The 71698-nt window shown below is 43.6% G+C and overlaps 1 protein-coding gene and 1 long non-coding RNA gene across 3 annotated transcripts; one reads left to right on the top strand and one right to left on the bottom strand.

Moving 5' to 3' along the window:
- The first annotated feature begins 19320 nt into the window (after window positions 1–19320).
- LOC134757374 (uncharacterized) lies at window positions 19321–29743 on the top strand. The gene is made up of 3 exons (XR_010131234.1): window positions 19321–19617; window positions 27400–27640; window positions 29528–29743. It is a non-coding gene; the product is annotated as an uncharacterized lncRNA (long non-coding RNA).
- A 13246-nt stretch (window positions 29744–42989) lies between these two features.
- Window positions 42990–71288, bottom strand: SLC14A1 (solute carrier family 14 member 1 (Kidd blood group)). Of its 2 annotated transcripts, XM_004059359.5 has the most exons (11): window positions 71168–71288; window positions 70428–70491; window positions 68030–68187; window positions 64982–65153; window positions 64249–64438; window positions 61055–61183; window positions 58822–59014; window positions 56165–56312; window positions 55813–55947; window positions 47065–47114; window positions 42990–45712 (listed from the first exon to the last, which is right to left on the bottom strand). In XM_004059359.5, the coding sequence occupies exons 3-11, from the start codon at window positions 68174–68176 to the stop codon at window positions 45539–45541; spliced, it is 1338 nt and encodes a 445-aa protein (XP_004059407.3). In that variant the 5' UTR covers window positions 68177–68187; window positions 70428–70491; window positions 71168–71288; the 3' UTR covers window positions 42990–45538. The 2 variants fall into 2 exon arrangements, with proteins under 2 accessions (XP_004059407.3, XP_063555258.1); XM_063699188.1 differs by lacking the exons at window positions 70428–70491; window positions 71168–71288 and having other exon boundaries at window positions 68030–69357.
- Between the last annotated feature and the right edge of the window lie 410 nt (window positions 71289–71698).

Below are 71698 nucleotides of genomic sequence, written 5' to 3'. Positions count from 1 at the left end.
AATGGCAACAAAAGCCAAAATTGACAAGTGGGATCTAATTAAACTAAAGAGCTTCTGCACAGCAAAAGAAACTACCATCGGAGTGAACAGGCAACCTACAGAATGGGAGAAAATTTTTGCAATCTACTCATCTGACAAAGGGCTAATATACAGAATCTACAATGAACTCAAACAAATTTACAAGAAAAAAACAACCCCATCAAAAAGTGGGCAAACGATATGAATAGACACTTCTCAAAAGAAGACATTTATGCAGCCAAAAAACACATGAAAAAATGCTCATCATCACTGGCCATCAGAGAAATGCAAATCAAAACCACAATGAGATACCATCTCACATCAGTTAGAATGGCGATCATTAAAAAGTCAGGAAACAACAAGTGCTGGAGAGGATGTGGAGAAATAGGAACACTTTGACACTGTTGGTGGGACTGTAAACTAGTTCAACCATTGTGGAAGTCAGTGTGGCGATTCCTCAGGGATCTAGAACTAGAAATTCCATATGACCCAGCCATCCTATTACTGGGTATATACCCAAAGGATTATAAATCATGCTGCTATAAAGACACATGCACATGTATGTTTATTGCAGCACCATTCACAATAGCAAAGACTTGGAGCCAACCCAAATGTCCAACAATGATAGACTGGATTAAGAAAATGTGGCACATATACACCATGGAATGCTATGCAGCCATAAAAAATGATGAGTTCATGTCCTTTGTAGGGACATGGATGAAGCTGGAAACCATCATTCTCAGCAAACTATCGCAAGAACAAAAAACCAAACACCACATGTTCTCACTTATAGGTGGGAATTGAGCAATGAGAACACATGGGCACAGGAAGGGGAACATCACACTCTGGGGACTGTTGTGGGGTGGGGGGAGGGGGGAGGGTTAGCATTAGGAGAGATACCTAATGCTAAATGATGAGTTAATGGGTGCAGCACACCAACGTGGCACATGTATACATATGTAACAAAACTGCACGGTACCCTAAAACTTAAAGTATAATAATTATTAAAAACAAAAAGAAAAACAAAAACTCTGTAACCATCATTTTCAATGGCTACATGACAACCTGCCAAAAGTATATGCTTATTTTGCTTAACAAATTTGCTTACTTTTTGCATATTTGAGTTGTTTCCAACTCTACCTTACTTTTAAGTTACTATAGGTAAATCTGAAATGACCATTTTGGTGTACAAGTCCTTTAGGACAGACTTCCAGGAGTGGGATGACCAGGACAGGTTTCTCTTAATCCTAGGACGCTGAGTCTCAACCTCCACTCCTCTGCCCTTTACGTTCTTAAGCCAGTTACTATCTTCCACCTCATTATTTCCCCGAAGTTTGTATCAGCTTACATTCCCACCAGCCCTGGGTGGAAATTCAGGTTATTTTGAGAGGTCATTTGCAAGCTGGAAAAACCCTTCTGTTGCTGTGATCACAAGGAAAGTCACACATCTCCCTGACATCCCATCAGGCCCAGTCTCCTGAGCCTGTCCCCAAAACAATGACATGATTAACAATCATAAGAGAATCAACAAATCTGTAGTAAATTTCAACTTCTTTCTGAGTGTTTTACATGAGTAATCTTTGCATGAGTAATGCAACCCTGATAGATTGCAACATTCCCCATTCTAGTTGTGTAGATGAAGAAACAAAGCCTCAGAGATAGGAATTTGCCCAAGGGCACACAGGTGGTGAGAGTCAGAGATGTTGGCAGCCTCCTAAGACCTGACCTCTTGCCACACACTACAGGGCTTTAAAAGAAGAGAGGCAAGGACTTGTGGCTGAATGCTGAGGGTTGAATTTCCAAGAGTTTGAGAGTCATTTGCAAGTCAGGGGAAGCGGAACTTGCTGAGGTTTTCTGGATTATGGTTTCTGTTGTGGTTTTGGCCCTAACATTTGGGTCACCTGCTACAGAGATGGAGGCCAACAGGTGGCCGCTCAAGGCTGTGCCGCTGGAAGGACAGGTCTTGTTATGCTTCTGATGTAGGCAGAGACTTTCCAAAACTTTCCAAAATTTCTGTCCCAATTACCTGGTCTAGGCTGCAGGGCCCTCAGGACTGGGTTTCCCTGAATTGAGATAGTGCAGCTACTCTACTGCTCTGAAAAACAAGACATTTTCAACTTAAAATCCTTGGATATCTAACCTCCTGCAAATACAAATTTAATAGCTGCAAAAATATGATTGTATATATACTCATCTGTGTGCAATATCGCCCCCTTTATTGTTTTTTGATTTGCTCTTTATTCCTCCTTTTTTCCCTTCCTCTTGTAACCGCCCAGTGGTTCCCTTCCTCCTGTAACAGCTGGTCTGTGTCTTGCCTGCTGCCTAGACAGAGCTGACTTATCAAGACAGGGGAATTGCAATAGAGAAAGAGTAATTCACACAGAAAGCGGGCTGTGGAGGAGATTGGAGTTTTATTATTATTCAAATCAGTCTCCCCAAACATTTGGAAATCAGAGTTTTTAAGGATAATTTGGTGGGTGGAGGAAGTCCTGTGAGTCGAGAGTGCTGACTGGTTGGGTTGGAGATGAAATCATGGGAAGTTGAAGGTGTTCTCTTGTACTGAGTCAGTTCCTGGGTGGGGGCCACAAGATAAGATGAACCAGTTTATCGATCCAGGTGGTGCCAGCTGATCCATCAAGTGCAGTGTCTGCAAGATATGTCAGGCACTGATCTTGGGAGCAGTTTAGGGAGGGTCAGAATCTTGCAGCCTCCATCGTCATGATTCCTAAACCATCATTTCTTTTTTTTTTTTAAATTTTTATTATACTTTAACTTCTAGGGTACATGTGCACAACTTGCAGGTTTGTTACATAGGTATACATGTGACATGTTGGTTTGCTGCACCCATCAACTTATCATTTGCATTAGGTATTTCTCCTAATGCTATCCCTCCCCCAGTCCCCCACCCTCCACCCCCCACAAGCCCTGGTGTGTGATGTTCCCCTCCCTGTGTCCATGTGATCTCATTGTTCAATTCCCACCTATGAGTGAGAACATGTGGTGTTTGGTTTTCTGTCCTTGTGATAGTTTCCTGAGAATGTTGGTTTCCAGCTTCATCCATGTCCCTGCAAAGGACATGAACTCAATCTTTTTTATGGCTGCATAGTATTCCATGGTGTATATCTGCCACATTTTTTTAATCCAGTCTATCATTGTTGGACATTTGGGTTGGTTCCAAGTCTTTGCCATTGTGAATGGTGCTGCAATAAACATACATGTGCATGTGTCTTTATAGCAGCATGATTTATAATCCTTTGGGTGTATACCCAGTAATGGGATCACTAGGTCAAATGGTATTTCTAGTTCTAGATCCTTGAGGAATTGCCACACTGACTTCCACAGTGGTTGAACTAATTTACATCCCCACCAACAGTGTAAAAGCATTCCTATTTCTCCACATCCTCTCCAGCATCTGTTGTTCCCTGGCTTTTTAATGATCGCCATTCTAACTGGCATGAGATGGTATCTCATTGTGGCTAAACCACAATTTCTAATATTGTAGCTAATTTGTTAGTCCTACAAAGGCAGTCTAGCCCCCAGGCAAGAAGGGGGTTTGTTCTGGGAAAGGGCTGTTACTGTCTTTGTTTTAAACTTTAAACTATAAACTAACTTCCTCCCAGAGTTAGGTCAGCCTATGCCCAGGAATGAACAAGGAGAGTTTGGAGGTGAGCAGCAAGATGGGATTGGTTAGGTCAGATCTCTTTCATTGTCTCAGCTATAATTCTGCAATGGCAGTTTCACTCCTTCCACATCATCATCCTGCCCCCAACCTCAGGTAAACCATGTTTACAACTATTCACTCTGCCATATTTCTTCATGCCATATACATGTGTATATATGTAATAGATATGTATGCATATAATACATGCATATATATGTACATACAAACATTTACATACACAGCATTTTGAGGTGATTAACTTATTAAAATGGATTGAGTTATGAACATTTGACTGTGGTTTGCTTTTCTTATTCAACGATGTTTGCTGAAGACTTCTTTAAGCCATTTGTTATGTCTTATTCATTCTTTTAAATAATGGCATAATATTTCATGGTGTGGCTATACCCACATTTATTTAGCTATGTCTCTATTAATGGTAATTTCATTTGTTTTCATTTCCCCCCCCCCCATGAACAATCCTGTAAGAAACACCCTCACACATATATCCTCATGTACTGGCAATTTTATTTTTATAAGATGGATTCCCAGAAGTGGAATTGTTAGGCCAAAGGGCATACGGTTTTTGTTTTGTTTTGTTTTGTTTGTTTGTTTTTTTGAGATGGAGTCTTGCTCTGTCACCCAAGCTAGAGTGCAGTGGCGCAATCTTGGCTCACTGCAACCTCTGCCTCCAGGGTTTAAGCAATTCTCCTGCCTCAGCCTCTGAAGTAGCTGGGATTACAGGTGCCTGCCACCACGCCCTGCTAATTTTTGTATTTTTAGTAGAGATGGGGTTTCACCATGTTGGCCAGGCTGGTCTCAAACTCTTGATCTCAGGTGACCCACCCACCTCGGCCTCCCTAAGTGCTGGGATTACAGGTGTAAGCCACCACGCCTGGCCATACAGTTTGAATTTTAGTGAAAGCCCCAGTTGGCTATCTAAAATGATTCTAGTTTGTCACATTTCCACTATAATAGAGGAAAATACCACATATTTCTCTGCATCCACACCGGCAATAGGAGTTTTAAGTTTTAATTTTCTTTTCTCATCAGAAGTGATGAGAATTTTCTTTTCTCATCAGAAGTGATGAGAATTTTCTTTTCTCATCAGAAGGGCATACGGTGATGTTTTGTAACTATGTAACATTTATTTCCACGTCTGTGAGTGAATTTGAGCGTGTTTGCTGGCTTTTTGGGTTTGCTCCTCTGTGGGTTTTTAAATAATTTGATTTGTCCACTTTTCTTTGTGATGATTGTCTTTTTCTTGTCACACTTGTAAGAGCTGTTTGCATGTTTTAAGAACTAACTTTATATCATCTGTATTATAAATATTTTCCTTTGGGCAACTGCATTACTGTAAAGTTGACCCTTGAATAATATGGGTTTTAACTGCATGGCTCCACTTATATGTAGATTTTTTTCAACCAAAAGTGGATTGAAAATACAGTACTTATTGGATGCAAAAATTCCATATACAAAGGGCCAACTTTTCATATATGCCAGTTCTGCAGGACTGACTTTTGGTATAAGAGGGGGCCCTGAAACAAATCCCCTGCATAGACTAAGGGACAACTGTAGTTTGTTTATGGAATCTTTTACTGTACAAAATTTTCTTGTTTTCCTTGTAATTTTTAATGGTCAAAATATGCCCATCTTTTTTTTCTTTCCTATCTTTTTTTTTTTAAATAGCTTCTAGTTCTCAGTCTTAGTTATGAAGACCTTCTCTGCTATTTCATATACATCATGTCTTAGTCTGCTTGGTTTGTCATTACAAAACACTACAGACTGGGTGGATTAAATATCAGAAATTTATTTCTCACCATTCTGGAGGCTGGGATGTCCAAGATCAAGGTGCTGGCAATTTCAGTTTCTGGTGAGGGCTCTCTTCTTGGTTTACAGATGGCCACCTTCTTGCTGTGTCCTCACATAGCGGAGACAAAGGAAGAGTGAGAGAAAGAGGGAGAAAGTGAGTGAGGGAGTGAGAGAGCTCATGAATGCTCTGGTATTTCTTCCTCTTCTTATAAAGACATTAATCTAATCATGAAGGCCTCACCCTCGTGGCCTCATATGACCCTAATCACCTCTCAAAGGCCCCATCTCCTGCTGCCATTACACTTGGGGTTGGTGCTTTAACATCTGAATTTGGAGGTGGTACACAAACACTCAGCCAATAACGTATTGTCTACTAGATTCTCTTTGTGAGATTTTTATTGCATTTCTGTAATACAGGAATGAGTACTACTTAAGGTAACAAGCAACTCCAAAGCCTCAGTAGCCAGCACAAGAGAGGCTTAGTTTTCAGTCAGTCTTACCACGTGTGGGACAGTCAATCCCGAGCAATGAGTTGGGGACTCAGATCCCTTCCATTTGTGATGGATCTTCAACATGTGACTCCCACAGTCACTTCAGAAGAGGAAGACGGAGCAAGAGAGAGGACACCTACTCAAGGGATTTTTTTGTGTTCTCTGTTACTTCCTCCTGTATTCCATTGCATGGAACCCAGCCCCACGGTCTCAACCAAACTGGAAGAGAGGCTGGAAAATGTCTTTCTCAGTGCTCAGAAAGAGGAAAAGGATTCGTCAGGAGCTAGCCAGCCTCTACCATATTTACTTTTAATAGTCAACCTTTTAATTCAAGTGAGGTTAAAAATATATAGTATAAGACATATGTGTTCATTTAATTTTCTTCCAGATAGTTGCAGCAGCAGCAGTACCACCACCATATATTAGCTTATTCTTTCTGCTGAATTGAATTACTGCTTTAAAATTTTTAATTTTTTTATTTTTCACATGAGAGCTTTTAGTTTATTAATCTGCTCATGAAAAATCCACACGATGTCTGCAGATGTTTACTCCTGTGGCTTTTCACCAGCACCAATATTGGCCTTTGCAGTGTCCCTGGCTTTCTTCATTCCGTTCTTGTGCTTCTTTCGCTGCTTTCGTGTGGTCTTTTTCTTCTCATACAGGCCATGTCTTGCAAGTCTATGTTTGTACCCAGGCTGGCGTGCGGTAGCTATTTACAGGTGTGATCATAATTCACTCCAGCTTCTATCTCCTGAGCTCAAGCCATCCTCCCACCTTAGCCTCTTCAGTATCTGGGACTACAGGTGTGTGTCATGCTCTTGACTTCTAGTGTGTTCTTAACCTACTGGATTTGCATTTTTTTTTTTTTTTTTTGAGACGGAGTCTTGCTCTGTCGCCCAGGCTGGAGTGCAGTGGCACGATCTCGGCTGACTGCAAGCTCCGCCTCCTGGGTTCATGCCATTCTCCTGCCTCAGCCTCCCGAGTAGCTGTGACCACAGGCACCCGCCACCACGCCCGGCTAATTTTTTGTATTTTTAGTAGAGACGGGATTTCACCGTGTTAGCCAGGATGGTCTCGATCTCCTGACCTCGTGATCCGCCCGCCTCAGCCTCCCAAAGTGCTGGGATTACAGGCGTAAGCCACCACGCCCGGCCTGGATTTGCTTTTTTTTTTTTGAGACAGAGTCTTGCTCAGTTACCCAGGCTGGAGTGCAGTGGCATAATCTCGGCTGACTGCAAGTTCCGCCTCCCGTGTTCACTCTATTCTCCTGCCTCAGCCTCCTGAGTAGCTGGGACTACAGGCATCCGCCCCCACGCCCAGCTAATTTTTTGTATTTTTAGTAGAGACGGCGTTTCACCATATTAGCCAGGATGGTCTCGATCTCCTGACCTCGTGATCCGCCCGCCTTGGCCTCCCAAAATGCTGGGATTACAGGCGTGAGCCACCGCGCCCGGCGGATGTGCATTTTTTAAATCTTTCTAGCCTCTGTGGAATTCTCTTCCTTTCCCACTGGCTCATAAGCATCTTTTAAAAATCCACCATTTTTAGTTGTGCTGTGTGGGAGGTCTTTTGCTGAGCATCTTGTCAGCTTCATGATTGGAAAATCTGACCTGCCATCATGTAGCATAATGGCTGCTTTTTTTTATGTGGCCAAATTTGTTCAGTTTCTGTCAGTGCAGCATCCTCTGCTAGACACTATGAGACACAAAGATAAATAAACATTGGTCCTCTCTCTCAGGGAAGCTTATGCTCTAACAAGGGGATGCAAGAAGACATGGGGTTTGAAGGCCTTGCTGAGTGCAAGAAGCTCTGTTCTGAACTGTGTCAATAAGTTGAGGAGTGGATGGGCTGCCCTTCAGGAACTACCTCCAGGCACTTCTCAGCCTGAGGGAGATTTTCTTCATCTAAACTGAAATCTCCTGCCCCCCAAACTCAGCTCTGCCCTTAGGAGCTCTGCTGAAGCAATCTCACCCTGCAGATTTTGAAGACACACATAGTTAGCCTGTGGTGTTTTGTTTTGTTTTTAGCTGCCTTTTAGTCACATTTCTATTTGGGAGAATTCCCCAGTTTGTGCGACTTAGTGGGAGGCATTTCCTTCCAAATATGGCATCTGCAAAGGGCCAGCTTCTCTCTCTGCCTTTGGCAGCTTAGGATGGGTTCATGACTATGTCTGGGCTGTTGGAGGATCCCACCCGGACTCTGAGCCTGGAAGGAACAATGCAATTTGCAGGGACAAGTTATAGATTACTGATAAGTAAAGGTAGAGACAAGAGTCCAGAGACGGTGGCAGCGACAGGCCAGTGGAACCGGCAGTGCCTGTAGTGCCCTCCCAACTAGGCTGCCCCTTGTGGCTGTACCGGTTGTATGACTTCCTGCCCAGCCTCCCTGGTTTGCCTTCCAAGCCTAGCTCCCCAGCATTCCAGTCATTTCTATGATCTATTAATATGTTCTTTTTTTTTTTTTTTTTTTTGAGGAAGGTCTCACTCTGTCACCCAGGCTGGAGTGCAATGGCGTGATATTACCTCACTGCGACCTCTGCCTCCTGGGTTCAAGCGATTTTCCTGCCTCAGCCTCCCGAGTAGCTGGGATTACAAGGCACCCCCCACCATGCCTGGCTAATTTTTGTATTTTTAGTACAGACGGGGTTTCACCATGTTGGCCAGGCTGGTCTTGAACTCCTGGCCTCAAGTTATCCACCTGCCTCAGCCTTGCAAAGTGATGGGATTACAGGCGTGAGCCACCACACCTGGCTGATCTACCAATGTGTTCTTTTTCTGCCTAAGTTAGCCAGAGTTGATTTTTATTATTGACAAGAGCTACAACTGGTACAAAAGCTCATATGCCCAGAACCACCCCCCCCTTTCGTTATAATGCCAAATATTGCTGTCCTGGCTTCTGCCCTTCCGTGAGGGTTGCCAGCCAGTAGAATGTTCTCAGATACCAAAGGAGCTCACTCCATGGTAGGAAAGCCAGTAGAGGCTTGTCCAGGGCCTTACCTAAGGCCAGCACTGCCCCTCTACTAACTGTTCCTGGGGGCACATAAGCAACCAATTCCGTGGAAGGTGTACAAAGGCCTTGGTGTACCTTATTTAAGTACAATAAACAGTGACTACCATTAATCCAAATTTGCTTCCATTGAGAAGGAAAAAAGATTTGCATGGAAGCATCAGGGGACTCAGGCCTATGTTAGGGATCTTTTAGAGTGTCTTTCAAAACATGGCTTGTCCCCTTTAAAGAAATGTATGTTTCCTTTTCAAATATGTCCTATTTTCCATAATTTACCAAGTATTACTGTTGATAAATCTGACGATACTTAAGATATTTATTTTAAAATGATAGGGTACAAAATATTTGAGCCTGGAGACAAACTGAGAGTACCTAGGGGCTCTCTGGTTCTTTCTCCTGAGTATGGATATTAGTCCCAGTACATGGCCAAAGGGAGGCGTGCATGACTTGGGCCTGGCTAATTGTGGAACCCAAATTCTGGGCAATAGTGATTGGTTCTAACTGTGGAAACTGAAGTATGGTCAGACCCCTTTCCTGGGATTCTTCTAGAGACCCTGGGAGAGAGAAATTCTCTCCCTCCTGGGTTTGCTGGGCTGCGGGTGGTCATCTTCCTGCCCTGAAGATAGAAGCCTAGGGAGACAAGCAGAGATGAGAAAGATTGAGAGAAAGCAAATGGGAGGGACAGGACAAAACAGTGCAATAGTGACAGAGGAAGACGGAGAGAGACAGGCAGCCTCCTGACTATGCTGAGACTCGCCAAGGCTCTTTCTGGCCAGGAGCCCACATCCTGCAGTTCTTCTGATTCAGAAAGTAACACCAATTGCCCTTCTTTCCAAACCCCCTCCCTCCTCACTGTCAGCTGATAGGAGTTGGGTTTATGTCACTTGCATCCAAGAGTCTTCATTAAAATACCATATTAGGCTGGAATTCATGGTGGTGTCTATTGGGCCCTTTCCAACTTGAGGACAGTTTCCTGTGGTGGAGACAAGGTGTTCAGAGAGAGATGTTGCTGAGTTTTGCTTTCTCTTTGTCAATCCTCAACATTGGAGCCTTCTTTTTGGGCCATGGGCCTTCCCCTTCCTTGATTTTCTGCTCTGTCTGAGCATAACTTGACTGGCCTCTCTGGGGTCTTTAGCAGTTTTCATAAGTCCTGTTCACTCTGGACTTTGGATATGTCTACACTATTCTTAGAATTTCTATCTAAACTTTCCAAGCTCTTCCTTCTATTTTGTGGATTTGTTCATGTATTATTAATTTTGAAACATACCTATATGTGTAATCATAAAAGCAATCTCTGTTTAGTATTAAAAAAAACCCATGAAAATCCAGAAATGACCAAAAGATGGCTGGTCCTGGCAGTGCGTGCTTGTAGTCCTAGCTACTTGGGAGGCCAAGGCAGGAGGATTGCTTGAGCCCAGGAATTTGAGGCTGCAGTGAGCTATGATCATGTCACTGCACTCTAGTGTGGTGACAGAGCCAGATTCTGTCTCTAAATAAAGATAAAAATAAATGACCAAAAGAGAAAAAAAGACCAAAAAAAGACCAAGAGAAAAAATAAATGACCAAAAGAGAAAAAGAAATGTAAAATAATGTAATCTCTGCACTCAAAGGAAAATGTTAATATTTTTATATGTAGTTTTCTCTTTTTTTCTATACATGTCTGGTCTATGGTATTTTAAAATCCACTTCTGGCTGGACATAGTGGCTCATGCCTGTAATCCTAGCACTTTGGGAGGCTGACTCGCTTGAGGTCAGGAATTTGAGACCAGCCTGGCCAACATGGTAAAACCCAGTCTCTACTAAAAATACAGAAATTAGCCCGGTGTGGTGGCATATGCCTGTAATCCCAGCTACTTGGGAGGCTGAGGCAAGAGAATTGCTTGAACCCAGGAGGTGGAGGTTGCAATGAGCCGAGATCGTGCCACTGTACTCCAGCCTGGGTGACAGAGTGGGACTCCATCTCAAAAATAAATAAATAAATAAAATCCACTTTCAACAGCAGGGGAGAAATCACTGCCTCCCAAGGATGTCACTTTCATGACTCTGGTTGGTTCTTTCTTTTCACTCAGATATAAACACTGAGAAACCATACAACTTCCTCTTGTTATTGCCTCCCTTTTCTAACTTAAATGATCAGAGAGGCAAGATAATACCTTATTAGGCACTGCAGCTTTAGCAGAACTTGACTTCTTGGGGAGGCCCCTTTCCCATCTCCATCTGCCAGCTTGATGCATCTAAATTTATTTTAGGAGGCCTATTAAGGGAGGAATCCCATGCTTTTGATCGGCTGTGGATGTGTTTGTGTGTGCATTTCTAGCATGAGTGCATTTCCGTTTTTACTCATACCCTCACTGAAATAACAGCCTCTTCAGGTTAATAGATTTTCATACACGTGCACATTTTTGTGCCCTTTGGTGCTACTTCACATTCCTCTAGTTTAGGAGTATTACAGTCTCCGTCTCTGGGATGGAGCAGGTCTGGATTGAACTACTGTTTTGGGCACTCAGTTCCCTGGCCCAGAACAAGTTATTTAGCCTCTCAGATCTGATACTGCTTGGATGTGAGGAATAGGGATAAGTCCATCTGAAAAAATCAGGGTTGGGCTTCCGTGAAGAAGACAGTAATACTCAGGAATCTCAGGAATCCAGGGAAGAATTCCCTCAAGTAAGCACTGTCATAAGCACTATACAAAGTCTCACTCTCTCCTGTGCCTCAGAGCCTAAAACTCATTTTAGGAAGGATAAACTTTAGAACCAGAGCTAGGAGACTCTAGTCCCTTGGAGCTGTACTAGACTGAGGGGTCAGTGACTGATAGGAAATCTTAAGGAAGTGTTTGGATAAGAGGTAAAGGAACAGGGCTGAGTGAGGAGTAGGAGTGGGGATCATAAGGAATCGGAGTACAGCAGACCACAGACAGAGTCCTGGCTATGGATGCCCTGACGGTTGTTTAATCCTTTGCTGTTTCCTGAACACGCTGTTTACTGAGCCAGATGCCTTGAGGTATGGGCTTGCCCATGTTCACATTTGCTGTCCTGAGCATTCTTTGTACACAATAACATGGATGTTATTAAGGTCTTGGAAGCAATTAGATTTCAAGGAACCATCTCCTACCAGGATATGCATTAAAAATCCACAGTGGATCTGGGCCCACAGGGCACCTATTATTTACCTGAAAGAGCCCTCCAGAAGAGGGTGGGACTCTCTGGGGCCTTAAGTTTCATCTTGGAAACATACTGGCACCAGGAGGACCAGAAACCCCACTCTCCCTCCCCTCCTCCATTTACAAGTGTGTAAATGGGAGGTTGGGCTATGAGGCTGGGAGTCCCCTAGAGCTGTTATGAGTACAAATGGACACACAGTTCCCTGGCACCGGTCATCTGTCTGCTCAGTGAGTGGGAGGGCTGGTACCTTCTCTTGTTTCTGAGACCCAGGTAGCAAAGGAGTTTGGTGAGTACTGAGAGAAGCCTGGGTGTAAGAATGTAAATGAGTTTAGAAGGATGAATAAGAGGTACTCCCCTCCTTTCTTAACTTGGGATGAGGAACAGGTGAGGCACGGGAAATCAGGAAAAGAAGTATTGATGAGGCTGACTGCTTTTCTTATTCTGAGCAAAGTTCTTTGCTGCCAAAGTGCTAGGGTAGAATTCAAAGATGAACAGTGTTTATTCATTCATCCAGCAAATAACTACTCATCAGGCAGCCACTGATGTGTGTTGGTATACACAGAATAAGACAGACACAGTCTCTGTTCTCAAGGAACTCATTGCTCACGTATACCTCTGCATTTGTTCACACCATTCCCTTTGCCTGGCCTTCTCTCCATGTATTCCAGGGTTTCTCAACTTGGGCACTATTGGGACATTTTGGGCTGGATAATGCTTTGTTGTGGGGAACTTTCTGCACATTGTAGGACTTTAAGCAGCATCACTGGCTTCTGTCCACTAAATGCTATCCCCCATCCCAGGTTGTGACATCCAAAAATGCTTCTAGACATTGCAAATGTCTCCTGGGGGCCAATGGAACCACTGACCCATTTTGAATTTATTCAACTTTCATGTCCTCATTCAAGTCCCACCTCTTCCATGAAGCTTGCTTTGGTTAATTCTGGTCATGCTAATTTCTCCTTTCTTTGGTCTCCTGTACCAATTATTGCTGCTGCTTTCCAATTTACTGTGTAATAATCCACTCCCTTCTTTTGGTCACCGTTTGGAAGGAAACAGCCTTGAAAATGGTCCTGGAGATGTAGATTTCATTCAGGCACCACGGCAAACCTGTTACATCTCCTAGAATAAGTTGCTTCCATTCTGCCATGGAGACCCCAGTTTTCTCAGCTGTCAAATCAATTGCAGTGCTACTCAGAAATTTTCAGCCACAAATCATCAAAGATATGGAGGGGCCAATTGCACAGGTTTCTTAAAATGAAGCAGATTTTATTTTTTACACATTGAGTCTCTGTATGGTGTTGGGATGGTATCATGGCTGACACATGTCCGAAACCACTAGATCATCTTAAAGGCTTTTCTAACATTTGATCATGATCATGAGATTTCATTTGTATTAAATTCTTTCTCTTAATTAGGCTGTGAATGCTTTCAGTGCCTGCTACCTTGGTGATTTCCATAGTGCCACCTAGCTCAGTGCTGGCTTCACAAGAAGTTTGGTCAATATTTGCTGTTTGATCATGTTTTTAATTCTACAGCCAAAGATGATTTTGCTCAGATGCTGGGTCCTGGCATTAGGAATCTCCCTGCATCAATTAGCAGTGTTTTTGTTTGCAAATTATAGAAAGCCTACCCACAGTAGCTTGAAACAAGAGTGGTTTCTTTTTCTCACATAAGAGAAAAGCAATGTTAGGGCTGGTGCCTTGGAGATTTTCTGGGCCTTTCCTTCATGCATGTCTCCTCATGGTCATGAAAAGGCTGCTTCAACTCTATATGACACATCTGCATTCAAGTCTAGGATCAATACCAAGATCAGTGCCCGCCCCATCTGTCTCTTATTAGCAAAGCTGAAGCTTTCCCAGAACTCTCCTACCAAACTTTTGATTACATCTCCTTGGCCAGAACTGTATCACATGACCACTCCATGATACAGGTATATTGGGAGAGTGAATATTTAGCTACTGCAGCCTCTCTAATGGAAAGAAGTAAAGGGAAAGGAGGTAGAGGATGGGTGCTATGCTGCCCAAGCAGCAGGGTCTGCTGTCATCCCTATTCAAAAGCTCCAGCACCTATAGCCCTGAAAGGCAGGCAGCCAGAGGACCACAGCATAGGGCACTGCACCTTGACTGGTGTTTCTGTCTCAGCAGTGCAGCCTCGATCCTCTGAACTCACCCACTGCCCCGGCATTGCTCCAGGCGGTTCTCTGAGAGCAGGGACAATGGTTCAGTGCTCCTAGAGTAGGGATTAATCCATCTGTGGTTTAGGTTTCTCTTTTCTTTTGGCAGAGTTTGCAGTTGGAATCAAAGGCTCTCCAACAAGGAAACAACTAAGTAAGTTAAACAATACTGCCTGTTTTTGAAATCCCATGGGTTTAACTGGGATTAGAAGTACCAATCTGAGCATTAGCCCAATAAATTCTTTGATCCTTTATGCTGGCTGAAGCAAGGGAACCAATAAAAAGAATCATCTTCTTCCATTCTTATCTCTTTACTGACCCCTGCAACAGCCCCCTCATACACACTGCTTTCTGATTCATTTATCTGCTTATGTCCCTCTGTTTTTTTTTTTTTTGAGACAGTCTCACTCTGTCACCCAGGCTGGAGTGCAGTGGCATGATCTCGGCTCACTGCAAGCTCCCCCTCCCGGGTTCATGCCATTCTCCTGCCTCAGCCTCCCGAGTAGCTGGGACTACAGATGCCTGCCACCATGCCCGACTAAATTTTTTATTTTTATTTTTTGTATTTTTAGTAGAGACGGGGTTTCACCATGTTAGCAAGGATGGTCTCAATCTCCTGACCTCGTGATCCACCCGCCTTGGCCTCCCAGAGTGTTGGGATTACAGGCATGAGCCACCGTGCCTGGCCATGTCCCTCTATTCTTAAAAACTTCGGATCCTCATTTCTATCCAAAGTCCATATCAGACTTCTGCTTCTAATAGAGGCAGACTAGCTAATATGGGCCAACCTTCCCTCTGAAAACAACTAACAAATTCGGAGAAAACATTTAAAAAAATTTCCCTAAAATATCAAAAGCTAATAAGATAGTGAGGAAGCAAGCCAAGATCTAGGAGACAATGAGGCTCTAGAGGGGCAAGCTTGGCATTTAGGGCTACTTTTGCCCAGGGGGCACTGGCTCATCTAAAGAGAAGACAGAGAGATGAGCCATGTTTTTGAAAACTGTGGGTGGCTAGGTGCCCATAAGTTCGAATCTACTGCTTCCTTTCTTTTCCATGGTGGAGACCCTGGTAAACTACTTGGCACTCAGAGTTGGGGCCCCGAAGGGCTGCACTGTCAGACTAAGCTGGAATTAAACTTCACATGGATTCTAGCCTTAGTCATCTGGGTGGCTCAAAAAATTTGAAGCTTTGACTTTGAATTGAAGCAATCTTTGTTGGATTACTAGTGTCTCTAGATGCCTGGCATAGAAACTGAAAATCATGTCCAGAAGAAGATATCATCCTAAGTCTCACATTATTTCTACAGATACTTTTTCAAACGTAATGTTCAACACACAGTAATAAATAACCAAGCAAATGAGGAATGAAGACAACATTCAAAGAACAGCACAAACAAGAAGTAACAGAAAGATATTCATGGTCATTATTGACAGTGGGATTACCAGGCACTCTAAAGCAACATTATAATATACTCAAGAAAACAAAGACCTGGCCGGGTGTGGTGGCTCACGCCTGTAATCCCAGCACTTTGGGAGGCCGAGGTGGGCGGATCACCTGAGGTCAGGAGTTCGAGACCAACCTGGTCAGTATGGTGAAACCCCACCTCTACTAAAAATACAAAAATTAGCCAGGTGTGGTGGCAGGCACCTGTAATCCTAGTTACTCAGGAAGCTGAGGCAGGGGAATGGAATCACTTGAACCCGGGAGGTGAAGCCTGCAGTGAGGAGAGATTGTGCCATTGCACTCTAGCCTGGGCAACAGAGCAAGACTCCGTCTCAAAAACAAAAACAAAAACAAAAACAAACAAAGAAAGTAAAGGCCAAACTTGAAATTTGTTGGCAAGGATTGGAAATTGGAAGTTATAAAAAGTAATTGTCCACATTTGATAGAGAACCTCTAGAAACACTCTAATTAAAAATATAATAACCAAAATCAAGATCTCAATGATGTATTTAGCAGCAAATAAATACAGTTAATGAAACAACTAGGAGAAAGGTCAAAAGCAACTATCCAGACTTAACTCAGGAAAAAGCATGAAAATTCAGAAGAGTCAGAGACATATGCAGTTTGATCAGCATGTATACTAAATGTGTACCTATTCAAATGGGATCCCCAATGGAGAGAAGAGAGTGAGCATTTGAAAAGATAATGGTTGAGAATTCCCCCAAACAGATAAAAATCCTACGAATCTCAAGCAGCATAAATAAAATGTACTCATACCTAGACATATCATAGTCCAATTTCAGAAGACCAAAATCAAAGAGAAAAATTTTAAAAGCAGACAAGTGACAATAGACAGAAGCAACAATTAGAATGGTGGTAAACCAGGTGCAGTGGTGCCTGCCTGTAGTCCAAGCTACTCAAGAGGCTGAGGCGGGTGGGAGGATTGCTTGAGGCCAGGAGTTCGAGGCTGCAGTGAGCTATGATTGCACCTGTGACTAGCCATGGCACTCCAACCTGGGCAACACTGTGAGACCCTCATCTCCAAGAACGAAAAGAATGACAGCAGACTTCTCAAAAATGATAACAGAAATAAGAAAATAGTAGAATGATATTTTCAATTTGGCCAATCTAGAATTCTACACCTAGTAAAAATATTTTTCAGTAATGATGGTAAAATAAAGTCAGTGAAATAAAAACTGAAAGAAGCTGCCACCAAGAGACCTGCACTAAAGGAAATTCTGACAGATATTCTTTGGGTAAAGAGAAGATCCCAGATGAAAGCGTGGAGATGAAGGAAAAATTGAAGAGGAATGAAAATGGAAACAACACAGGTAAATATAAATGAATACTGACTATGCAAAATGAAAATAATAATGACTAGTGGGGTTTAAAATACATACTCAAGATCCATGATAATGATAGCAAGTCAGGAGGGAGGTAATAGAGTTAAAGTGTTCTAAGGTCCTTGCATTGTCTGGGAGGATGGAAAATTAAGAGTTAACATTAATGTTTAATAAATCAACGATATATGTTGTAATTTCAAGAGTGGCCACTAATAGCCTAATAAAAGTATGAAAAATCCTCCCATCAAGCCCACTTTCAGTGGCATATGTAGTGCCACCACCAGTTCTATCTTTGACTTTCACAGCTCCCCTTCATAGCATCTCTGCTATTTGCTACAGCTATTAGATATATTCACTGCCCCAGACAATGTTGATTGTTCCAGTCTCTGTTCATTTATTAGTCTATTCTCTGCTCCTGGGAGGCTTTCTTCTCATATCTGTTCACATCCTTTTCTGTCCAGTCATCATGCAATTTCTGCCTCTGCCCCAATCATGTTTCCCCTAACTACTCTGCCACCCACAGTTTCTCTGTCCATCAAACTCCTAAATCCTTAATGGAATGACTCACTTAAGATTGGATTTATTATACACTTATTACGTTGTGGCTATTTGGAGAATATGTTTTATTTTTCCTAAAATAGAGGTTCCTTGAGGATAAGGATCATGTCTTTAATAAGTTTTTAACTGCTATGTGTCTATCACTGTGCCTTGCCAAGGAGACACTTTGTGTTTTATTTGTACTCTGTGTAAATAATTTTTACAGAAATAGGTAACCATGGAAAGCCATTTAATATCTGTGAGTTGTTTTACAGCTGTTAAAATGATTAAAACAATACCTACTCTAATTCTTAAGGTTGATGAGAAGTTGAAATAGGCTAATGGATATGAAATAATTTGTATTATGTAATGTACTATAAAGAATTACTAACAGCTGCCAGGTGTGGTGGCTAATCCCAGCACTTTGGGAGGTTGAGGTGGGTGGATCACCTGAGGTCAGGAGTTCGAGACCAGCCTGGCCAACATGGTGAAACCCCATCTCTACTAAAAATATAAAAATTTAGCTGAGCATGTTGGTGGGTGCCTGTAATCCCAGCTACTCGGGAGGCTGAGGCAGGAGAATCACTTGAACCTGGGAGGTGGGCGTTGCAGTGAGCCAAGATCGGGCCTGGGTGACAAGAGTGAAACTCCGTCTCAAAAAAAAAAAAAATTACTAACAGTAATAAGCATTGATCAAATCATTGGGGTAACACGAAGAGCTTTAAATTATCAATGATTAGAGATCAAAAAGAACCAGAAAGCCATTATCTGAGCCCTCAGTTGACAAAAGGATTCAATTCATCCATTCATTCACTCATGCATTGATGATTACTGTAGTGGCTAACATTGTGTCAGACACTGAACGTGCAGAAGTACAAGTTTCTGCTCACACCTCGCTCAGTCTGGTGGGTGACCTGATAAAGGTAGTAAATGGATATAACATTTACAAGGTGCTACAACAACACAGAAGGGAGACACCTGACCTTGGGAGGTGTGAGGTGGCCTTCCTGGAAGAGATAATCACAAAACAAGTCTTACAGGACAAATAGGAGATAGTAATGGAAGAAAAAGGCTATGTCAGGAAGAGCAGCATATGTAAGGCTGGGTTTCAAAGAGGAAATCTCTTTAGAGAAAGTTTTATCAGTTTTATGTAGATGAGAAAGACTGTTGCCTTAAGAGACTGGACAGTTACATGAGGACCACATCAGTGAGGGCCTTGTATGGCCTCATGAACCACATTAAAAAGTATCAGCTCTCTTCTGTGCAAGGGACTCACCAGATCATTTAGTCCAGTTTGTCACCAAATGACAGCATGAATCAGAAACACTTGGAGGGCTGTTGAAAGACATTCCTGGGCTCTCCGCTGAGTTTCTGATTCAGTAGATCTAGGACTGGCCTATAGTTTTCATTTCTAACGAGGTCCCAGGTGATGCTGATGTTGCTGGTCTGGGGACCAATTTGAGAACCACTTCTCTAGCCCAGCCTTTTCTTTCAGATAAACCACTGAGCACTAGAGGTGAAATTCATTAACGAAAGTCGTCAGCTGAAATAGGGCAAACTCACCGAGCAACCAGAGCTGATATCCGCCTTCCCCTAAACCCTTCACAGTGGAGCTGTCCCTTCCAGGATCATCAGTAGCCTTAACTCCCTCCCTCCCCTTCAAGAATCCCACCCCTTCAGTGCTCTGCTTTCAGCGTCTGTAAGGGAAGGAAATTGGTTGCACCAACTTATGTTAGGATTTACTTTTAAAGAAGGTCCTTAGGAAAGGCAGCGTTTTAACCTAAGGGAGTGCATTTTCAAGAGTGGATTTTCAGGCAGGGAGCGCAGCAGGCGTTTCCCGACATGCCCGTGAGCAAGACTCGATCACGGCCCAGAAACCCTGCTTTGCAGAGGTGACCACCCCGGCCCGCCCGGGAGAACCGGGCCCGAGCTGCCGCGCCGCCACGGTGACTCGGCCATAAGACCCGCCAGACGGGTAAGGTTCCTGGTCCGAGGCTGCCCCCTCGGCTTTGCACAGCTTCCTCGTGCCGCCGCGCCCCGCCGCTGATTCCACGCTGCGAAGCGTGGGCCCAAGCACTGCGGCACTTGAGTCATAGCTTCATAAGCGACTTTCCTGAGAATGCTAGGGCTTGGGGTGATATTACGGACGGTAGCGTAACGTCCCTTCGGAAGGAACCCAGCTTCCAGCAGCCCAGTGCGCCGCCCTTCTCCTTCCCCCCATTTCTTCCCGCCCAGCCAAGAGTGTCAGGCAAACCCTTCCCGGCTGCCGGCAACCCAACAGTTCCGCCTTCTTCAGGGTTCTCAAGCTCAGAGTCTTCCAACCTTCCAAATACAGCATTCTGCCCAGGAGGTATTTCTTAAGGTTGTTGAATTCTCTGAGTCTTGAAGCTTGTAGGTCATCCCCTGTGTCTGTCTTGTTCTCTGCAGTTTAAGACAGGCTTAATAATAGCAACTAATTTTATTATTATTATTAACAGCTGCCTGAACAATGTCATGCCCTGTCTCTTTAATTGATTCAGTATATTGCTCATGGGTCTTCCATCTACATTGTCCTTCATTAGGCATGTGGGGCATTCAAACATGGACAGCACACGCTTTCTGCACTCCAGGAACTTAAATATAATGTTGGGAAAACAAATACCACAGGAAGAGTTAACACCATTCTCCAGCATTTTAGGTAGGAATGATACACACATGTTACCATCTGTGAATGGTAGAAGAAAGTCACCTGAGTGGGCAGTGGAGGCTTCAGAAAGGAGGTGGGGCTTGAAGTGTACTTTGGTGGGCTAGGTAGCTATTAGTTGGGTGGACAGGAGAAGAGGGGGCCTTTCCACATTGGAAGTGGAGTAGGAGGGAAGTGAGGTGAGGAATGACATGACCAAGGTTGGGGGTGGGAAGACTGACATAGGTGGGAAGTGTATGTTGACATGTGAACCTTCATCTCCAAGAGATACAGTCCTATCTTTGTATTTTGGGTGACCATCAGCCTTAGTAATGCAACAAGATGTGACACTCCCCTCCCTATCTGGCCCCACCTGAGACCTAAGACAAAGACTGAGTAACACAATCCTGTGGGCTCTGGCTTTTATGCCTCCCTCAAAGCCACTGGGAAATGGCGCATACCTTTGGCAGGCACATGAGGTCCAAACAGAGAAACAGGAAGCTGTCTGGGTTTTATGGGCAGCCACATAATAGAAGAGTGATGTTTGTCTTCTAGGGTGATGTTTATGATTAAGAAGACCTGTTTAAACATGGTTAGTGGGTTATTCAAACCCCATTTAGGGAGAGCTAAAGGAAACGTTAGTTTCTATGGGTTCTTAGTTAATAATCAGAGCAGGGCTGGAAGAGAAGGACAGGATGTGGTGAGCAGAGGGGAAGAGAGAGGATTCCCAGAGGAAGACTAAAGTTGATAAGACACTCTGAACATTACTTCATATACTAAGGCTTTATTTATTCTAACAGACCTTTTCTCCTTGAAAAGATAATAGAATCTGTAATATCATCACTTCAAAGGAAAGGAAGCATTAAATCATTTTAGATTCAGAGGGTAGCAAGTTTTAATGAGGACTTACTACTGGGGGAGGCAGTGGGAGTGGGCATCTTCTCACATCTGGTGTAAAATTGATGATCTTTTTCTGGTTTGTGTAGAAGGCTATGAATAGAAGATGGAGAAGAAACACCAGGGAGACTGCTTGGTGTTCAGGCCCTCTCCTCCTAGGTCTCTACACAAATGCTGCATTGATTTCTCTCCTTCTAGTCTTCACCTTGGAGATTCTTTAGGGCTACTAAATTCTTCTTTTAAGGTGGGGCATGGTGGCTCACACCTGTAATCCCAGCACTTTGGGAGGCTGAGGCAGGTGAATCATTTCAGGTCAGGAGTTCGAGACCAGCCTGGCCAACTTGGTGAAACCCCGTCTCTACTAAAAATACAAAAAAATTAGCAGGGCTTAGTGGCACATGCCTGTAATCTCAGCTACTCAGGAGGCTGAGGCAGGAGAATTAATTGAACCCAGGAGGTGGAGGTCGCAGTGTGCTGAGATCACGCCACTGCACTCCAGTCTGGGTAACAGAGCAAGACTCTATTAAAAAAAATTATTCCTTTAAAATGAAACACTTTAATGGGAGCAGAGGAAGGATAATAGAAGGGTAAAGAAGGAAGAAGGCCAACCTGGCAAACATGACAAAACCCTGTCTGTACTAAAAATACAAAAATTAACCTGGTGTGGTGGCACACACCTGTAATCCCAGCTACTCAGGAGGTGAGATGGGAGGACTGCTTGAACCCAGGAGGTGGAGGTTGCAGTGAGCTGAGATCATGGCATTGCACTGCAGCCTGGGTAAAAAGAAAGAAGGAGAAGGAGAAGGAGAGGGAAGGAGGGGGAGAGGGAGGGGGAGGGGGAGGGAAGAAGAAGAAAGAAGAAGAAGGAAGAAGAAGAAAGAAGAAGAAGAAGGAAGAAGAAGGAAAAAGAAAGAAGGAGAAGGAGGAGAAGAAAGAAAAAAGAAGAAAGAAGGAAGAGAGGCATAAGACCAGAAGGATTCTAAGGTTTAGGGCATCTTGAGGGAAGAAGATCTGAGAGGGGATCTTCAGAGGACCTTGGAGAGAACTGGATTGTTGGGAAAGGGCATCAACAATGAACTGAGAATGCACTAGGACAGACTTTGCCTAATGTGTGCTCAGTGATAATACAAAAATTGTGTTAAATGCCAACTATGAGAAATTTGCTTCAGAACTCATGAGGGTTTTTCAGATTTCTCTTGCCACTTGAAAAACTAATCAGAAACGTAATGACCTAAATCAATAAGCCCATTGTATTATGTCTAGTGATTTTGTGGGTCAGAAATGAGCGGGGGGGGGGGGGGGGGCTCTGCTAGATGATTCTGCTATTCTCTATGGAGTCTATGAAGATCACTTAATGGTACTCTGCTACCATTTAAGAGGAAGAAGTGGAAAAAGTCAACTAATAAATATTCTTTGAGCACCTACTTAGTATGGCACAGGCTCTGCTGTCAGAATGTAGCAGTCTCTTCCAACCTGTATGGCCTTGCAAGAGTCACTTAGCTTCTCTAAGTGTCAGTTTTGTAGGGAAACTTCCTCATGGTATTATTATGAAGTTCCAATGAGATCATATATATGAGTACCTATTAAATGTAAGTTGGTGCTGCTGCTGTTTTTGTTTCTCTGGGAAAGCTATCTTATGTGTGGAAGCCCAAGGATATAGCAGACACGATCCCTATTATTTTATTTATTTATTTATTTATTTTTTTTTTGAGACGGAGTCTGGCTCTGTCGCCCAGGCTGGAGTGCAGTGGCGCAATCTCAGCTCACTGCAAGCTCCGCCTTCCGGGTTCACGCCATTCTCCTGCCTCAGCCTCCCGAGTAGCTGGGACTACAGGCGCCCGCCACTACGCCCGGTTAATTTTTTGTATTTTTAGTAGAGACGGGGTTTCACCATGTTAGCCAGGATGGTCTCGATCTCCTGACCTCGTGATCCGCCCGCCTCGGCCTCCCAAAGTGCTGGGATTACAGGCGTGAGCCACCGCGCCCGGCCCACGATCCCTATTATTAAGCAGCTTAGAGAGACAAGCCCTACACCACAGATGGATAATATAACAATGCACGATAGCAGTGACAAGTGCTGGCTTAACATGGGAGATTAGTGGAAGGGAGATGACTGTGATCCTATAGGACTTCATGGAAGGTGAACAGGTTTCAGATGAGTGAGTAGAAGAAGGGCATTCCAGGCTGCGGGGGAAGCCGAGATAAAGGGGAAAGCTGAAGGGATGTAGTAGGAGTATCGAATAAGGTTCTTGTGGGGAAGTGGGGTTAGTTAAGCCTGGAAAGCAAGTGGGATGGACTGGAAGTTCTGAAATTCCACCATAAGCCCTTTATCCTGTTTTAAGTTGTTTTTCATGAATTTCCATTGAAATATTCTAAACAGGAACTTGCTGGAGTCCAAAGCTGCACCACAAGCAGGACATCTCATGGAAGTCTCATATTTCATCTCAGAAATTCATGTAATTTTTGTGTTTGGCTCAGCAATGTCTTCAGATTTATTTTTCATATAAAAATAGTCTTTTAAATTACTTACCTTTGAGTAAAAGGGAAGGACCCAGTGAAGTATTCTTCAGCTTCCATTCCTCCAGGCACGTGGTCTCATGCCACTGTGGGGCTGACCCCGGTGTGAGACATGAGGCCATGCCGGGTTTGGGTGAGCACAGACTGGAATGAAAGCAGTGTTCATAAATAGTCTACTATGGGGGTGGGGGTGGGGGTGATGTGGAGACTAGTGGAGTTGCTGGAGGAGAGTGCCTGAGACTCTGAAATGAAGGGCTCGCTAGAAGCGGTGAGAGGACACCTTAATTTCTGCAGATCCAAGTTGACATCAGATGCAGTCACTTACTGGCGGCATGACCTGGTGAAGGAGTAACCTTTCTCAACCTCAGAGCTCTTACTCACTGTAAGCCAAACTTTATAATAGTGTCTTCCTTGAGGGGTTAGTGGGATTTGATTAAAGGTGATTTGTATGGTTTGGCTGTGTCCCCACCCAAATCTTATCTTGAATTGTAGCTCTCATAATTCCCACATGCTGTGGGAGGGACCAGGAGGGAGATAATTGAATCGTGGGGGCAGTTCCCCCATACTGTTCTTGAGGTAATGAATAAATCTCACGAGGTCTGATGGTTTGATAAAGGGTTTCCTCTTTCACTTTGCTCTCATTCTCTCTTGCCTCCTTCTATGTAAGACATGCCTTTCAGGCCGGGTGCAGTGGCTCACGCCTGTAATCCCAGCACTTTGGGAGGCCAAGGTGGATGGATCACCTGAGGTCAGGAGTTCGAGACCAGCCTGGCCAACATGGTGAAACCCTGTCTGTACTAAAAATACAAAAATTAGCTGGGTGTGGTGGTGGGCACCTGTAATCCCAGCTACTCAGGAGGCTGAGGCAGGAGAATGGCTTGAACCAGGGAGGCGGAGGTTGCAGTGAGGTGAGATCACGCCATTGCACTCCAGCCTGGGCAACAAGAGTGAAACTCCATCTCAAAAAACAAACAAAAACAAAACAAAACATGCCTTTCACCTTCCACCATGATTGTGAGGCCTCCCCAACCACATGTAACTGTGAGTCTGTTAAACCTCTTTCCCTTATAAATTATTCAGTCTTGGGTATGTCTTTAATAGCAGCGTGAGAACAGGCTAATGCAGTAATAAGTAAGTTTCTAATAGTTCCTGCACCTAATGGGGACTTAGCTCTGTGAGTCTTCCTTTCCAATCCTCTTTTCCGTCTTTCTCTCCATGCCTCCCTGCCTTGTGCCTCCAGCATGATGAAGTGGCAGTGGGAATTCAGGCAAGGAAGTAATGGCTGTATCTCTTCTTCCAAAGCCCACCATCAATTTCCCCTATGTTTCTGAGTCATTTAGCCTCAGTTCCAGTTTCCACATCTGCAGAATGGGAAAACTTCCTCATGAATATTAGGAGGTTCAAATGAGGTCACATATGAATACTCAGTAAATTTCAGTCCTTTAAATTGTCCCAAGTGTCTCCCATCTTTAAAAGAATCACCTTCCTGTCTCTCATCCAGCACTGGTTGCCTCCCTCTTTTAAATTCTTTACAGATTAGCTTCACCAAGGTTTTCCAACTCATTGTCCTCACTTCCTACCTCCCACCTCCCATTCTCTCTTAAATCTAAGGCTCTCTGGCTTTGCGCCCACCACTCCAAGCTGTGCCTCCCAAGGTCATCAGGGACCTCTTCATTGTGGAATCTCATGGACAACCTTTTGGAAACAGTGGCCATGATTAACACTCCTTTCCTAAAATCTGTTCTTCCTTTGAATTTTGTAGTACCCACTCTCATAGTTTTCCTTCTGCCTGTCTGGTGACTCTTAGCTTTTCTTATGCCCATTTTCTTCTGTTGCAGCTTAAAGGCTGATTTTTTTCCCTGGGGTTTTATGTTCATCTTCTTCTCACTCTTAATTCTTTCCTGGGGTCATTTTATTGGCTTGTGGTTTGATTTATCATCCGCTGCCTAAATCACTGTCTTAAGTCTCAGGCCATTATGGTCAACTGCCTCCTGGGAGCCTTTACTTGGATTCTTCTGCCCCAACCTTTGCAACTTGCTTCCTTTCTGTGTTTGACTTTTCACTGACTGTCACCACCTCAGGTGCCCAAAGTAGTCATTGCTGACTATCCCCTTTGTCTTATTCTTCAAGTGAAATCAATCACTAAGTCTTAGTTCTACAACTCAAAGTGCTTTAGGGAATTTTCCTTTTATCCATCCCACTACCATTCTCTTGTGTCAGACTTTCATCGTTTCCTACCTGGAGTGTTGCACTAACTTTCTTACTAGTCTCCCTAGTTGGAATACTGCTCTGCTACAGCCCATTCTCTACATGCAGCTAGAGTTGCTCCCCAGCCTTGAACCTTCCAGTGCCTCTCTATTGCCTTCAGGACAAAGCCCGCATTCCTGTACTTGTGTGCAATGAAGGCCACTCATGCTCTCGCCTTGCTTACTTTTCCAGCCTCACCATTCACCACTCTGGGATAGGTTTCAAATGAATGAACTACCTGTAGTTTGTATACTTCATTTGATGCTTTTCTTCCAGATCTTGGTGTGTGTTAGTTCACCTGGCCAGTATCCTCCAATTTCTCCAACACTTTTGTGACTAACACATATTAAGCCTTCAGAATTCAGTTTTGCAGATGTCTTCTTGGATAAGCCTTTGATAATCTGTATGTTCCAGGTCTGTTCTAGGTCTCATTCGAGAGCTCATTGTACTTTGATTATTTTGATGGTAGTGAGATATGCAAATATAGGACCTCAAGATGCAGAGACCTGTACAAGGCTTTTATTTTCTCTTCATTCTATGTCAATTTAAATTTGAATATCACTCAGATCATTAGGTGCACTGCTTCCAAACCTTTGTTGGCATGATTCTTTAATGAACAAAGCTGTGTTGGGCCCAAGGGCTGGCATAGCTTTCTTGGTGCTGGGGGAAGATGTAGAGAGGGCTTCTCTGCATCCTTTAGCTAATCCCTATGCCTGATTATTCTAGCAAGTAGGTGTAGGGAAGACCTGACACCTTTTATTCTCTTTCTGGCAAAAATTATGGGCTCATAGTGACATAGAATTATGGCTTATTTTCCTTCAGTATAGTCTCAGAGCTCAGAAAATCCATCTTTTTTTAAAGTACCTTTTATAATGTTGTTATTCCTCTTCTATGCCGGTAATAGAAAATGACTTCCCAGTCTTGAAGCAGTTGATTAGTAATGCTTTTGGTAGAAATGATGCCTTCTTATTTTCTATGACTTTGCAAGCTCTCATTTTACATCTCTGTGTGTAGTGTCTCCTGAAATGTTACAGGTACTTTCTCATGCTACATGAATGTGGATTTGTTTCTAATTTCCAAGATGTTGGACTGTTAGAGCTAAGAAGGATTTCTACTAGTCTAGTAATTTTCACAGCTGTTGGGCATGAGAACATATGCACTTGAGAAAAAACTCATAAATTATCAGGCCCCACCATAGCGTTTCTTAATCAGAATTTGGGGTGGGCCCAGGAATCTGCATTTTAAGCACACTTCCAAGTTGATTCATGTAGGTAGCTCAGTGCTGGCCTGGGAAACCTCTGGATCCCAGCCTTAGACTTGCAAAGGAGAAAATAGAGCTGCAGTAGGATATGGCTTGCTTGAGGTCACATGAACTGGTAGTGGGTTCAGAATTGGCCTCAGGGATTGCTGACTGCACTATTCTTTCTTCCACAGGTGTGTTCCTGCAAGACCTCTCTTTCCCTAGGGGAAAACAGAGACATCTCATCACAGATATCTCTAGGTTTGCCTTGGCCATGATGTCCAAGTGGTCTGCTTGGTTCCATACCTGCATCTGAGCTGGCTCTGTGGGAGGTGCCAAGCTGCCTTCGACACTGTGCATGGTACTTTAAAGCTCTCAATAAATATTTTTCAAGTGAAGTCAATGAAGCAAGAAAGAATCTCAACTAGTTTTCAGGTAATGGTTCAAGATGACATTCTTTCTCCCTAAGGCAATAACCCTCAAAGCAGCGGTGGAGAAAAGCAACCACTTCTTGACAGGGAGGGAAATGATATTTTTTGCTGGGGGTCAGTCATGGGAAAGGTGGCAAGGGGAGGAAGGTAAATTTAATTTGAAAAGTCATGTCCAGTATAATTACTATGTCAAAGACTGACAGTTTGGTCCTCAATTTCTAACTAAGCACATTGCTGCTGAGAATAAGGACTATATTTTCCAATTATGTGTAGCCATGTGATTAAGTTTTGGTGAATGGAATATAAGTGGAATTGTGTGGCAGCTTCTAGAAACTTTTCTTAAGTCAGCTGGCATATGCCTTTTGCCCCTTTCTTCCCTGTATGCTGACCTGCTTCTTGGATCACAGGTGTGATAGATGGAGTGAGAACTGGATTTCTCAACCTCCACACTGTTCCCATTTTGGGCTTAGATAATTCTTTGTTGCCATGGGTTGTAGGACATTTAGCAGCACCCCTGGCCTCTACTTTTTTGATGCCGTTGCACCTCGTCCCCATTATGACAATAAAAATGTCTCCAGACATTGTCAACTGTCCTTTAGGGGGAAAATTATCCCTGATGAGGAGCCACTGATCCAGAACCATCTTAGACTGGGAGGTCCTCTTGGGAAAGAGGGAAAAAGGCTGGGTCCTCAACTACTTGGTGGGGCACCAGCCGCAGACAGCCTGCCTCCAGATTTTCCAAATAGGAGAAAGAAATTATCCACTATTACTTTGAGTCTATGCTAGTTGCAGTCATACTTAATTCTAACTGATTAAATTGTCTGTATTTTGAAATACAAAATAAAGCTCAATAGAATTTATTCGGCAGCCATAAAAAATGAAATCATGTCCTTTGCAGCAATATGGATGGAATTGGAGGCCAGTATCCTTAGTGAACTAACTCAGGAAATCAAATACCACGTGTTTTCACTCATAAGTGGGAGATAAACAATGGGTAAACATGAACACAAAGATAGAAATAATAGACAGTGGGGACTCCTGAAGGGGGGAGGTTGGGAGGAGGCGAGGGTTGAAAAATTACCCATTGAGTACAATGTTCACTATTTGGGTAAAGGGTACAGTAGAAGCCCAATCCCCACAAATACAAAATATACTCATGTAACAAACATGCACATGTACCCCCGAGTCTAAAATATTATAAAATAAAAAATGGATTGCATTACTATTAAAATAGTAAAGCATTGGAATTAACTTGAATCAGTAATAGAACACTTAAATGAACTACCATATATATCCATAGGATGAAATTATATTTGCTGAAAAAGGAATGACAAATATCTCTATTTTCAATTAGCACATGTATGTATGTTTGTTTGTATGTATGTATTTAGGTATATAAGTATTGATTCATGGTTTTCTGTATTATTTGAGAGGACATATTACTGTTATTATTTATTTTCATGCTCAAACTGTCCCAAATTTAGCCAGTGGAAGTTCTTTCAAACTGACTTCTGTGTCTTTGTCAGTTTTCCCCAATCATTCTTCGATCACTATTTGGTTCTTTTTTGTTGTTGTTGTTACTTTAAGTTCTGGGATTCATGTGGAGAATGTGCAGGTTTTAAGAATGGCATTTAGAAGCCATGCTCTTAGTGGTAGGTATGCTCACTGCTTTTGGCATGTAAAACAACCAAGCCCTCTCAAGTGGGCAATGGTAGGACATATTATATATGTGTAATAGGTTGAATAGTGTGCCCCCTAAGGCTAATGTCTATCCAGAACCTCAGAATGTGACTTTATTTGGAAACAGAGCCTTTGCAGATGTAACTAGTTAAGATGAGGTAACATTGGATTAGGGTGGGCCCTAAATCCAATGACTGGCATCTTTGTAAAGGAAAAGAGAGGAAAACATGGAGCCACAGAGCCACAGACAGGCAAAGAGAAGAAAACCATCTGAAGATATAGACAAATGTTGGAGTGATGCCACTACAAGCCAAGAAATGCCAGAGAATATCAAGGATTGCTGACTACCACCAGGAGCCAGTTGACAGGCATGGAATCTTCTTTCTCAGGGAAAAACACAACTCTGGCAATACCTTAGTTTTGGATTTCTGGCCTCCAGAACTGTGAGAGAATAAATTTCTGTTGTTTTAAACCACACACACACACTCTCTCTCTCTCTCTCTCTTATTCTGTTGGGAGGATATATAAACAGAATGAGAAAGTATTGTAAAGAACCATGGGTTTAAGAAAGTTTAACTCAAATGTTAAGGATTGGTTAATTAGTTGAGACTCTTAGTTGAAAGCGTCAGTTATACTTTCTATACTAGCTTAAGTAGAAAAGGTAAGGAAGCTCATAGAACCTAAAGCGATTTGCAGGAAACTCTGGTGACCTCTGGGACTAGAACGAGAGAATTGAGGCTTCTAGAACACACATACTCTCTCTCTCCCTACCTCACTTAACCCATTGTCTAATTCTCTCCTACTCCACCTGGCCTTTCCCCACATAGTGGGGAACACGGCCTCTGACACAGCCTTGGACTCACATGGCAACAGCTGGGTCAAGAAGGAAAGGCGTGAGGTGGGCAGGTCACCCGAGGTCAGGAGTTTGAGACCAGCCTGGCCAATATGGTGAAACCCCATCTCTACTGAAAATACAAAAATTAGGCGGGTGTGGTGGCGCACACCTGTAATCCCAGCTACTCAGGAAGCTGAGGCAAGGGAATTGCTTGAACCTGGGAGGCGGAGGTTGCAGTGAGCTGAGATCACCCCACTGCACTCCAGTCTGGGTGACAGAGTGAGTGAGACTCCATCTCAAAACAAACAAACAAACAAACAAACAAAAAACAGAAAGGCATTCGTTGCCACCAGCTCCACCCAGAAGCACTGAGATTGGCAGCTGCTGTGATAAGACCACCCTGAGTCAGTCACTGTGGTTGAGGTAAAGTGCAGTGATTGTTCCACCCTGGCTCATGTCCTTCCTCTGCAGTTAAGCATTCAAGGCCTGAGACTAGAAGGGCCAGGGGTGGGAGATGGGCACAGGGAACACTAGTTTGCTGCCTAACTCACATGCAACCTTCTTCACACACGCACGATCTCAAAGATATCTCTGCTTAAAATAGCTCCGCATTGTTCATACCTCCTTCCCCCGGGAGACAACCATGGCTACTGATACCTCTTCTCCCCTCCATTGGATCTGGCAAAGAGATAAGCATGTCACCCCAATGCACCCAATATAGAAACCATGATGGGGGAGAAGCAAGATAATAAAAACTTCCATTTTTAAAAAGGGGAAAGGGAACAGGAGGTGACAGCCCCTGGCACAGAGTACAGCATATCCTGCTTGTCAGGAATAGTGAGTAAGCAGGCAGACATGTTTCTTGACTCACAGCCTGGTTGTGGGTGAGTCTGTGGTCAGCGAGTATGGCTTCCCTGTTGCTGGGATCTCCCATCCAGGGCTCACCTTGGACACTCCTGAGGAGCACCTGGGAAGAGTATGCTGCTGGGGTGGCCCTGCCTTGAGGCCCGCTCCCTTCTGGCATGGGTTCTGGTGCTTGGGGTTTACAATCATAAGTGCCTATATGTTCAGCTTAAGGTTTCTCTGGCAATACAGCCTCATAAAACTCTCACTCATTTCATTGGTTGAATCTGTGCCCAGCCTTGCAGTTCTGTCTCTTAGCTCATTTCCTTAGATCTCGGCTTAATGACCTTGTTGGCCTTTGCTTTAGATCCAGGGCCTGGAACTTACTCACTTCCTGTGAGGCCCTCTCTGAGTCTCTTTGTGAGGCTGGGGCAAGAACACAAAAAGAAGTCCCTTGCCCACCCCATCTTCTCTTTCCATTGGACTCTGTTCTGCATAGTGGGGCCCCATGCAAGCATATGGACAACTCAGTGGGCACGTCCAAGCTCCGTTCACCCCCAGCCTCCATCAGCAACTGTTAGTAGCACCTCAGGCTAAGGGGTGTGTAACCTGGAAACCCAATCCCCTTTTAGAAGGAGAACTCAGGGAAGGGGGCCTCATGGGCCCAGAAAGCAAGCTCTAGGCCATTTGGGGAGGGCATTCTGTTGTCCTAGGCGCTTGGAGCATGGTCCAGAAGAGAGTCCCAGGCTCCAGGTGGACATATCCTCTTGGGCCCATGCGCTTCTTGTCCATAGGGAAGGGGCAGAGGAATGGCTAGAGGGAGGTCAGTTTGGGACATTTTAAAGCATTGAGGGGTCAGTATAGGGCCCTTCTTGCATAGGTATAAGGTCAGTACGGCCTCTGTCCCCAGGCTGTTCCCAAGTGAGTGACACTTAATTGTGGCCAGGAATTGCTAGCATTTTTTTTTTTTTTTTTTTTTTGGCAAAGAAAACATTGATAATAGAAGGTGCTTGGGATCAGACTTCCCCATTTCTTTTAATCCTCCCAGGTAGTCACTTTCTAGTCAGGACATTAATTTTAATTAGGGCCAGGGACAGAACTCACTGAGGAAGGAATGAATGACTCAGCGGTGCTGAACCCTCTAAGGGGGCCTGATGGGTCAGGTTGTGGCAAAGTGACAAGGAGCTGGAAACTACTGCTGAAAGGGGCAAATCCCTCTTCCCTCCATTCTCCCTGTATTTCATCCTATTGGCAGAATCCAACAGGCAAAGGAAAACAGTGGGTTGGGCTGAGCATGGTGGCTCATGCCTGTAATCTCAGCACTTTGGGAGGCCGAAGCGGGCAGATGACCTGAGCTCAGGAGTTCAAGACCAGCCTGGCCAACATGGTGAAAACCCGTATCTACTAAAAATACAAAAATGTGGCAGACACCTGTAATCCCAGCTACTAGGGAGGCTGAGGCAGGAGAATCACTTGAACCAGGGAGGCAGAGGCTACAGTGAGCTAAGATTGCATCCATACATTCCAGCCTTGGCGACAGAGTGAGACTCTTGTCTTAAAAAAAAAAAAAAAAGCCAGGCATGGTGGTTCATGCCTGTAATCCCAGCACTTTGGGAGGCCGAGGCTGGTGGATCACCTGAGGTCAGGAGTTTGAGACCAACCTGGCCAACAAGGTGAAACCCTGTCTCTACTAAAAATATGAAAAATTAGCCGGGCATAGTGGTGCATGCCTGTAATCATCCCAGCTACTCAGGAGGCTGAGGCAGGAGAATCATTTGAGCCTGGGAGGTGGAGGTTACAGTGAGCCGAGACTGCGCCACTGCATTCCAGGCTGGGCAACAGAGCGAGACTCCATCTCAAAAAAAAAAAAAAAAAAAAAAAGAAAACAGTGGGTTGCAGAGTCTTAGCCCTGCCATCACAGATCAAAGTGTAGAAGGGTGGGCTTAGAACTGGGAGACAATAACTTAATAACCTGCACAGGCAGGAAGCTCAATCATTCATCCCCCGGGTTCTTGGAGCATTAGCTAAAGGCAGAAAGAGGCAACCCCAACATGTCCATGCATCCTGCTTTAGTCTAAGCTAAAATGACCAGTCAGAACTCTCTAATATCCTGACATTTTCCTACCAAGCCTTTTCTAATGCTTTAGCCATGGGTACATATGGTTTGGGTCACAATATGTATCAGCTAATTATTTAACCATGTAGCAAGAACTGTCAGATCCCCGCCCCTTCTTGACTCTGCCTATTCCATCTTCTAGAGTTGTCACTTGTAATATTCTGTATCAATTTTGGTTGTGTTTGAAATGACACAAACAGATTCTAACTTAAGTACCAATTGAGTTTATTGGAAAGATATGGGGCTGGGGGATAGTTGATGTTGTTATTACATCAAGGTAATAGTAACCTGGGCTTGGGAGGGAAAGAAACCAGGATGGGATGGCTCTGGGTATCTCATGGCCTTTCTCTTAGAGCACTATTGTCAGACCCAGCCTCGATTTCCCTTCATCCTGGATGTCTGTGTACTTAGATTTCAAATTCCTGCAGGGAAGAATCTTATTGCCTCAGTTTGGGTTAGGTGGCTGCCCCTTGGACCAATCCCCATGGCCAGGGGATTGAGATACTATGATTGATTACAGCTGAGTCACTGACTCCACTGTGTTTGAGATTATGGTATTGAGGCCAGTAGCCTCAGAGGACCCCCATGGATGGGGAAGGAACAGATCCCTTAAGGAAGGGGAGGCGCTGTTACTAGAAGAAGGTGGGAAGCATGCGGGGAAGACAAAAACAACAAATGGCCATTAGAGCAGGCAAGCTGGGATTTGAAGATTACAAGAAGAGGAAGTAACCACGTAAATGGCATGGAGGAGGGAAGCTGCTTCTTAGCCTAGGCTCACACCTCATTTGACTAACGAGTCAAATCCTTGCTGACTGGCTTGTCTCTTCACTGCAATATGTTCAGGGGAACACGACTTTAAATGATGCATTGTCCTGGGTTTCCTCTTGTACACCCCTCTTATGCCTCATTCCTTTCCCTTGCATGATACTCCCCTAGTTCTGGATGGCCACCTTCCTTGGATTTCCCATGAAAACTAATCTTTCTAGAGTCTTTTTCCTATAGGACTTTCTGTATTTTTTTTTTTTTTTGAGACAGAGTCTCGCTCTGTCACCCAGGCTAAAGTGCAGGGTTGTGATCTTGGCTCACTGCAGCCTCTGCCTCCCAGGTTCAAGCAATTGTCCTGCCTGAGCCTCCTGAGTAGCTGGGATTACAGGTGCCCATCACCATGCCTGGCTAATTATGTATTTTTAGTAGAGACGGGGTTTTGCCATGTTGGCCAGGCTGGTCTCAAACTCCTGACCTCAAGTGATCCATCCCAGCACTCAAGTGCTGGGATTACAGGCGTGAGCCACTGCACTGGCCAGGACTTTCTCTTGCTATTAGGCAGGAAGAAACTGGGAAGAGACCAGGTAAAACTAATTCAATTAGGATGTTGCTATCTGAGATCTTATTGTGTTGCTTCTCTCACTGAAAATTCAGGGAATGAGTGGAGAAATGTTGGGCTCCGTGGTGGGCTGCTAGTGAAGGCATCTTAGGGGACCAGCTTTGCTGCCTCTCAGTTGCATTATGCAGATGTTGGCTTGATGTGGGTGTGACTGCACGATCCTGATGCCAGGTGTTTGCATGCCCTCATGCACCTCACGCTGAGTCCAGAGTCCTTATACCCCCATCTTGCAGCCTCAAAAGAAATGATTATTTGCATTAAATTACAACCAGCATTAGGCATACAAAATTTGTCTGCCGTGTGGTGCCACAGTGAAATTTAAAACCTTAATCACCTGGTAAGGCACGGGGACTGACCAATCAGAAAGATTGCTGGAACTCACAGCTGTGCTTTGTGTTAACCCTTTAGTTGCTGGATTGTGGAGAAATTCCTGAAGGTCATAGAGAGACTCAAGTGACAGGGCTCAGGGCAGTGGCTACTTACCACAAAGTGTGCAAAAGAACTGAATATTTTAATAATTTGAATGTCTGCACTGGTGTGAATCAGCAGTGGGTCAGTTCTAGATGTGGGTATAGGGAAGAATAATCTGGAGTCCTGAGGGTTGAAAGGGCCTGAATTTGGAGGTTCCTAGGATGAGCACACAGTGGTGGTCAATTCGAGGTGTGGAGAAAGGGGGTCCTTAGGCTACCACTGGCCCTGTGGCTTGAAGCTTGCAGGGCCCCGTGATTGGCAGTGAGGGGCAGAGCTGCAGGTGATGGGTGCTGTCCATGAGGAATGTGTAGGGCAGAGGTGGGACAAGTGGGACTGGTGTGGCAGTGAAAGGAGGTCCCCAGGAGAAAGGAAGAGAAGCATAAGCTTTCCTCACGTGGTGGGTGGGGAGTTGGAAGCAGGAAGTGGTGGGGGCAGGGCCAGGGGAATCACAATATTAGCTGCTTCTTTAGGCAGTTCTGTATTTATATAAAATATGGTTATATATTTCTAGGTCATCCTTACAGTTGAAAAGGAGTAAGCACACAGCAGACCATGAGGGTGATTAAGAGAAATGCCATGACATTGCCTTGGCTGTGTCGAGGTGGGGTGGGATCAAAATGGGAAGAGATGGCTATTATAGGCTGACTAGACATACGTAAGCTTTGAGCATTTAAAGAAAATAGATTCTGTGCCATGGCCACTCCCTTCTGCTCTGGCCACCTTCTGTATATACTGCCTGAACTATGAATCTTAGGCCCCACCACAACATGGCCCCTTGGTAAGAGCATCATTTCCTTGGTCTCTAGAAGTGGTTCTGGAAAGGACGTGGTTGGGGGTCCAGGGGGAGCCCAGATGAGCTCCTAAAGCCAAGTCTAGGTGAGCCAGGGAGGGAATGTGTCAGAATGAGGCCAGAGTCACACCTTCACACCTCCTCCAGGAAGCCATCCTCATTTACTCCAGCCTCCAGGGGACTCTGAATTTTCTGAATGTGCAGTGGCTTTTATGTAGGAGGGCCCATTATGTCAATCGAGAAAAATGATGAGACATGTCTCAATCATTTTAGGAGGTTTATTTGCCAAAGTTAATGATGCACATCTGGGCGACAGGTCTATGCTTTTCTCTGAAGATGATTTTGAGGGCTCCAAATTTAAAGAGGAAAGGGCAGGATATTGAGAAGTACACAATTTTCATGCAAGAGGTGGGTAGGGAGAAAATATTCATGTCTTTGTCTGGCTCAGTGAATCTGCATTTTTATGTAACATGGCCAAATGGGACAGGGGAAATGCAAGGAATCTGCACTTTCACATAAGATTAACAGACAAATGGGGGGGGTGGGGGTGGGTGGGAATAATCAGATATGCATTTGTATCAGGTGGGAAGAGGGGTGATTGCACCTGTAAAGATAAGTTATCATTTACATTGCCATAGTTAATTTTTTTTTTCTTTTGAGACAGAGTCTCGCTCTGTCGCTCAGGCTGGAGTGCAGTGGTGCGATCTTGGCTCACTGCAACCTCCCCCTCCCAGGTTCAAGTGATTCTCCTGTCTCAGCCTCCCGAGTAGCTGGGACTGCCGGCACCTGCCACCACACCCGGCTAATTTTTTGTAGTTTTAGTAGAGAAGGGGTTTCACCGTGTTAGCCAGGATGGTCTCAATCTCCTGACCTCATGATCTGCCCACCTTGGCCTCCCAAAGTCCTGGGATTACAGGCATGAGCCACTGTGCCTGGGCACCATGGTGAATTTTAACAGAAACACTTCAAAGATCTTGGAGTTCACTAGGGATTTCCCTGTGGGCAAAATATGAGGGCAGTGTGTAGCTTTTCATCTTGTAGCCATCCAATTTAGGAACCAAAGGGGAGGCAGTTTTGCGTGACCCAGTTCCCAGCTTAACTTTTCCCTTTGGCTTAATGATTTTGGGGTCTCGAGATTTATTTTCCTTTCACTTTTCGAATCATCTGTAGTACCTTTAGTGTTGCAGGAAGTCAGAGACCTCAAACAGAGGGACCAGCTGAAGCCATGACAGAAGAACGTGGATTGTGAAGATTTTATGGACATTTATTAGTTCCCCAAATTAATACTTTTATAATTTCTTATGCCTGTCTTTACTGCAATCTCTAAACATAAATTGTAAAGATTTCATGGACATTTATCACTTCCCCTATCAATACCCTTGTGATTTCCTATGCCTGTCTTTACTTTAATCTCTTAATCCTAACAGCTGAGAAGGATGTGTGTTGCCTCAGGACCCTGCAATAATTGCATTAACTGCACAAATTGTACAGCATGTGTGTTTGAGCAATATGAAATGTGGGCACCTTGAAAAAAGAACAGGATAACAGCAATTGTTCAGGGAATATGACAGGTAAACTTAAACTCTGACTGCCAGTGAGCCAGGCAGAACAGAGCCATATTTCTCTTCTTTCAAAAGCAAATGGGAGAAATATCGCTGAATTCTTTTTCTCAGCATGGAACGTCCCTGAGAAAGAGAATGCGCACCTAGGGGTAGGTCTCTGAACTGGCCCTCCTAGGGCGTACGTGTCTCTTATGGTCGAGATTGCAGAGGTGAGATAGACTCCAGTCTCCCATAGCGCTCCCAGGCTTATTAGGAAGACGAAATTCCCGCCTAATAAATTTTGGTCAGACCGGTTGATCTCAAAACCCCGTCTCCTGATAAGATGTTATCAATGACAATGGTGCCCGAAACTTCATTAGCAATTTTAATTTCACCTCGGTCCTGTGGTCCTTTGATCTCGCCCTGCCTCCACTTGCCTTGTGATATTCTATTACCCTGTTAGGTACTTGATGTCTGTCACCCACACCTATTCGCACACTCCCTCCCCTTTTGAAAATCCGTAATAAAAACTTGCTTGGTTTTGTGCCTTGTGGGGCATCATGGATCCTACCAATGTGTGATGTCTCCCCCGGATGCCCAGAAATTAAAATTTCTCTCTTTTGTACTCTGTCCCTTTATTTCTCAAGCCAGCCGACGCTTAGGAAAATAGAAAAGAACCTACGTGATTTTTGGGGCAGGTCCCCTGAAACTTTAGAAATTCAGATTCAGGAGGTCTGAGAAGAGATGGGAATAACTGAAGTTTTTCAAAGGCCCTCAGGCATAATTCTGATAAATGCCCCTGGTTGTGAAGCATTGTAGCGCATTCATAAAAGCTGCCTGGAAATAGAACTTGCAAAAAGGAGCCCACGAAAGAAATCCATCTCCCAAATGTGCTTTGTTTGGTTAGCATAGTGTTAAAAAAAATCTGAATGTGAATGATTTTAGGCGAGAGCATGTAATCTTCAATTGGCTACAGTCCCCACTATTCCCTATTGCCTTATGTCCAGGTACTTCACTTTTTTCATAGCTTATGACTGATGAGCACTTGTACATTCAGGTTAGAGTTATCCTGCACATGGACAAATGGAGAGGCAGCCTGTTTGTCCCAGTAGTGCTGTCTGAGGGCCAAGTGTTTCTGAGGCTGTTCTTTAGGTACTGCCTTCAGAATAACTTAATATCACATGCAGGAAAACCAGTCTCCTCACTCTGTAGCCATGTTATGATTATTTTAAGAAATGACATCCTCAGGGTGCACAGCATTTAGCCCTCCTGGAAAAGTACACAGTTTTACCTTAAATTGACATTAGGAATCTTTGAACTGATGAATTTGATATAGAGACCCCAGAATCAGTAAGCTCTGTCTCCACAACGTGACAGAAGAAAGGCTTCTTTTCCATGCATTATTTCTGAGGGAGGAATGAATGAATTCTCCAGAAGTTTGAGTTCCAACAGCTCAGTGCCATCTAAGTTGCTATGGAGACTTTGTAAACCACTAAGAACCCTGGGCTGGGGAACTGTCTAGCCCAGTGCTGTTGAATAGGGATACAATGTGAGCCACAAATGCAAGTTATTTGTATAAATTTGGATTTTCAAAAGTGGCCATCTTAAAAATGTATTTAAAAAGGTGAAATTAATTTTAACAATATATTTTATTGTCATTTCAAAATTTAATATAGACAATTATTGAGATTTTTTTCCTTTTTTGTTATAAGTGTTGGGAACCCAGTGTGCAATTTACGTGTAGAACACATCTCAATTTGGACCAGCTGCACTGCAAGTGCTGCACCGTGGATAGTGGCTACTGTATTCAATAGTACAGATCTACCCTCTCATTGAGAGGCCAGCATCGGGGGGGGGTCTCAGAATGTGGAAAGACCTTCTTGTTGGGTTGGCCAGTTCCATGGCCTGCCTGTGTGTGCTCTTGTTGCCCCCAAATGTGCTTGCACTTGGACCATTGACTCATGTCCTAGCTGCCATTGTTTTCTTTGGACTGAGGGACTTAATTTTAGCCAGGTTTCCTGGCACTGTGCCAACTTTCCTCTGTGTTTCAGTTCTTCCCCCTCTAGTCCTTGCCTGTCATTGTAATATAATTCAAAGCTTTGATGGGCTAGGATCCAATGGACCCAACCCAAACAGGAAACTGGCTTCCTCATTGTTTATTTGAAACCTATTTTAAACCATGAACCAGAAAATGTTGGACACTTGTTTTCAGACTTCATTGAGCTGTAACTGAATTGAACCTCAACTATTTCCGGTGGGGCTTCCAACATGGAATGATTTATAAGCCGTAACTGTTAGATCAAGAGAACTAATTAGAACATGAATTGACCCTAAGTTTTCGTTACCTGAGCATGATCACATCTCATCCTTTGCTTAGAATCTTGTTAGTTAGAGGTTATACAACCTTGTATGAGTCTGGGGTATCCCAAAATACTCTGGGAATATTCCAGCAAGTATTCCACAAAGAATCTCTTGTGTAAAAGGTCTTGGTCTAGATTTCTGTTCCAAACCCCTTTGTGAATCCCACAATAGACAGTCTAACCTATCACTATGTCTCTCTCTTGTGTGGGCACATAGGAACTACATGCTATATGGTGGTACTATATACCACTGTAGCAGCCATGTTGGCTGCCTGTCCAATTGCCATTTCTCTTGCTTTTGCTCCAATATGGCAGAGTTCATCTGTTACGAGAGAAGCTACATACCAGATGCCTACTTTCTCAGATTTTTTAGGCAGCCATGAATGGCCATACAACCCAGTTCTGCCAAAAAGACACAAGTGAAATTATTTTAGAGGAGCTTCTAAGAAAGACTTCCCTCCCTGATAAAGAAGAGAAACATGAGAGAATGGCCCTCTTGCAACTCTATTTGCCCCCCTTCTTCTTGATGTGGTTGTGATGTTTGTAACCAGGCAGCCATGTTGTAACTGTGAGGCTACAAGCTCTAGGATGAAAGTGGAGCCTTCTGAGGATGCTGAGAATGATGAGGAAGATGGGAAGAAATTGCACCCCTTGGTGACATCATTGAGCACAAAATCTGGAACTTCCTACTTTTAGGAATGAAATTCCTGTTGTTTTAACCACTTTCTGTCAGGTATTTTGTTACCTGCAGGCAAAGGCATCCTAACTGTTATGGATGCCTGGTACTTAATGATATATTACTGTCTTCGTTTTTTAGAAGAAAGAGGTCACTGGCATACTCTTCCCTCAAACTTGTTACCTGGTTGTCTCTTACTCATTATCATCACTGCACTATATTATATTACTCCTTTACTTGTCAGTTCACCTCATAAAGTTTTTGTGAGGGAAGAGACTATGGCTGTCTGGTTCACTATTGTAGTCACAGTTCCTGTTATGTGGTAAACAGTCATTCAATAAATGAATGAATGGGGGCTATCAAGGAGGTGGAACCCTCAGCCCTTGGCTAACTATTTCCTGCAGGTGAGAGAATGAGGTCAAGGATGGCATCCTGTTTCTGGCTTTCCCATTCGGGTGGAGGGTGCTACCTTTCTCCATGAGTCAACATGGGAGGGAGAGAAGAATAGTTGAAGAAGATGAGTTTTGTCCTGGATATGTTGAGTTTGAGGAAGTGCTTTTGGAACAGTCCCTGTAGGGAGTTGAAGATAAGCTCTGGATTGAAGCATGAGAAGGATGGGATTGGCGAGGAAGAATGTGCAGCATGAGAGGAGAAGTGACCCTTCAGTGCTCCATCGATGGTGTGGCACCACCATTCACCTTGTAGCCCAAGCTACAAATCAGGAAGCCATCCTTGACACCTCCCCCTCCCTCACCCTGCAAATCAACTCATCACAGAGTTCTGGTGATTCTGCCTCCTGTCTCTCATATCCATGAACGTCTCTCCATCACCACTGAAGTCCAAGCCACCATCACTTCTCTCCTGCACTACTGCAATGGCCTCCCACTTGGCTTGCTGAATTCACTCCAGCACCCTTTCATGCACCACAGCAATCTTCTCACTCCTTGAAAGCACCAATCTCCTTGTCTCAAGGCCTTTATCCACAAGTTTCCCTTTGCCAAGGGTACTGTTCCCTGCACACTCCACCTTCCTCCACCTCCTGCCTATTCCTTAGATCTCTGCCTAAACCTCCCTTCCTCAGTGTGGACACATGTGTTTTTACCCTGTACGACAAGTCTACATAGGAAGCCAAATAGCTTGTGAGTACAGGATTGGACAAGGAGCATTAGTTGCTTGGTCTATATAGTTCAGTTTACTAAACCATAATACCCCAGTGCCATTTCCGCCACAGAGCTCACCCTTGACACCTGTCCCACCCTAAGTTCCAATACTGAAGACCCCCTTCCTAGGTTTTCCTCCTCCTGAGCCTCAGTAGTTGACTTGCTACCCCATCAGGTGGACCTAAGCTTGCTTTAGATATGTTCACACCTACCAGGTTAATATTAAATAAGGTTAGGTCAGTCCTGGGAGCAATTTTTTCTTTTAGGTGACTTTGCACATGTCTGATCTGATTTACTGCATCTACTTTATAGTTTAATTAAGAGCTGTGAAAGCAGCTATACTTATATTTCATTCTTTAAAAGTCTATTATTTAATATATTCATTTATTAAGCCTTAAATTCCTTCAGGATCTGCATTGCTGATTGCTTTAGCCAGTGGCACTCTACAGCCTTGAAGCTATAAGCCCTCCTAATGGTCTGGGAGTTGTCAATGCAGATTAAAGAAGAAGATGAAACTAAACAGTGAAGCCTTTTGGAAGGAACTAGTTACATAAGGAGAAAGGTTGAAAACAGTCCTGTGCATGAAATCTTATCTTATGTTTACTAACCACAAAAATATTCTTGCAAAATTGTTAATAAGAAGGCTCCTTAGAAATTCCTGGTTTCTTGTAAAACTTAGCTTTGATCTTGACATATTCCGTGCTAATCATGTATCATGGGTAACAGGCAAGTTGGCGCCTTTAGCTCCTAAAGGTACAGAGTGTCCTTAGCATAAGAGCCTCACAACCTGTTGTTTCTCCCCCAGATAAAAGAAGACATAGAATGCCCAGATCCCTCTGGAGAATTTATTTGAATTTACCTTGAAACCATAGGTAGGAGAAGTTTTGTTATGACAGAGGGCACTTCAATAGGGAGACCCCACTATGGCTTCTTTAGTTTCCTTTTCGGGCTGCTTTGAAACTTATCATTCAAACTTGTTGAAGTAAATTTCTCATCTTACCATATTTTCTTTCAAATCTGCCAGCTATGGTGAAAGGGGGTGGAAGAGAAGTGCTTCTGTTGAAGAGACAAGCATGGGTGTGGCTTCAGCCTCAGGAGATAACATTCTGACAAGTGGCTTGTCCTAGAGAGCTGACCCCTGAGGCATGCTGTGGCCCAGGGTCGGCACTGTTGGGGGTGCCCAGGGCCTGTCTGGGAATGCATAGAAGTGGCTCTCCGGATATTGATCTCAAAGTGTTAGGAGCATGTCCTGAACAACTGTCCTCAGTTATTCATTCTCATCCCGGAGTTGAAAGAATAATGGATAGTTGAGAGGATACCCAAGGGGACGGGCCTGCCAATCTGAAATTGAAAAGGGTTTACTCAACTATACATCTGGTGCTATTACCAAGTGTAAGAAAGGAATAAGGATCCTAGCACATGCAACATAAGCAATACCTACTTATGCTTGTGATTGTTCATATACGTGATGGCTATAAATGGCACATTATACAAAACTGAGCTGTGAGCATAATTTATTCATGTACTTGCATAGAACTTTGTTATACAGACATTAGGAAAAAGTATAAGTGCTCCCTGCAAATATTCAATTCTAGGAAAATAGTAACAAAAATAGCTTGAGAAAATTAATATCATTTAAATTTGACAATGTACAATGTTCCCATTTACAGATTTGTGTGAGCACGAGAAGCTCCTGCATGGTAGATCCCCGTTCTGAAGATCGACTCGGGTCCATTTTAGAGGCCTCTGGTTCACTCAGCCACAGCCTAGATTCTTCACTGCTGATGATCTTTGGTTATGCTTGCTTTTTTTTCCCCACAATTCTTCTTTCACACGTTCCCTAACAAGAAAGGGTTCAGTTCAAACACTGAAAATTGAGCTTCTCCACAGCAATATCCATAAACCTATGACAGTTGCAAATTCATAGTTCCAAAGTCTTTGGTCACTGGGTTTTAAAATTGGAATGATATGTTTGCTTGCTTGGTTTCCTGAGAAGAGGAAGAAGTGAGCTTCTCCCTAAAATATTTGTAGGTTTACTTCCCTATTTCTGTTTATTCATTCAGCAAAATGTATATTGTGCACTGAGCACTGCAAACTAGAAGTGGAAAAAATCTTCAGGATTCCGACGTTTCACTTTCCAACCTCCGAAATACTACACGATATACACTGAAGTGGAAAGTAAATGAACATGACTTCCTTTTTAAATTAATTAATTAATTAATTAATTAATTATTTTGAGATAGGGTCTTGCTCGGTCACACAGGCTGGAGTGCAGTGACATGATCATAGCTCACTGCAGCCTCGAACTTCTGTGCACAAGCGATCTTTCCACCTCAGCCTCCTGAGTAGCTGCTGCAGATGTGTGTTGCCACACCTGGCTAATGTTACTATTTTTATTTTTTAAGAGATGGAGTCTTGCTATGTTGCCCAAGCTGGTCTTAAACTCCTGGGCTCAAGAGATCCTTTTACCTCCATCTCCCAAAGTGCTGGGATTACAGGTGTGAGCCAGTCTCTGAACGTGACTTCTGTTGCTGTCTTCAGTATGTTTGGTTACAGAGACTTTACGGAACAGATAACTTTAAAATTAAAGAGAGGAAAACAGGGGAATCCTTACCTGTTTTGTTTTGTTTTGTTTTTGTTTTTGTTTGTTTTTGTTTTTTGAGAGACACGGTTTCACTCTTGTCGCCCAGGTTGGAGTGCAGTGGTGCAATCTTAGCTCACTGCAGCCTCCTCCTCCTGGGCTCAAGTCATTTTCCCACCTCAGGCTCCCAAGTAGCTGGAACTACAGGCACCCACCACCATGCCTGGCTAATTTTTGTATTTTTTGTAGATACAGGGTTTCACCATGCTGCCCAGGCTGGTCTTGAACTCCTGGGTTCAAGCAATCTGCCCGCCTGGGCTCCCCAAAGTGCTGGGATTACAGGCGTGAGCCACCACACTCAGCCCTTTATTTCTTTTTTGTGGTTCAAATGCCATTGATTTCTGAGAGAGAATATTGTAAGTGTGCAAAAAATAATGAGCTTTTTTAAATTAAGAAATTCAACAACTTATAAAAATAACACCCGTAAGCAATCTGACCTTTGCCTTCAGTCTTTATAAGACATCCTCAAATGAATAAAAAATATGATTTTAAAGAGCCCTTTGGAGGTTGGTAACAATTCTATGCATTTGTGGCATTTACAAAATCAATTTAGGGGTTAAAGTAAAAATACCTAAGCTGAGTATTTCATAAATACAGCATGTAACTTTTCTTTAATATGTAAGAACAGGTTAAGCCAGGAACTTCTCCTATTTTATCTCATTTAAAACAGGTCATTTTTCATAAGGAAAAATAATCTCTACCTAAAAAATCCTTTGCAATCGCTGAGAAAAGTTGCAATACAGAATAATTTTGATTGACAAAATTCCTTTCTCCCTCTTGCAGTCCTGTCAGTCTGCAAAACCCCAACATTGTCCCGTGAGAGAATGTCACACACACAAGGGATAGGGTGCAGGCCATTGTTTGCAGGAAGTGGGGACTGAGCTCTGCTGTCAGCTTGCACCTCTGTGATATAGATTCCGGCTATAATGTGTAACTTGCATTGATTTAAAAAAAAGCCAAGCTGCTTATCACAGAATTCTGGATTAACTTCGATTTTGTGACTGTGAATTCCATAAGGCTTAGTTGGTTTATGGGGTTTGATTTTTAATACTGTTAACATCAGCCAGCTAAACACCAAGAATATCAATAAATACTAATAGTTTGTTTTCACTTCCTCCTTCTGTTGGAGCACTTTGACTTTATATACATTCCAGTCTTAGTGCCAAGGCCCCATTGGGGTTTCAAATTCCATACCAGAGCACATCACCTGAATGTGACTCTCATATGCTCGAGGATATTCCTGGAGTTGAAAGGAAAATACAAAATGAGCATAAGAACAGATTACAGACGCGTCAGTATGAAAGTTGATACTCGTGAAAAACAGCAGTTTGCTGAGACCCTGGAAGTTAGCTGGAGCAGTCAGGCAGAAATGACTCATGACCATGGCTGCAGATGGGGCTTGTTCTCACAAAGGGCTTTCTACCATTCTTTTCTTGGCTTGCAGGTAGAAGATGCGGTTTTCTTCAGGATAAGTAACTTTACTGAGGGGCATCTTGTAGATGTTGGAATTTTTTGTGGTCATGATGAGGAACAATAGCGTGGCCAAACAGAAGGGCCAGGTACAAGCTGGCAATCCAACCTGGGGAAGAAGAGAAAGCCACACACTCCTTTCAGATCCCATCTGACAGCTGAGCTGCACAAAGCATCCCCCTCTACTTGCATTCAGCCCAGGGGGATGAACCACTGGCGGCATTGCTCTGGATTCTGTGCATGCTTGTGGAGACTGAGTTTACAATCTCAGGGCATTGAGCTGTTGGAATGTTGACATCCATTCTTTAGGGCAGCCACTTTTATCTCTATCTTGTATGTCTTTCTCTCCCTCTCATATATTCAGACTTCCTGCACCAGATGTGCCAAGAGAACATTTGACAGAGATGACACTTGCAAACTGCAAATGGCCCCTGACCAGTCTTCAAGTCCACAAGGCCTTCTCTGATTAGTCCAGCCCACAGTGACCTCTCTGACCTTGACTTCTGCCTGGTCTAGATCTTAGACTTGACTTGCTTTGTTTCTTTCCATTCTGTCTCCCAAATAGACTCTAAGTTCCTTGAGGGTAGGTCCTCTTTGTGCTGCTCATGGAAACTCACACAATTCTGAGCATACACCATTGGTTAGCTCTGACCCGATGCATGGACCTCCCTGGGGTGTGATGGAGTGTAGGGGTACCCTAATCTGACTGCACATCAGAATCATCTGGGGGAGTTAAAAGAAACACAGATGTTCAAGCATCATACAAGACCTACTCTATCAGAAATACCAAAGGACAGGGCCTAAGGCTCCATATTTTTCCGTCTTCCTAGCTGACTCTGGTGTGCAGCTTGCCCATTTGGGTCCAGGGACTGATGCCTGTGAACCTTCTTTGTTGACGTGTGAAGGGCCCCATGTGCTCTGATGTACTCTCCATCATGCATGTGTGTAATGGGACTTTGGCTTTCTACCAGAAAGACACTGTGTCTCCTTAAGGACCCTCCCAGATAAAATCTCCATGCTGCTGCCAAAAGGGCTAGATACTGCCTTGACTCCTTAGCAGCCATGACCACATCAACAAGGACTAAGCTATCAGAAACTGGCCCTGCATCACCTGCAATGGAATATCTGGCTTTCTGTTTAAGTAAAAGATATCCTAAAGTCTACTTCTTATCACTCAGAGTTAGACTCTGAACTTGATAATATGTTATACAACCTACGTTTCATTTTTTTTTAAACCAAGCAATCTGATATTTGTAACATACTGGGTGATTGTGGTTTGGACTAAAGTTTGCTGTGATGCTGAAAGAAAGGCCAGGGAGCTCCAGGAGAAGGGAGAGCAGTGCTTCTCATGGTCATGGATCCTGCCACTGGATGCCAGCCCAGTGGACTTCAGGAGCATTTCCCATATAGTTGTGAGCTGGTCAATTATGCTAATGAAAAGTGAGACTAAAGCAAACTCACCTCAGCCATAAAGTTTGCCATGCCGACTCCAAGATAGGCCGTGAACAGGGCTACAGAAAAAAAAAGGAGGGAAAGAACAATGCTTCGTAGATGCACTTTTAATCACAGGAAAGGCTGCCTTCCAATATGAATCACCTGGAATGCACAGTGCCCTGATTACAAGCATGAGCCTAAAGTCAGCAGTCCTGGGTTCAAATCCTGGCTCCATCACTTAGGAGCTCCATGGGCTCTGTTTCAAGCCTCCATTTCCTCACCTGTACAATGGAAGTAAGAGGAATATGTTTTTCATGGTGTTGGTATGAGGATGAAAGGAAATAATGCATGTGTTTAGCATACAGTAAGTGCTCAATAAAGGTAGTTTTTTTATGGTTACTATTTTGTTGTTATTGCTAATACTTAAGGGAAAGGCCTTCCATGGCAAATAAATTTCTCTGATGTTTTATCCAAGCATAGCTGAATTAAAATGAAACCTATGAATGTTTCTTGAGATAGCATCTAGGATTCTCATATTAATGAATTGAATTCACAGCTACAAAAAATCATAGTGCTTGCTTTGGCAGCCTGTGTACTAAAAACCAAAACAAAACCACGTTTACAAAATAAGAAGGAAAGAACTCAGAGAACAGCAGGAACTGAACACAAACCTGAGATTCCTCCCCTTGATAACATCTTCTCCAATACCATTAAAATCAATGAATAAACGTCTTTTTTTTATTTTTTTATTTTTTTGGAGATGGAGTCTCACTCAGTTGCCCAGACTGGAGGGCACTGGCATGATCTCTGCTCACTGCAAGCTCCGCCTCCTGGGTTCACGCCATTCTCCTGCCTCAGCCTCCCGAGTAGCTGGGACTACAGGTGCCCACCACTACGCCCAGCTAATTTTTTTTTTTGTATTGTTAGTAGAGACGGGGTTTCACCGTGTTAACCAGGATGGTCTCAATCTCCTGACCTTGTCATCTGCCCGTCTCGGCCTCCCAAAGTGCTGGGATTACAGGCGTGAGCCACTGCGCCCAGCCAACATCTTATGTTTTTATTTGCTTTGAGTGGCCAAAAAATTGTAGAATCAGTAATTCGAGTATATGGGTGACTTTCAATGTAAAACAACAAAAGCAAAGATCTCAACCAGCTAATTATCTATTCCTCAGTTTTGGTTGAAGAGAAGGCTCACAGAGGCTCAGGGAAGCCCTCAGGTTTCATGGGGACAGCCTGAAGAATGACCTTCATATAATGGCCACACAGCCACTTGGGCCACCGGAGCTCACCGTGAGACACACTCACCATCTCATCTTCATGTCTGGTACATCAGCTATCTTGGTGTGTGGGGATGTGGCAGACATGGTGGGAGAGGCTCTGTGATCCTCATTTACTTTACCATAGACTTCTGTCCTTTTACCAATATTTTGTCTTTTTATCCTGGTGTTTCTTATTCAATAGTATATCAAATTCTTTCACGTATGAGTTGTCTCACACTAGTGGGAAAGGCTGGTCTTTGGAAACAGTACTGGTTTCAAATCCCAGCTCTGCCATTTTATTTGTTGTATAACAAATCACTGTCTTGGAATCTAGTTTCATCACCTGTAAAAAGGCACCTTGAAGATCTGCCTTACTGGGAGGTGAAGAATCTCAAATGAGAGCTTGTATTTCCATAAACACAGCTGTAAATGCATCTCTTTCACCATGGGACTGAGCTACTGCTCTGAGCAGAAGGGTGCTCATGGCTTGGCTTAGAAGGGTTTCTCTCCTTGGTTACACCAATTTCATTCATTGTTGAAATTTAATCAATTAATTTAACAACTATTCATTGGCCCTCTGCCAAGCACTGGGGCCCTCTGTCCCTGATCTCTTGAGTGCCCCCTCTACCACAACACCACCCCTGAGCACATGAGGCCTTGTTGCTTTCTCTCTTTTTAAAATATCCATTACACTTCTAAGGCTCACTTTTGGCACGTTTACGTCTCGTACTGTTATGTTGCTGTGAAGTGATCTCCAATTCAAAGCTGCTTTTCTCTCCATAGTACAAGTGATAGATTATTTAATGGTAGGTATGTCAATTAAGACTCGCCAAGTAGGACCGGGAAAGCCTTACAGTAGAGGGGCAATTCTGCACAGCATCATCAGTTTGTAGGCAATGACCCTGACAGCATTCTTGGTAGCTGAGGGAAGAAAAGGCCCTTGAGTACCGAAGGGGAAACTGGATTTCAGCTCTTCCTGGATAGTGTCCCTTCCAATGGACTGCCACAGGTGAGTCCCACTGTGATAACTCAACCATTGGGAAGAGATACACAATGTGTTTACACTCTCCACTGGTAAAACAACAACATTGAGCTGTTCTCTGGCCATGCAGTTGCTCTGGCTTAGAGGCCAGAAAGACAGCAGTGCCAGGTTCTGTCAGAGTTTCCTGAGTCCACTTCCTGATAAAGTCACTGGGGACTAATAAAAAAACAGCTCTGTAATAAATGTCTGTCACTTATTTACGTTGGCTAAGAGGGTTGGTCTTTTGTTTGGCAGTATCAGGGTGATGTGGACAAGCTGAAACTTGCTGTGGCATTTTACATGTGAGATTCGCTTTCCAAGGGGGGCTGGAGATCTGTCTCAAAAATCCATGCACGGAGATTTAAAAGTCTGATTGTACCCTGTGGGGGCCCAGTGGGCACTCTCACACACTGCTGGCAGCAGTGGAAACTGGCATGGCTCTTTTGGAGATGAAGTTGGCATCCACTGAAATCAAAATTGGCATTCCCTTTAACCCATCAATTTAGCTTCTTGAAAGGAAGGTGAATCTTCTTTCTTACAGAAATGCTTGTACAAAGTACACAAGGACATTTGTACCAAAAATATTCATTTCAGGACTCTTTGTAATGATTTCAAACTAGAAGCAATCTGAACTTCCCCCAGCAAAAGGGGACTTATCATATAAAATGTCTACACAGTCACCATCTCCACGGCCTTGAGCAATGGAGGTTCTACACCCTGCGGCATGGGACCCCTTTTTCCTTAGATGCACCAGGAAAAATGCAGCTCCAACCTGGGCTTCCATCTCTGCCCAGAGACTCTCCCAAACAGCTGATATCCTGAGGGAAACATGAGCTCCCAGGACAAGGAAAGGGGACATCCCAGGAGAGCAAATACCATAAAAGAAGGACAACAAACTGAACAACCTACAGTCGATAATTTTTTCTTTGAGACAGAGTCTCACTCTGTCACCCAGGCTGGAGTGCAGTGGCATGATCTCAGCTCACTGCAGCTCTGCCTTCCAAGTTCAAGTGATTCTCCTTCCTCAGCCTCCTGAGTAGCTGGGACTACAGGCGCGTGCTACCACGCCCAGCTAATTTTTGTATTTTTAGTAGAGATGGGGTTTCACCGTGTTAGCCAGGATGGTCTCAATCTCTTGACCTTGTGATCCACCCGCCTTGGCCTCCCAAAGTGCTGGGTTTACAGGTGTGAGTCACTGCACCCAGCCAGTAAAATTTAATTAATGAACCAGAAATGGAGAACTCAACAGATGATGTGATCAGCGCAATGGACAGAGCCAAAGAATGATCGGGCCAATCAGCTGAACTGAAGGGCCTCAGGAAAAGATAGATGGAAAATATTAAGAAAAAGTCAAGAGTTATGAAAAACTTAGCATAAAGTATTGTACTCCAATACTAGAAATCACAGAAGGAGAGGGGAAAAATTGAAAAGATTTGACAAAGTAAAAACTGATGATGTTCCCAGAATTAAAGGAAGATATGAGGGCTCATGTTGAGAGGACTTGAGTACCTACTAGCATAGAAAAAAAAGTTACATCTAGACAGATAATAGTGAAATAAAACCATATATATATCTCATATGCAAAGAGAAAATTCAGAGAGTCCAGAGAGAAAAATAAAATCAATGTTAACAAGAATTAGTTTCTTTTCAGACATCTTAATAGCAATTTTGGGTATAAGAAGACAATGGAGTAGTCTTTGAGGACAACTTTCAAAATATTGAGAAAAAAATGTTAAATCTTGAGTTTGGTAGCTAGCTAAACTAAAATTTAAATGAAGGTAAAATGAAGATATTCTCCAGCATACAAGGTCTCTTTGCAAACCCTCTTTGAAGAAAACAAACTCTCTTTGCAAACCCTCTTTGAAAAAGTAATCCACCAGTAATCCTAGCACTTTGGGAGGCCGAGGCAGGTGGATCACTTGAGGTCAGGAGTTTGAGACCAGCCTGGCCAACATGGCAAAACCCTGTCTCTACAAAAAGTACAAAAAATTAGCTGGGCATGGTGGTGCATGTCTGTAATCCCAGCTACTTGGGAGTCTGAGGCATAGGAATCGCTTGAACCCAGGAGGTGGAGGCTGCAGTGAGCTGAGATTGTGCCACTGCACTCCAGCCTGGGGAACAGAGTGAAACTCTGTCTCAAAAAAAAAAAAAAAAGTACAAAAGGTTAATATGAATTAAGTCAGAGTGAATAAGCAAGTTAATAAAGTTTACAGTTGCCTAAATAAGCAAGTACCAAAAACAAAAACTTATACTTACAACAAATCCAAAATAAAAATTCTATACAGTATCAATGGTTTTAGTAGTCGTCAGGGGTGGGCCTTCTCAGAGGAAGTAAAGGCAGGCTCGGGTATCAGTCATATTTGGGGAGAAGATACAGGTGTTGATAAACTTAAGCAATTGAGAGGAGAAAATAAACAAGTTTGATTCTTAATAAGTTATGCAAATCCACCAGAAAAACTTTTTTTCCACTTTTAAATAGTGCTTACCAAGTGCTAGACACTATTCTATGAGTTTCAGACATGCATTAACTAACTTAATCATCAGAACAATTGTATGAATTAAATATGGTAACTTCCATTTTCTAAGATGGGGAAACTGAGGCATAGAAAGGTTAAGTAATTTGCTTACATTCATAAGCAAATACGCTAGTAAGTAGCAGACCTGCTGGAATTGAATCCAGGCTGTCTGGCACCAGAGTCTGAGCTCTTTAGCTCAGTTGACTGCCTCAACCATTATGCTACACCAGTTAAAAAAAAAAAAATCTATCCAAAGGAAGGTGAGTGTGGTAGGAAGAATAATGGTCTCCAAAGACGTCCACATCTTAAACCTCAGAACTTGAGAATATGTGACCTCACATGGCAAAAGGGAATTAGCAGCAGCTGTGATTAAGTTAAAGACCTTGAGATGGAGAGAATTTCCTAGACTATTGAATGGACCCAGTGTAATCACAAGGATCCTTATAAGAAGGGGGCAAAAAGCCCTCTCTAGGGAGTAAGATGGAGTATTTCCACTTTCTGTTTCATACATTTCTATACAGATTACATTTTTGTTTTGTTTTATACAATAAATCTGTGCTGCTTCTATAATTGAGAAAATATCAAAGATATTCCCACTTTGGGGAAACAACATGTCAAGAGCTTTGACTTCATTCTTCTCCATGGTCTGTCAAAACCTCATCACTAGCTGGGCACTGTGGCTCACGCCTGTAATCCCAGCACTTTGGGAGGCCAAGGCAGGTGGATCACGAGGTCAGGAGTTCAAGACCAGCCTGGCCAACATGGTGAAACCCCATCTCTACTAAAAATACAAAAAAAAATTAGCTGGGCATGGTGGCGCATGCCTGTAATCCCAGCTACTCGGGAGGCTGAGGCAGAAGAATTGCTTGAACCGGGACCCGGGAGGCAGAGGTTGCAGTGAGCTGAGATTGTGCCACTGCATGCCAGCCTGGGCTACAGAGCAAGAGTCCATCTCAAACAATAACAACAACAACATAAAACAAAAAAACTCAGCACCCGCCAGGTGCGGTAGCTCATACTTGTAATCCCAGCACTTTGGGAGGCCGAGGTGGACAGATCATGAGGTCAGAAGATTGAGACCATCCTGGCCAACATGGTGAAACCCCGTCTCTACTAAAAATACAAAAATTAGCTAGGCATGATGGTGCGTGCCTGTAAGCCCAGCTACTTGGGAGGCTGAGGCAGGAGAACCGCTTGAACCAGGGAGTCAGAGGTTGCAGTGAGCCAAGATCGTGCCACTGTGCCACTGCATTCCAGCCTGGCAACAGAGCAAGACTCTGTCAAAAAAAAAAAACACCAAAAAACAAAAAACAACAAAAAACCCAGAAAAACAAAAACGTCGTCGCCATCTCCTGTGCGCAAAATGCCTTCTCCTCGATCTTGAAGGACATGCTCAGGCTGTCCCCATGCTGGCCTGCACCACACTTTCCACCAAACAGAATTCCTCCTCTCATTTTCCAGCATTTGTGGAAAAGCCCCCTTCTCCAGGAGGTACTTTGTGATAATTCGAGTGGAAATGGCCCCCTGGAGAATCCTGTACTATGGACTTCTTCTTCTCCCACAAAGATTGCATGGTCCTCTTGGGCTCCCTCCCTTGCCTGGCTTCTGCCCTCCTATTGTAACACTCTGTGCAGGAACTGCATGGGACCTAAAGCTTCTAAACCCCTTGCTCTTCCTGGTACTGTCTTTTGTATCATGTGTGTTTAATACATATTTGTGGCTACTTCCTCCAGAAAAATAAAGGTATGCATCCCAAATAAAGGTTTGAAACCCCTAACCAATCTCAGAATAAAGCTGAAAGGTTGTAGGATAAACATTCTAACCCAGCTGAACTCAGGTGGAAACCCCTAACCAATCTCAGAATAAAGCTGAAAGGTTGTAGGATAAACATTCCAACCCAGCTGAACTCAGGTGGCTACAGCACCTGTCTGTAACCCTCTCCTTTATCCTCGTGAACGAATATGGAGAAGGAGTTCAACATTTCAACAGAACAGCTAGGTGAAATAGCTGAGTAATAGTAAAGAATTTGACAAAATGACATCTACATGGCTACATCACAGCAACCTGAGTTATGTTACCCTTGCTATAGCATCAAATCAAAATGGAATGGGTCTTTAGAAACCATTGGTACCATCCCATTTTCTGCCAGTGCAGAAATCTATTCTAAACCCTGCCTGATACATGGCCCACTGTTTTCAGAGCTGGTTAGATACCTTGGCTTGATTAATCTGGTGATAAACTGATTCTAGACATATATTTCCACTAGATTAACATAATTTCTCTGCATTACACTATCCCTCCTCCTTTTTGTTCCCAAGCAAATCTCATTCTCTCCACTCTAGAACATTATCTTAAATGCTTATACTTTGATTGAATTAGGGATGCCAGAGGCTATGGGTGAATGAGCCTCCACTCAAAATCCACCTGGGATCTATTAGCTTTTCAGATCCAAATCACATGCAGTCTGTTTTCACCTAAGAGGTTGCCGTGAGGGCCTGGATGCTATAAAAGGGAAGCAGAGGAGTGCGGTGGGATAACTCTGGAGGTGGATGGTAAGTGTGGGTTCCGGGGGTGGATTTACCCATCGCTGTCCAGATTCCCTGCAGCACATCCCTTAGCCTCTCTGGCCTCAGGACCCCAACAGTAAAGTAAGAAGGATGGAGTAGAGGTCTCAGGATGCCTTCCCGCTCTGACAGGCTGAGTCTGGCTAGAACACTGGGAGTCAGAAAGGATTAATACAGCAGTTCTTGAAATGTGATCCTGAGAGCAACAGCATCAGCACCTCCTGAGAACTTGTTAGAAGTGGAAATTCTGCCGGTGTGGTGGCTTATGCCTGTAATCCCAGCACTTTGGGAGGTGGAGGCAGGAGGATTGCTTGAGCCCGGGATTCAAGATTAGCCTGGGTAACATAGGGAGACCCCATCTCTATAAAAAATAAAAAATTAACCAGGCATGGTGGTACGCCTGTGGTCCTAGCTACTTTACTTGGGAGGCTGAGGCTGCAGGATCGCTTGAGCCCAGGAGGTTGAGGCTGCAGTGAGCTGTGTTCACACCACCGCACTCCAGCCTGGGCAACAGAATAAGACCCTTTTTCTTTTTTTTTCTTTTCTCTCTCTTTTTTTTTTTTGAGATGAAGTCTTGCTCTGCTGCCCAGGCTGAAGTGCAGTGGCGCAATCTTGGCTCAGAATGAGATTGTTTTTCAGAAAAATAAAATAAGAAATATTCTTCCCCTTACCTCTGACATTGAATCAGACTGAGGAGGGGGCCCAGCGATTTGTGTTTTAACAAGTCTTTCAGGTGATTCTGATGCATTCTCAAGTTTTAGAATGGCTGGGTTACTGTGATGCTCACTCAAAGGGGTAAATGTAATCAACCCTGTTTTACCAGGGGACATTGCTCTGTATTTAGCTGGAGTTATTTCCTTTTAGTTTGTTGGGTCAAACAACTAGTTTGAAGAACGCAAGACAAGTCAGTTGAAAGCAAAAGGAGTGTCAGCTGTGGTCCCTGCCATCCCCAGTGGGAGGCATGGCAGATCCTCACAGCCAGGAGCAGTGAGTGCCACCATGCTGGGAGCTTATCGGTGGCCAAGTGCCAGTGCAAGCTGGAGAGCCTGTGAGCACAGGGGGAGCTTTGAGAAGGTATGTGTGGCATTCACCAGGGAAGGTCTGGTGTATCTCTGGGGATAAAGCTGAAGAATAACTGGGATTTTTCTTTTTCTACCCTCCCAAACATCCGTATTTTAGGATATTAATATGACTCAATAGGCTCCTGCCTTCACAATCATCAGAGAGGTAGGCAGAGGTGATTTTAATGCTCTCAGAGAGGGGATGTCACTTGTCCTGTTCACACACTTAGACAGCAAGTGGGCTCAAGCCAGAACCCTGGCCCTGATTTTTCATGCAGTCCGTTTTTATTGCTTATCCTTGATTGAGATCCTGTAGTCATGAGCAGCCCTCCCCCAGGGGCGTGGGAGACTCACCACAGCCAAGAGCCAGAAGGTGGGTTTGCCAGGTGAGCGCCATGAACATTCCTCCCATTGCAATGCAGGCCAGAGAGCTGTTGAAACCCCAGAGTCCAAAGTAGATGTCTTCAAATGGGGCTGAAAGACTGAGTCCTGTTAAGACAGGAGGGGTCAGAACTCAGGACTAAAGGCAGGATGTTCTGGAAGGAAACTGAGGGTGGGATTGAAAGTTAGCAGGAAGCATCTCAGGAACTCCCATTGGTCCCTAGGAAGCCAAGATCTCAAGAAAGATCTGGAGCACAGAAGATGCCTGAGGCAATGCATGGGATGGAGGAGGTGCTCAATATTTGGTAAGGGCTCTTGTGCTCACCTGCTGCTATGCCCAGCAATGATCCTATGGCAGCATGCAGGCACATGAGTGGGGAGGAGAGTAGGATGGCTCCCAGGAAAATGCCCCCTGTCCATGGATTATCACAACCATAGATCTGACCAACTCCCACTGGTATAGATTTCAACAACTGCAAAAGAAATTTAAAAAAAATGAGGCTACCAAAACAACTGAACAGAAACCCACAGGACACCCACAAACTCCTACAATGTAATTTTAGATTGGACATACCTTATCTCTTTCAAGAACAGTGTTACTACCATTTAAAATTCTCTCTCTTTGATTACAGAAAAATCCCAGTCATTCTTCAGCTTTATCCCCAGAGATACACCAGCCCTTCCCTGGTGCATGCCACACACGCCTTCTCAAAGCTCCCCCTGTGCTCTCCTGCTTGCACTGACACTTGGCCTTGGTCACTGTTAAGCTCCCAGCTTGGTGCCACTCACTGCTCCTGGCTATGAGGATCTGCCTTGCCTCCCACTGGGGATGGCAAGGACCACAGCTGACACTTCTTTTGCTTTCAAATGTCCATCAGTGTTGAGGGTGATTTAATCTATCCATGCATCCCTATGTTCAATAGAGATTATTATCACCATGCAATTTGGATGCTTACACTAAAGCCAGAGACCCAAAGCCAGGTTATCTTGTCTACAATTTAGAAGTAATTTTTTAGCAAGTTTGTGAATTTACTTTTCTGTCGTTAAGTGGAACATGTATTCATTGAAACAAAGATATTTTTAGCTTATTCTAGTTATGAACAACTGTCAAGCAGGTCTCAAAACACAAAAATACATGGAAATGTCACAATTCTACTTTCTGGCTGAGGCCTGAATTTAGTTATTCTGTTCACAGAATTGCAGTTCTCAGGAGTGAACAAGGTTTAACTGAACCTAAGAAGTGATCATTCTTTACAGCTGAACTTCTGGTAAGGCTAGGATAGGCATAATTAGCCATGGCATGTCCCTTTTGAGCAAGGCCATTTACTGAAGGATGTTTTCCCCAGCTCCCATCTTGCCCTCTCCACCATTGCTAGGTCGTGTATGTACCAAAGACCTTCTGGAGGCAGTGACTCTGCCAGAGGGAGCCCCAGCTTTGGCACAAGGGGAAGTGTCTTCTCCCCTCTTATATTAGGCTGAGTCTAACATTGGCTAAGGGCACCAGACCATAGTGTGAGTTTGACTCTACCCTAAGATGGACTCTAAATTCTTCCAGCCCATGCTGGGTCTTCATGTCTAAACATTTTGCTATTTCTAGACCAGGGAACTTGGCAAAGATGGCATACGCTTTTTTTGTTGTTTGTTTGTTTTTGGACTTGACTGCAGAACTCTCTCTCAGGTAGCCATAGGGTTGGGGTTGGTGCTGAGGATGGGCTGTTCATTCAGAGTGAGAAGGACAAGGCTTCCCCTGCCCCAGATCAGCACTGTGCAGGATAACTTCCCGAGATGATGGAATAGTCTGTATCTGTGCTGTCTAACACAGTGGGTCCTAGCCACGTGTAGCTATCAAGCACCCAAGATGTGGCTAGAGAGGTTGAGGAATTCAATTTTTAACTAATCTACATCTAAATTTATATAGCCACATGGGGCTAGAGGCTCCTGTGTTAGTGCAGTTCTAGATAGATTAATGCTATTTTATACTGTTATTTTTCATGGGTAGTTCTAACAAATCTTTGATTTTTTCCTTCTGAATTATTTCCAGGTGCTCCCTTTAATTTTCTGGCAAGAAGCTAAAGAGAAGGTGACTTGAGCTCTTCATGTGTTTTGATCACTCAACAAAGAAGACGGAAAAGGGCGTTTCATAACCTGACAGTGGGAGAGCACATTAAAAAGGTAAGGTTTCTTTGGTTTTCTTCGAATTTCAGGTGTTCTTTTGTTCTTGATAATCCAGAAATCTTAAACATATATATTACACACCAACAGGAAGAGCTGGAATTTGATTTGGGTTAACCAGGTTTTAAAAAATACAGAATCTCTTTATGGCCATCTTTAAAGAGATACATAGGATTCATCCCTTGATACAGCGGTTCTCAAACTCTGGCCCGCATCACAATTTGGGGAGTTTGTTAAAACAGGTTCCAGGCCCCACCCTTAGAGATTATGATTTAGAGGGTCTGAGATGAAGCCTGTTTGGGTATTTAAAACTCCCCAGGTGATGCTGATGCCTACCAAAGCTTGGGGACCCTAAATTATTGTAGATGTTCTATGAGCTATGCCATAAGGAAAAGCAGAATAGAGAGGTTCTGTCATAAGCTCTAAGCATCCAGTTTTTTGATTGGAGGGAGTAGACTGTGGAAGATTTAAAACCAGGCTGGAGGCCACATGCCTTAAGGGCTGGCTTCCATCACCCCACCCCCAAGCTTACGATAGAGTGACTCCCAGTGGAACTGTACTCTGGGGTTAGCACTGTAGATGTTTAGGGGAAAAGGCAGAAAAATTAGCTTGACTAAATAGTAAGTTTAAAAATTCCCTGAGACCCTAATGCTCTGGAGTGGAACAAATGCTTTAAGTGGCAAGATGAAAGCAGAAAGGCCACTGTAGTCTTGAGCATCTAGGAGACTCTGACACCTGTGGACAATTGACCAGGAGGCCACTGCGTATCTTGCAGAGCCAGGGGGAATGTGAGAAGCCAGTGTCTCTTACCTCCAGGGCACTGAGGTCAGACCAGGAGATATTTGGAGCTGTAGTTACAGGTATGACCAATTTGCCTGGAAAGAATGGATTGTAATGTCCTGTGGCTGAAAGGTACATTGACAACGCCATGTTGAAAGGGAGGGTGAAGACAGGGAGGTCCCATTTGCTGAGCATGGAATTCAATGCGCTTGAGAAAATTGGGCTAAAAAAAGAACAGAGCAGAAGAACGTGCATGTGACAAACCAGGCTGACACACGGAATCGCTATACTCTGGAGGGGCTTTGTTTCACCTGCCAACAGGCCCCTTATGTGTTGTGTTGGCACATTTGCCACAGAAAGAAAACTTGGGATAAATCCTATTATAGAGACAGTAAATATTACATAAAGTAAAAAATCAACTCTCAGCTTATTTGGCTTTTGAAAAATTCTACTCTGGGGTTGCTCAGAGTGAGCTATATATTGAGATTTTAAAAGTATTTTTGAAGTACTTATGACATACAAAATAAATTATTGTCTACATAGTTAAAGTCCCCTTTGTCCCTCCGCTTGCTCTTATGTCCCTCCCTCCCCACTAGAGGCAACCCTGATTCTGATTTGGCAGATATTATTTCTTTAATATACTATTTTTGGAAAAGAGAAACAATCGTTCAAGGATGCAGGTAGTGTGAGCTGGAGGAAAATGATCTGACAGTTGGTGGGGCAGAGTGTGCGTCCTTGAGCTGTTGATAAATTGCACGACCTAGGCAAGGCGCATCTCCTTAGCCTCCGAGCCTGTAAACTGGGGGGCTGGGCTGCATGGTCCCGAGGTCCCTCATAGGCTCTCACTTGTTGGCCCAATCAAAGAGCCATCACTTAAAGACCAGAACTCCCATTTTCCTGGATTGTGGAAGGGAGCGTGGTGAGCACTTACAGGCGAGGCCTCCTTCCCATGAACCTATTCTTCAGAGCAGGTCCCAAATTACCTCCTGAAGAGTTGGGCTCTACAGGTAGGTCTTCGTCCACACACCCGTGGGTGCAGTAAGGGTGGGCAGCCCTTCTGCAGACACTGCCCACAGCAGGCTGTGCTTATTTATGTGCATATTAGTATTTTATATTTAACTACAATATAGAAAGAAGGAAATCTTTGTTTCCAGAAAAAAGATTTAAGACATTGTCAACATAACAACTAGTTTGAAGGATTTGGGTTTGAAAAAAAAGGAATTCAGCAAAAAAATTTTTTCTGAGGGAGACCTGGGGGGCCGGTGGGTAAGGGGGAATTCATGTAGACACAGTGGTTCTCCCAGCATCATCTGGGAATGCGTTAGAAACGCAAATTCTCGGGCCCCACCCCAGATAGACTGCATCAGAAACCCCGGGGCCAGGGAGCAGGTGCCTGTGGTGTAACAAGCCCTGCAGGTGATTCTCATATTGCTCAAGTTTGAGAGGCAATGATGGAGGAAATGGGTCTCAACTTTGGCTATACTTGAGTCACCTGGGAAGCTTTAGAAACTCCCAATGTCCAGGCGCTACCACAGACCAATGACAGTAGAGTCTTGGGAGGGAGGAGTCAGGTGTATGGGGGGCCACGTGCATCAGTGTGTTTCTACCAAAAAGACACCTGCACTCGTATGTTCATTGCAGCACTGTTTCCCTTCCCCACGGAAGTGTCAATGTGCAGCCACCTGTGGTTGAGAGGTATTAGTGGATATGTAGCCAGATCAGACAAAAGGCCAAATAACTTGTTGTAAGGAAATATACATCTTTTAAAATGGTTGTTTCTCTTTCCAATAGACAGAATCTACTGGAATCCAATTTTAAATTTACCGTTTTAACTGTTTGTCCTCCTCCTGCTCCTCTTCCTCCTTCTCCTTGCCCTCCTGCTCCTCCTCCTCCTTTCCATCCTTCTCCTCCTCCTCCTCCTCCTCACTTAGCCCAAGCAAGGAGGTTCAGGGAACTGGAGTGCGGTGACGCAATCATAGCTCACTGCAGCCCCTAACTCCTGGGCTCAAGTGATCCTTCCCCCTCAGCCTTCTGAATAGTTTGGACTACAAACAAGAACCACTGCACCCGGCTAACCATTTTTAAGTGTGCAGCTCAATGACATTAAGGACAATCACATTGTTGTACAACCATCACCACTATACATTCAGAGAACATTTTTCATCTTGCAAAACTGAAACTCTGCCATATAACAACTCCCATTCCCTCCTTCTGCCATGTTTTTTTTTTCAAAAAGGCATTTTGAAAACCAATTGTAACTTACCAAGTCATGGACATAGCACATACAGGGAGTAACAGCCACCAGAAATAGTCTCCCTTGTCCGAAAAGGCAGCCATGAGTATTCCCACCAGGGTGGCATTGTAGCCATAGAGCCCAGATGCTATTAATGACCTGTGGGGCAAGAGACACAGCACGGACATTTCCTGGGTGAGCTTTGGTTGCACTTGCACATAAATAACACTAGTAAATTCCAGATCATATTCATATTAAAAATAAGATTATATTTGGAAATGTATTTCAAAGTCTATGTAAGCATCGTACAAAAACTAATAAAGACATGAAGTGAAATATACATAGATAAAAATATAAATGTGCATTTAGATCAGCGCTCCCCAGCCTTTTTGGCCCCAGGGACAGGTTTCATGGAAGACAATTTTCCATGGATGGGGAATGGGGGATGATTTCGGGATGAAACTGTTCCACCTCAGATTATCAGGCATTAGATTCTCATAAGGAGCAAGCAACCTAGATCCCTTGCATGCCCAGTTCATAATGGGGTTCACACTCTTATGAGAAGCTAATGCTGCTGCTGATCTGACAGGAGGCGGAGCTCAGGTGGAAATGCTCACTCGCCCACCGCTCACCTCCTGCTGAGCGGCCCAGTTCCCAACAGGCCACAGACAGGTACCTGTCTCCAGTGCAGGGGTTGGGGACCCCTGATAGAGAATGACTCCCTCTACAGGTGTCACGGCTAAAGACAGGTCTACAGCGGCTGAGAGGAAAGGGGAGTTCAGTAAGGCAATCTGCTCTGTTTTGTTTTAGCCTTTCCTTTGGAAAGTTATTCTTTTAAATCAAGAGCCTCTGACTTGAATAGCGCTTTTAGCATACGAAACTGTTGCTTAAGTTTGATTTCTTGGTGAGAGATATAAGATTCCTGAAATGTAAATTCACTTTCATAGTGTCTTTGATCTTATCAACATTAATCTTCCAGGTTAGTATACATTTTTGTGTCCTGATGCTTCTATTTTGTTGTCTCCAAACACACATTTCAAAGTTATTGCAAAGAAGAACAATTGCTTTTCTCTTACTTGGAGAAGTACCCCATTTAATTATGTGCATGTTGAGCACCCAATTCTTTCTGAGGTTACTTTTTGCTTAGTATTCAATCTCATTTCTTCCCCATCTTCTTCTTCTCCTTCTTTAGATTGAGGGGGTACATGTGCAGGTTTGTTACATAGATGTATTGCGTGATGCTGACTGAAGTTTGGGCTTCTATTGAACTCGTCACCCAAATAGTGAACAAAGTACCTGATAGGTAGGTTTTCAACACTTGTTTCCCTTCCTCTCCTCTTTTGGAGTCCCAGTTGTCTACTATTTCCATGTCCGTGTTTACCCAGTGTTTAGCTCCTAATTGTAAGTGAAAACGTGTGGTATTTGATTTTCTGTTACTACATTAATTCACTTAGGATATTGGTCTCCAGGTACATCCATGCTGCTGCAAAGGACATGATTTCAATCCTTTTTATGGCTATGTAGTAGTTCATGTCGTATATGCACCGCATATTCTTTATATAATCCACCATTGATGGGCACCTAGATTGATTGACCTGACAAGCCAGGACTCCCACAGCTCTGAGAGTTGGCAACGTCTGGCACCATGAAAGGCACAGGATCCACTTCCCAAGGGCCTGTCACTCAAGGGTGATGTCTGTAGGGGGATAGGGGAGTAAAGATGGTGAAGTGAGTAGGTGAGGCCTAATGCTGGGCTCGAGCAGGAGGTGCTATAGCCAGTGAGCCACACTGCAGGGGCTGGTAAGGGATAGCGTGACAGCTGCTTCTTGGCTTGTTTCTAACTGGGCCAGGAGGCACCATTGCAACAGGCAAGATGATGTCACGTACATTAATCCAGATGAACATTAAATGTGGGGTTCCCTATTCAAAAGTTCTTTGTCTCCCTTAAATAATCCTTGAGGGCAAATGGGAGGTGATACAATTTGCAATGGTACAACTCAGAGACTGGGACTACACATGACAGTAGAGAGCTATGCAGACTTGTCCTCTCAACAACTGACTTGGAGATGTTAATGCTTGAGTTTGATCAGTGGAAAATTAATGGCAATATCTACAAATTGTGGAATGCCATAGTTAAAGCCACAGGAAGACATATATTTACTTAAAACAGAGAATTTCCATTTTAATGCAGTCTTTTCAGACCAAGGAAAGTAAAACATTTGAAACTAACACATATAAATGACTTGTCTTCTAAATAATATCTGACAAAAAATGAGTTGATCATGTTTCATCAGAGCAAAATCATAAAGGAATATTCAGCATGGCACAATTATAGACTCCATCCCCAAACTGAGGAGACCTTTTCTTGGCATGCATTGGAATAGAGTTTAACCTAAGCTATAAAATCCCCTTCTACAGGGAGCAAATCAGACTCCTTGAAATTGATAGAAAAGTGGAGCATTTGCTAACACTCTCCCCATGGACCTCTTTAGGTAATTTGTAGCCAGTGTTACAAGAGCTTAGTTGTGTAATGACCACACTGGGGATTATGCGTTGATCTCAGACACCTGGAATACTGGTTCCCTCCCTAAAGGAACTGGCTAGTGGGGAGCTATCTACTGCCCTGGTGAGAGTCAGCTCATCACTTCTTCAATGACAGATCAATTTATAAAGTGTGTGCTATTTTTAATCTAATCAATATATCAGAAGACTCACTAAGTCTTCTTAAGTCAGAATCCACTCAATTGGAATTCATGGTTATTCTTTTCTCCAGGAGCTGAGCTGACCTTTGCACTGTCTATGAAGAATGAGTTTCCTAAACTCATCATAGCAACAAGATATAACAGGGGTTATTAAGCCACTAAAACTTTTTCTGAATTCATATGCACTTTTTCCCAAACAGAATGCTGATGACAAATAATTTTATCAATCATTAAAGAAGATCCCTTCAGAACCTCTCCGGGGAATTACTTGTAGCTTAGTTCTGGTTAGCACGTAATGCCACAGGAATCTGGCATCATTTAGACCAGCCACTTACTCAGATATCAAGAGCAAGAGACTGTAACTGATTCCCTGACCTCTGACTAAAAACAAATATAAACAGTTCTGTGGACTAAATGTTGTTTATCCTGGGAAGGATGTGGTTTTATCACTGTTGCCCACAGTAACTGGTCAGCCCCTTTGTCTTAGAAGGGAGCTGAGAAGGCTTGAAAGGGTACACCTACCTGTCCTGGCTGAGCAAGAGGGCCATCAGAGTGGAGACCACTGTTCCCAGCCAGCCAGTGAGAGCCCACCAGGGGTTCTGAACAAGAAGTCCTACCAGAATCAGGATTCCACTGATGGGGTTGTTGACGAACACCACTTGGGATATGCCCCGGAGAATCCAGTCAATGAACTGGAGCACCACGGGTTTGTCTGGAAGGGATGAGGTAAAGCAGAGCTAAGGAAGCTGCCAAGTGATACTCTTCAACCACAGGCCCACCCTGAGCAAAATCAGCAAAATCTCCTGGAAGTGAAACATTTTTGATATTTCTTTAATATTTCTCTCTGAACCCATTGTTGTTTTAGTGGCACCCAGATCCCTGAAAGCCTCTATCTACTGTATGCTCAACCCACACTGCCTCTTCTAGAATCTAAGCTCCTGAAAGCATCTAATGCACTTATTTTCATGCTTATAGGTACAAATTCTGAAGCCAAAGGAATAAACTTAAGTTTTAAGTACTGAAACTACAGGATGAAGCCAGGTGCCTTCTAATATGAGCTGGGCCCTGGCTACTGTCTCCATAAGAAAAAAAAAATGGAGAGGTTTGCAGGTTAAAAGATAAAATAGAAAAATGGTGAGTAAAGAGATGTATAAAAAGTTGGAGAATATAACTAAAGGTATAAGTAGAAGTACCAGGAAACCATTTCCCCCAAAGCTACTTCTCCTGTCTCTCCAAAATATGAAAGGATAAATACCTTTAAGCTGGTTGGCAAGTTCTTTCATGTCACCGGTGACATAGCCAAGAGCTTTGGGGAAGTACCTTCTCCCTTGACATGGCGAAACCTGGTTTTCACCCCTAACCATAGTGGGGCTGTCCACTCTAACCATAGTGGGGCTGTCCTCCATGGCTATCTCTTCCTCTGGCTCCTTGAGGGAAGGACAGAGCTTATAAGTATCCCTAAGGCAGAGCCCTCCAGATTAGCCAGCTTTGGGCCTGGTTACAGTAGAAGATCTGGACCACTATGTTCCATAGAACTAAGAGAGCACCATTTTCCTTCTGAAACACCACCACAGAGCTTATTAGCCAAACCCAAATCCCACAGTACCTTTGCCATCAGTGTCTCTAATGCTACCATGAGAATGTTCTGGTCTTTAATTTCATAAGGTGCAGTGTCTGGTCCAACAAACATTTACTAAGCACATATTTCTTGCACTTAAGGAGTTCAGTCTAGTTGAGAAGACTGAAAAACAGTTAATGTTAACAGAATGAGTCAAATCACATAGAAAGAGCTGAAATTAAGTACGTTAGCTCCATGCTGTCAATTAAGGAGCAAGAAACCAGGTTATGGAATGGCCTGCTCACCAATGCAGGCTGATCAGCTACTTGCCAAGACAGGTAGCCTTTTTAAATTACATTTTTATTTTATAAAAAGTTTTGTTTTTAAAAGATTGAAAGGGAAGAAATTTTTTAAATTGTGTGTGTTGACACGGTCTCCCCACCCTCTGCAAGTCCAAGATGGCTTGAATTTGTCCTTATGTCATGTGACTGCCTCAGATACTCTTTACTTTTGGAATTTGTTATTTAAATATGTAAAACCAGGCAAGAAGGATATTTCATCAAGGTAGAGAAACAGGGAAAGATGGAATTGGACAAAGCTGTTGAAAACCAAAGAGCTGTAATCTAAGGATTGTATGATAGAAAAATGTGCAGGGCATAATTATAGGAAACATGTCTCTGGAATGTATGAACACTATAACCATGACTGTGTTCACTACGAGACCATTCGCTTCTCATGATAAGTATCTGCAAGAAAGCACCAATATCACCAGAATTTGGTACCTCGAAGACAAAAATGATGATTTCATTGTGCTGATGGTAGATAAAAAGAATAGCAGTGGCATAATCCCAGAGGCAGGCTGAGGGAGGAAGCCAACGGCAAAACCACCTTGAGTGTGCAAGAACAGCCAACAGCACAGCCAGGTCAATTGGGAAGCAGGGAAACGCCAAAATCATCAGACCCTGGAAGGCATAATTGTGGAATGTTGAAGCCACAGCCACGTAAGACACTACCAAAGAAACACTGAAAGCCCACATAGAGAAACCAGCCTGTCTTCTCTGTGTTGCCAGGCTGTGATCAAATGGTCCTCATGGATATTTCTGGCCCCATCATTGTTCCATTTACCATAGCTAACAAATAGCAATGAACAGATACTGAGTTATACCTATTAAAAAAAATTGAACTCTAGCTTTGGCTTCTATTAATCCCAGTAAAGAAATCAATATGGGTAACTGACTTATTGCTAGCAAGTACATTTCAATTATATTACCTCACTGCCCAACTAACCATCCTGCTTTTTAAACAATGCCAAACTATTAATCGTTACACAAAAAAGCAGCTTTTTATACAATGCATTCCAGACCAAGGTCATTTTATCTTGGTAAAGCAATGTTAGATACCAACATCTGTGTGACTTGCAATGAGTCTTGGAGGTCAGGAACCAAAATTAAGTCCATATGGAGCTGAGTTGGCTCCATAGTTAAAGATAAAAAACTGTATGAATAATTAAGCACTTATGAAAATGTACTTCTATTTCATAATCTAAGTGGTGGCTGTCATTTATTTTCAGATTATCTCCCTCTTCAAATTTCATAGCTGAAAATATTGCTTGATAAGCCTATGCCTCTGCTGTAGTGACCCATTTTCAAAGCCATACCAACTTATGGGAGGCATCAGGCTTCAGCTCAGGCAAGGACAAGCAGCCCAAAGAGATAAATGCCTTGAGTTTCTGGAACTGAATCTATAAAACCCTAAGGTGGCAGCATCAAATGAAAACACTCAAGTGGCATTTTCCACCAACTCCCAAAGCAGGAACATGGGCTATTTCAGAATAAACAAATTCATGTTCTCAAAATTCCCAGCATATATTTATTTATTTTAGAGGGCTTGAAATATCCCATTACCTCAGAGATTTTGGAGATACAGATTCGAAACCTGATAATAGAACTGGCCAGACGTGATTGAGAGCCTGAGTGGCCCGAGTCTCCTGTTGAGCCACCCAAAGTTAAGATTAAACTAGTTTTCTCCAAATCGACAGCCCAACATATAGAAGACTTATTGCCATTTGTGAATCTAATTTCAACATAATTGGGATGGGTTGTAGGGCTAGGATGTCCTGCAGAGAGGGGTCTTCTCATGACCTGAGCAGACAGTTGCTGCTATTTTAGAGTCCCCAGGAACCATTTATTCTGAACAGCTGAACCCTTCTAGAGCCCCTGGGAGACCTGACTACTTGCTCCAGAAGTCAGGCATGAGAACCACTTAGGAGAAATACGAAACTTACAGTTGTAGTTTGCCCTAGAATTTTGCCATGCTAAAATATTTGCATTTCTTAGGGAACTTTAAGAGTCCTTACATCCTAACTGGGAAGACAAGGCAAGGCTATGCAGCCAGGACCTTCTGCTGATGTTGAAACATCTTAGCCCCAGTGAAGCAGGCCATTAATTTCAACTAAGAAGAAGGGACAATAAGTAAAAGACACTCTAAGAAAATAGACACAGGGTAAATGTAAAACCCCAGGTGACTTATCCCCAGCTTTTCCATGGCTGTCAAAACTTCTCAGCTCAATGGTCCAGCCTCTAAACAAAGGTGAGCGCCATGGGGCTTTTTGGACCAAGATCCCTGTGCCTTTGGCTTAGCTCACAGCCAACCCCCACTTCCCAGGCTCTGCCCAGAAAAGATACACCAGAGTTTGGAGCAGGCTCCCAGATTCCCCGAGCCAGAGGCTGCACGAAGGAAGCATACCTGTTCCTGCGACCCATCTGCCAGGGCCAAGCTTAGCCGGGCGATGCCTCTCCGCGCTGCTTCACCAGCTTTAGTTCCAAAAGGGTCCTTCCAAACAGGACCATGACGGGCGTCACCAGCGCCGCCAATCAAAGACCGTCCATTCATCCTTACTTTTTCTCAATACATGACAAAGGGCAAAAATATGTGAATCAGCATGACGTGTGCCCTAGCTCTAATGACCACGCAAAAGGCAAGCTGAGCGGGGCTGGAGCGCGCCCAGTGGGTTCCTGGTGAGGGAAGATGTGGCCCCACATGGGAGACCGCTAATGGAGAAGGAGGACTTTGCCTTTACCAAAGAGCTCTCAGTGGGCAGAAAGACACCAGCTGACTATGGAAATTTGATGTTCATTTACTTTGCTTAAAAAAAAATAACGGGAAGCCATCCTACACAGGGACCAATGCCCAGATTTTGTTCTGCTGCGTGTCTCTGCTGTTGGATCTGAGGTTGCCTCTTCCAGAGGGGGAGGAGGGGGTTCATGTTCTGACACGTTTGGGGGCAGATTGTGAGGGCTGCATCTTGGGGACCAACACCAAAGCAACAGGTTGCCCCACAGCAGTTTCCCTTGGCCTTGTTTATGAAATGTGAGAAGAAGGATGCATGATGTGGGCTCTGTTTTCTGTAATAAGATACTAGCCACGCTTTGTAAGCATTCACAAGCCGCCTTTAAAAGACTCCTAAATGGTATTTTTTTTTTCCTGTGCCACCACATCCAGCTGTGTTTATTTTAATTTATTTTATTTTTTTTTTTTTAGAGACAAAGTCTCGTATTGTCCAGGCTGGTTTTGAATTCCTGGCCTCAAGTGATCCTCCCACCTTAGCCTCCCAAAACACTTGGATTACAGGCATAAGTCATCATGCCAGGCCAAGAACTCTTAAATTTTGAACATCACTTTGTTAATAATAAACAGTTTTTAGTTGAATTCCACAAGTGTGGCAGCTTTTTATAAATTTTCTTTTTCCTTTTTAAAACTTGCATTGCATCCAAGAATATCACTCTTTTACCAGAAGTTCCAGTTGTGTGTGGGTATTTCTCTTTTTCTCCCCCTGTTGTTTATTCTGTTTTTACTTTCTTCTTCTGGCTTGGCCTAAAACCTGAAAACCTACCCTTTACCAGAGTGACTCAGAAAAATCCACAATTTTAGGAAACACTTCTGACATGTCTCAGGTAAAAATTGTGTGTGTGCATGCGTGTGTGTATATTTACCTATGGTAAACTAGCTGGCTAGTTCTGCACCACCCTGATGTGCCTGCATGTTGCATTATGAATATTTTTATTTGATAAAGAACAAATGGTTAAGAAACCCAGTGGTAGGGCTCTCATGTTATATAAAGCTAAAAACAAATAAGAAACGAAGAGTGAAAAAAGAGACAAGCAGGGGTTGTCACATTTTCTCAATGTAGACGGCATCTCCTTCTGCCCCTGCCTGGCGCCGGCCTTTCCTCTACCACCAAAATCACACACCTTGGAGAACCCCTTCCTTGAGCTCAACATCAATATTTTCCTAGAACCAAGAGAAATTTGAGAGCTGGGTAGGATTTTAGAGACCACGTAGTTCAAGCCTTCATTTTATAGAAGAGAAAACCAAGGATCAGAGTGGGCACCATCCAGATTCACTCAGTACGTGGCAGGCAGAGTGGGTCTTATGGAATAGGTCAGCTCTGGTGGTTCTTAATTTTTCAGTCTTGGGCCAGGCACATTAATGCCACCCAAGGTTCGGTTCAAGTCAACAAACAAGTGAAGCAGCAGTTTCTGTGTGCTGGAGTATGCAGAGGGGGCTAGGACTTAGCGATGCGGTGGGCACAGACTGTCTTCACGGTCACTTTGAACTAATCTTGGTGTGGGGGTTGAACAACCACAAAGAAAGATCTCTGCTATCCCCAGTTTCACCCTATGCCCTTGCCAGAAGCAGTTACTCTCTGACAAACAAATGTCTCCCTGTGCCTCAAAGCTGACACATCTACAGCAAGGCTTATGTGTGCTGAAGTTAACATCCCAAGAATATCCTGGAAGCTGCACCTGAAGAGCTTTCCAGCAGAAGTCAAAAAGCACTTTTCATACCCCAGATCACTAGTAAAATGAAGCAGTGCTTAGCATTTTAATACAAGGCAATATCAAGATTTCAGGTCAACTAATATCCTCTATTTTATTACACAAAATAAAATATATTCTATTGCCAGCATGTATTAGAAATTTGTGCAATTGGAGAGACCTGAAGTCTTCAATTTTCCATGCTTCAGCTATTACTTTTAAAAATAATATGAAGTGTTAGATATGGATATAGAAGAAAGCATTTAAACACTCATGCTCTAGCATAATAAAGAGACTTTCAGCATTGACACTTATTTGGTACTTACTATAATCTTTATTTTAGGTAGTTTTTGATTTTAAGTAGCAGGAGATGCCCAGTTTTCTTTAAAGCTGTAATTGGAAACAAAGAAAATGCTGTCAGATATTCCTGTGTCCTGGTTAAAACACTTCCCTCCTTGGAAAACACTACTCCCAGAAGTCTTAATTCCAGACACCAGAGAGTGCAGCTGCAAGGAAGCTGCCAAATTCGTGGCTTCAGTTGTGACTGACTTGTTCTCCCGATGGGTGCACAAGAACATTCCCTTCAGCATGACAGCACACACAGAAGAGTCCGTAAATCCATCACTGGAAAGGGCCATTGCCAGTGGCCCACTTTTTTCTTTTGAGTGTTGTAGAAACTCGCCTCGAACTTATTTCAAGAACGCAGCCCGAATTATTATTTCAAGAACACAACCTGAAACTCCTAATAGTGTTGATTAACTCAGAATCATTGAGCACATTGGGTGGACACCTCCCTGCAAACCCTCTTCCACATCAGCTCAGGTGCTGCACGCACCTTGCTTCAGAAATCACGAATAAAGGCATGCCTTTGAGCTTCCAGGAAGAAGCCTGTGGCTTTGGTAAATTGCTTTCTAGTCTACCAGAACTCTGATTTTGCTGCTTCTGATCAATTCCGGTGATATAAAACATTTTCTTCATTAAGAAAAAGAGCAAAACTTAGAACTGTGAAGACAAGCCCCAAATGATGAATAGTTGGAAATGAATAGAAATAAGGATGAGTACTTACACCACTCTAGCTGGCTTCCTGGCAGCAGAAGGCAGTGGCTGATAAAGATTTGCCCACCTCCACGACAAGGGAGAGTGCTTCTCAGGAGATGGTGCTGGAGGGAGGCACCTAACAGTTATATACTCAGAGCCCCACTCTGCTCTGTGTGTTTGTGGGCTCGGCTTTCTCCTCCCACTTCAGGCATCAATGCCAAAGCAACACCAAGGAACTGGTCCCCTGGCTTCAGTACCCGATGTCTCTCTCTCTGTTCTTGACACAGTACCAACTGCTTTGCCACTGTTTCCACAGCATTCCAAGGTCTTTGACCAGCAATAATCCTACCAAAATGCATCTTTTTCTTCTCCTGTTTCCTCTGGCCCCTACTCATATTTTTGGAAAGATTTACAACGGAAAAGGATCAACACAGTGTCAAACTAAAAACCATGGGGCAGGTTGCTGCTGTGTGGACTCGGAAGCTAAGCAACTGCTCCTGGGGTGAAATTTTCTTAGACTTGGCACAACTTCTACACAGATGTAAGACTCCAGCAAGGG

Source organism: Gorilla gorilla, chromosome 17 (genome assembly GCF_029281585.2).
Source record: "Gorilla gorilla gorilla isolate KB3781 chromosome 17, NHGRI_mGorGor1-v2.1_pri, whole genome shotgun sequence".
Lineage (NCBI taxonomy): Eukaryota > Metazoa > Chordata > Mammalia > Primates > Hominidae > Gorilla > Gorilla gorilla.
The sequence above is the reverse complement of the archived record's forward strand: the minus strand, read 5'-3'. Positions and strand labels throughout refer to the sequence as shown.

Bases quoted from the DNA above. Each gene is read 5' to 3' on its own strand.
- SLC14A1 (XM_004059359.5), bottom strand. From the start codon at position 68,176: ATGAATGGACGGTCTTTGATTGGCGGCGCTGGTGACGCCCGTCATGGT. The intron at 64,439-64,981 runs GTATTTATCCTT...CATCCCTTCCAG, and splicing joins ACTTGCCAACCAGCTTAAAG to ACAAACCCGTGGTGCTCCAG. The intron at 55,948-56,164 runs GTGAGCACAAGA...CTGTCTTAACAG, and splicing joins ATTGCTGGGCATAGCAGCAG to GACTCAGTCTTTCAGCCCCA.